Raw genomic sequence first — 72,089 nt, 5'->3', positions numbered from 1 at the left:
TCTCCAGGAAAAAGGCTTTGTTGCAAGCATTTCTTTGTAGCAACTATAAGCTAATACATGGGCATGAAAGGAGCATCAATTTTCATGAAAACACTGTGTATGAAGGAAATTGGTGCACAAAAACAATTTACTAGTTGTTGGGTAGCCCAATAAGCAAGAATAAGAGAGTAATAGCAAGTGAACCTCCTGGATGAAATCAATGTAGTGCAGTGCTCCATGTATGAACTGAGTGCCTCCACCAGGAAAAGTGAGGAATTCTCCAGACACTTTCACCCAATTTTGATGGCCCTTTACGGCTGCAAGCTGGGAATGAGGTACATTGTGGTACCATATCTGCACAACAATGAAAATGAGCATTTCTCTTTGTCTAAATAATGAGGCAAAATTCCACTAAATGAGACACCTTGTTCCTGCTATTTGGCCACTCAATGGGCCGTTTGTATCCTTCTGGCAGAGGAAGGAGACAGGCAGGAGCTTCATCAGGACAATGCCTCTCTCGATGTTCATAGTGCTTAGTGCTTCTAAGCTTCTTGATTGCTTCCTCGTTGTCGAGGCAAGGGATGTAGTCAGTTCCGGCAGACACATTGCAGAGTTTCCAATTATTCCTAGTACCATGTTCCTTTGATGCAGCTTGCACTGCTTTCTCCTTCTTCGACTCGGTAGCTTGTGTAGACCATGCGCCATTCTGGGTACTGGTTTCGTTTAGCAGCTCCGACTGAGCTCCATCAGGAAACACCTCAGGAGAAATCAAGTCCTTCGCTTTGCTCCCTGCTGTGATCTCATTGGGTCTTTCTGCAGCCTCCTTTCCATTGTTGTCATCTCCTTTAGTCTCATCTGAATTCTGCTCTGAGAACTTCTCACCGAACTTACTGTCTGCTTTCTCTGTAATTTGCTGGTAATTCTCTTCTGTGCTCTTGTCTTGGCCTTCTCTGATCATTTCTCCACCCTCTGTTTTCCCAGTTTCATCCGAATTCTGCTGTGAGCTTTCACTTTGTCCATCATCTGTCATTTCATCAAACTTCTGGTCTGCTTTTTTTTCCTGCCCACCATATTTAGTTTCTTCAGAGTTCCCTTCCGTGCTCTTCTCTTGGCTTCTCTCCTTGCCATCGGTGACCATTTCTCCACCCTCCGCAATCCCGTTCTCGTCACTATATGTCTTCTTATCTGCTTTCTTTACCTGCCCACTATCTGTGGCTTCTTGAGAACTGTCTTCCGTACTCCCGTTTTCACCACTATATGTCTGAGTTGTCCTGGTGTTATCATCCATTTCGCTTTCTTGGGGCTTTTCCACCACGTTCTCGGCTGCTTTGTCCTGCACATTCTGGTCATCCAGTGACTCCGACCTCGTCTCAGTGGTAGAATCCTTGACGTCGACGTTGGCATCTCTTCCTGTTGCTGCTGCTGCTGTTGCCGCTTCATCGATGACATCCACTGAGCTGTCCTCACGCGGTCCCCGATCGGTCTCGGAGACTTGTTGCTTCATGTCCGACTTGCTCTCCGGCGAGGACATGTCGATAGGGACTACGGTGGACGACGAGGTCATAATCCAAACACCAACCAAGCAAAGAGCAATGAACGCGACGAGGGTCACCGTCGAGCAATGCGACGACGACCTCCTTGCGTCCATCATGGCGCTCCTCCTAAATGCCATTCTTCTTCACACACGATTACTAATGCTCTCAATCTGCGTCTCGAAATCAAAGGTAAACTAGAGTAAAAATCTACATACAACATCAACAAAGCACTCGACAGAGAACAAAATTAAGGAATAACGAGAAATTGAAATATAGGAATCAAAACACATTCTAATTAATACCTAATTGCAAACCAGATATTGAATGACGACAGAGGATAGATGAGAAATTTGGGAAATACAGGTATTTTAAATCACTCTCTCTTAAAATCTGTTACTGTAGCCACCCTTTCTCTTTCGATCGCATTGCATCATCCTTATTTATAAATTAAAACAATTTTTTTTTAGATTTTAATTTAATATTCCAAAGAGTTTTGGGAGAACACCACAATCGAACATTTTTTTGGCGTGCTGTCGCTGGAAACCTGCGTTAATGATTGTAACAGCGATGGAAACAAAGTACAATATGTTAGACAATTATCCTCCTTTGCAAGAAGGCATAAAAATCAAACTTCCTTTGCACACGCTCGGAAGCCTTCATTCAAAACTGAGAAGACGCCTACCTCGCCTAATTCCATCCGAAGTAATGATGGTAGCACGCAACTATCAACGTATCGGAAAAAGGCTCACCTTTCTTCAACTCAACGACGCATTGGATCTACGAAGACGAGGAAGAAGAAGAGAAATAGAGGAGGATGAGAATTGATTGCATGCGAGATTATTATAAGAGACGGGGAGCGGATCTGTAGAGCAAAAGGTGCTTCTTTTCTATTGATCGAGAAGAAGTTTTCATGGCGGGGAAGCGGAAGAGGAAGGTTGAGCGTCGAGCGAGAAGAGGGTGGCCACACGAGCCCCGGGTTTAAAGGCGAGCGAGGCGCAACTTATACGTGTCTCAACTAAGCATGCGTCGCTTTACCCGCTCCATGCCTTTCTTTTTCCTATATATTTATTTTTTTTATTGATAAAAAATTTAATTTGATTATAGTTCAAAAACGCAGCATGGATTGAAGTTGATAAGATGAGTGACTCATTAACTTGATGGGTCTAAACCATCTAGAATACGTAGTTACAAATTAATGATATTATACATCCAAGAAGCCCTCTTTATCAGCAGGTTTGAAGTGTTACAATCTCCCCCCACATATATTTCTACCATTTTTTATATTAAATGATTTTTAATCCATACATATTTCATATTAGATAATTTTGATCAAAATATATTGAATGATTGTTGCGCTTTGTATGTAGTAATTTATCATTGTTACTTTTACGAGTCTCTCATGAGACCTGTGATAGCATTCCAGCCATGAAAGAACAGCATAGTAGCTTATCAAGAAACTTCCAAGTAGCATTTCGTACCAAAATACTAATGAGAAAGAAAACCTGTTCTACTCTTGAAAATTAAAATGCACCAAGCTCATTTCTCCTTGTTCAGATTGTAATAGAAAAGGATGCATAATAACCTTGTAAATTTATTTTTGGAAGGAATACAGAGTCACAAGCTTTAGACCTCATAAGAATCTGATACGCAATATTATTGTGATCTTCGAAGGACCACTAAAGGATATGATACGTCGTCCCACTAAAGGATTAATCATATGCAATATGACTGATATGCAATATTATTGTGATCAGTCATATGCAGCAATATGACTGATTTGATACGTCGTCCCACTAAAGGATTAACCCCTTGGCCATCCAAGTATAGCAAGAAGAAGAGCTATGATGCTGCCGTTGATCAATCCCCTAAGAATTTTCTGCTTCTGTGGTGTATATGGAGGGTATCTAGCAGGAGCTTCCCCACCAAATCCACGAGATAAGACAGCTTTCTTGTGACTAAATGAGTCAAATGAGAATTTGCCATGGTAAGCCCCGATTCCACTCTCACCTACACCACCAAATGGCAGATGGGGATTTGCAAGCTGCACAAATAGAAGACATTATTATTTCAGTCACAATAATCCAAATATTTTCCTAGTTGTTTGTTTCTCATATGGTCTCATCTGATATAAAAGTAAATGAATTCATAGTTAGCAGCAAACTTACAGGGATGCCTACACATAGAGCATTTATCTCTTAGTATCAGAAAACGGAACTCACATGCAAGGCGGTATCATTGATGAGCATTCCACCAGCAGATACAGTTTTTACGAACCGCTCTTCTAATCTCTTGTCCTTGGTGAAGAGATAGGCTGCAAGAGGCTTTGCCTTTGAGTTTATAAAATCCAAACAATCTTCCACCTCGTTAAACTGAGCAAACAAAATACAGAATGTATATAAGGAACTACTGTACTCTGCAGATGATGGCTTCTAGTTTCTCATATCTAGGATACTCTCCAGTATCTAGGATACCCAGACAAAAGGGTGAATGTAATTTAAAGTGCATAAGATAATTTATATAGCATGGAGAGTATCTTACTGTAATGATTGGAAGTAAAGGGCCAAATATTTCCTCCTTCATTATTAATGAATCATGTGGAACATCTAACAGGAGAGTTGGGGCTATCTTCCTGCGGGGATATGGGATGGCATTGCAGTTTAACTGCTTTAAATTCATTTTGATTAGAAATTTATAATATTTGATGCTTACAGGTGCTTTTCATCCTGCTGGCCTCCATATACAATTGTGCCGGAAACCTTCTCATCATCCAAAAGGCTTGTCAAGCGTCTGAAATGTTTAGCATTTACAATGCGAGACAAATCAGGCGATTCCAATGGATCCTTCCCGTAGAATTTCTCCAAAGTTTTTTTCATAGCATCCACCTGTAAATGTCAACAAAGAAATAATAATTAGAATGAACAATATACAACTGCTCATTAACTTACATACTAAAACTGCTACCAGTGTTGGAGCAAATGATTTTGTTGTTAGAATATAGTCTGGAGCAACACATGCTTGTCCATTATTGCATCCCCACTTGCCCACAGCAATTCTCTTTGTCGCAACCTTAAAAGATCAAGCAACAAGCACACATCAGCACCAAAAAAGACTAAAATGCAAGTCGATATGTGTTTCATAACTAAAATGCCATTATTGCCAACACATAGAACCCAACAAATGTACCCAGGAAGCAAGTAAAGAGATCATTACTTTAACATTGACATTTGAATCCACAAGAACAGGACATTTTCCTCCAAGTTCCAAGGCTACTGGTGTCAGATGTTTCGCAGCTGCAGTCATCACAATGCGGCCCACTTTTCCATTACCTGTGGATTTTCCAGAATGTTGCCAGTTAAAGGGCAAAAGCCAGACTCTTCAAACTCTTAAAGGGCATAGAGATATAGAGAAGGATGTTCTAAGCTGAAGAAATCATCAAAATCACAAGAATATTTAAACAGTGAAACTGTGCTGTAACAGCTTTAAAAAGTAGAATCTCACGTTAAAATGTTTAATAATTCATGAAGAATTTAAAATTTGAAGTTAAGAAGCATAGTGTAGCAAGTCAAAACCTGTATAGAATATTTTATCCCACTTTTGCTCCAGAAGTGCTGTGGTCTCAGGGATTGAACCCTCTACTACTTTTACACAAGAGTTATCTGTGTATTTCGGTAAAATTGTTGCGAACAAGGATGATGTGGCAGGTGCAACTTCTGATGGTTTCAGAGCAACGGCATTGCCAGCCGCAATTGCGCCAATTACAGGATCAATAGACAACACTAGGTAAGACAGAAGAAACTTAATGTTATTGCTCCTGAGAAAGAGAGCATCAAGGTTGTATCAATGTCAAAAACAGTCTCAAATGTGATTACCACAGGAAAAAGAATATCAAAGCAGAAAAATTGATAGACACAGAAAATAAATGCACAAGATCGAGGCCATATCAACACTAGAATATGAACTGCTTTCAGCAAAGTGCAACTGACACTAATAAACCTTCTAAGTGCAGTCACTTCATTTATCCAGTGCCAAGCTAGCAATCAAAACAGGAGTAAACAAACAATTCCCCAGTTTGGTGATTTAAAATAACCCAAAGCATGCCATTAAATAAATTGGGATGACATATCTCTGAGTGACAATACTAGATAATAGAGCAAACTTTACTCATTCAGCTAAAGCTAAAAATAGGGTTAAACTTAAACAGACATATTATAACCAGCCTGCATTGGATAATCTTTCCGTGTAGCACCTAAAGATGATTAATGCAGGCAGCAGAATGCAAGGGCCATGTAAGAATCTCTTTAGGAAAATGGACAAACAAGTCAAGAAAATGTTAAATCTGTATAGGTCTATCAAAGGAGCTTGGACTTTTCTGGATACACTAAAGTCACAAAAACACTCCACAACTTAGAAAATAGATGGAGATATTAGCTTCAGGAGTATATGATATAATTTCCAGATATAAAGATTATCTTGGCAACCAATAATCAATATCATCGTTGGTGAGCAAGCATTTCTATGTAAAAGCAAACCCCTGGAAACATGTTTACAGAAAAAAATCAGTATAATCATCACAAGCAGACAACTGTGATGAACAAGCTGGGAATGATGTAACTACCTCTTACAAGAGCCTAATAAACTTCACTTCAAATTCATTCACTAAAAGCTGCCTTTACCCAAGATGACTTGGTAAACTGGAGATTCAAATTTATTTAGGAAAACTCCAAATCAAACTTAACTGAAACCAATCTGGAGGTAACATAAAGTGAAATATAGCAGAAAGAAGGAACCACAACTAGTAATAGATCTAGCAGCCCAAACTATGTTGGTGGATCTGAGCAAAATAAGATAGCAAAAACTCCAAATCCAACAATACTGTAAGTCTGAAACCAATCTAGAGGGTAGAAAATGTGAAATATAAAAGCAGAACCACATTAAGAGATCTAACTGTTTAAACTGTGTTGATAAGCCTGAGGAAAAAGAAAAAAATATAACCTCAATGACATATATACTTGGTTTTATGCACAAATAGCAGATTCACTAATTTAATACAAACCAAACAATGCACTTGCAATGATTTCATACCACTTAATACAAACCATGTTTTCCTTTTTCCTTTGCCCTCCTTAGTGTGAGTCTAGGTGCAGAGATCTTGTTACATATATTTAGAGGAGAATGCACAGACAAATTTTATTATTAGATAAATATTCTCATGTATTATCTTTTATAGATGCCATAGTTCCCAATTCTGCATTTATTAATGGAATTATTTGTACACCAAATGGTACATTATCCTCGACCATTTGGCACAACTATCAAGATTAATGAGAGCATAAGAGATGATCTGAGTAAAATTTATTTTGAGTGATTATATTTTATGCTACTGTGGCATTTGACAAGATGTTACAAACATCCATTGACATTTATTCTTGAAGCATACTATATAAGATTTATTAATTAAAGTGCATGACCTAGGTAACTAAGTTACAAGTTCATCTTATCATCAAAATGCATCATCACCAAAAAGTTCCATACTGTTGTTAATTGCTATATGCTCATTTTCATTAGATTCCTGTTATGTAACTTAGCAAAAAAAACTTTGAAAAAAATTTGCACTACATTCACATTGAAACAAATCTATTCATCCCAAAAAGATATCAACTGAAATTAAAATTCAAGCAATGACAAAATAAAGAATCAAAGATTTAGATTGTGGATCTCAATCACCATAAAACGTATAAAGTAGTAGTATAAGCTAGTAAAGGCTAATAAATTTTCCAATCAAAGCAATAATATAACAGTATTCTATAACATTAAAGTCATTTGGGAGTCACAAAAATACAGCTATATATGCCAAAGCTAGACATATTTGCATAGAACTTTGAGTGATAAAGTAATAGGAAGAGCAAAGGAGTGCTTTCATCCTACTACATTTAACAAGCCATCCTCAATCCTAAAAACACACAAAACACAGAGTCTCCGCTTACAAAATGGATAGTTCCAAGCTGAAATGACCAGCACAACACCTACGGGCTCTGAGACAATTTCCGCTGATGATGGAAAAGTTGTGATAGAAGTTGGCACCTGAAGAACTTGGTAATTAGAAGGTTGATTTTAGAAATTTCCAGATAGTTATGTTTAATTTTCAGCAAGAATGATATAAAAGACACCTTTTCGGGTTTCATCCAGCGTTTCATTTCTTTTAGGGCAAATGTACATGCTGCTTTTGCCAGTGAAATCTGCACCATGAGTCATTGATCATATACATCACAGTCTTTCTCAGAATACTTATTAGCAGAATTGCAACATGGAAGAGCATCAAAATTACCCATACAAAACCTATTGAACTTTAGAAACAACATGAAGTTTTATATATGCCTATGTTTCCGGATAATTCCATGATATAAGTAATTGTGGTGAGCGAGAAGAATAAGATTGCATATTTCAAGGAGAATCCAACACTTGGAAACAACAGTATTTCTATTGAAGTAGTTGTGACACATGCGGTTAGACATATAACTACCATCAAGCTTGTCAGACAGTTCAGGATTCGTTGAGTTTAATAACTTCATTAATCATATTTATTGGATTTACTGATAGCTTTACTAGGGGTTTTGGCCTAGTCAACATATTCAAAGATATTAATAGACATTTGAGCCACACGTTGACCAGGTCAGTTGTATATTTTTGACCAAGACACCAAAGTTCATTGACCAACAGTTACTTGACCACCACTGTACCAAAAACTATTGAAAATTCTAGACAGGACGTAATTGATAACGGCTGTCTTCTCCATCTTCCGAATTTTGCATCACATTCTTTTGTTCTCATTGTTTAATACTTTTACTTCATATCTTTTTAGTTGGGTCTTCTGAGACAAATGAGCTCTGGTATCTTGAGAAAAACTGAGGCACTAACACTGCAAAAAATGTCTGGATCACTCTTAGAAGAGCACAGTCTCTTGTCTTTCCAAGCTTGACTTCCTTATTATATATATTAATGTGTAAGCTTTACATGAACTTCTACAATCCATGCATCAATGTTATCTTTTCTTATGGTCCTTAAATATAATAGAACCTTTAATTTGCCACAAAATCCATACAACTATGTTTAGATGAAAGCTAATTCAATATCGTCCAGTTGTATAACTGCAAACTTCTGAGGACTGTGCACCAATAAATTAGGCGAATATACATCATAACTAGACAAAAATCATATGTCCACACAAGTAGAAGTCCAAAACTACAAAAAAAGAAAATTTTGGAGGCTTTTTACTAAGTGTTTGTTCAATGACTAAAATTCGGTGCTTGACTTACAGCAACCAGTCATAAGTCACACTCTTAATGTAATTTCTTAATTATCCCTAGCCCATTAATGCTGACAAAGTTTTATCCATTGGTACTTCCCACAGAACCTAAAGGTATGAAGTATTCGATATAGCTTGACAATGCTACAAGAATAGAAACCGGGTACTATTATTGGTATGTTTTATTCTACCTTATGTTCTTAAGCGAGTCTATCATTAAGAATGGCTAGCTCCATATTGTTTTTTATATTAAAAGATGAATTTTTGCATTATTGTCATGTGCTATGCTAAAATTAGTTCATCAGGCTCCCTATTGCTTCTAGTTCATCAATATATGAATGACCCTATCCATGGTCTTTGATCGAGTATAATCCATTTCGTCCATAAGAAAAAGACATGGCACTATTTCCTTCTTCGATAAAGATTACAATTATAAATAAGTGGTTTTTAATTATAATATGTAACCAAAAACTTCAAAGTCCATGACCCGGGGCATCAAAAGACTAATCCACTTAATTCCTAATCACACCAACTATTTCAAATGCAAAATAAAAGCTCCCATTATGAGATCGTACTGGCACATGGATCATAAATTCAACAATTATTGCCATTTGCATGCCATATTCCGGTCCACATATCAGTAACTATCAATTCTCAGTAACATGAACGGGACTTGTAGCAGCACAACCATGTCCTTTTGGATGAATTCAACTGAACAAGAAAGATACAGACAAGAAAGCATCAAAATTGAATGTAGAAGGATTAGGATTCGAGGACCTCGTGAAGGTAAGACTCCATATGGGGCTTGGCGAGGTCGTCGTGGAGCGCGGCCATGATCTCCGCCTCCTTGTCATCGATCATCCTCACGATTCCCTTCAGCTGCGCCGCCCTCCACTCGTAGCTCCGCGTCCTCCCGGACGCGAAGCCCCGCCTCAGTCCTGCCACCAACACGGCCGCCCTCGCGCCGTCGAAGCCTACCCCCACCGCCTCCTCCTCCGCTGGGTTCTCCATCGCTCCCAATCCCCAAAAGCTCCAACTCCACGATCCGCAGCAGGCGGTTTTAGTATTTATATAGACGACGTTAAAAGAAGGAAATCTTTTTCCTTATCAGAATTGTCCGCGATCTTTTATTGCGTGCTTTCGATCTCAATTGTATTGGATTGACATCTATGTGGCCCAAAACACTGACCTCTCAAAATTAAAGCTTTGACCTATATATATATATATATATATATATGAAAGAAGTTATTTACTTCGGAAATTTTCCCGAACGATCCCTTTTTTTTTTTCTCTTTTAGTCTAAAAAATATTCTTCATTGGACATTCAAAAATAGTCGACTTTTTTTTTTTTCTTTCATGATTATAGTTTTTTTTTAATATATATTTACAGTATTTTTTAAAGATAAAAATTATATAACTCTATTCAAAAATATTAAACTAGACTAATGTATCCTATGAACATTCACATTTCGGGATAAAAGAACAGTAAAACACTGATCCAAAAAAACAAAAAGGGGAGGCACCAATTAGGAATAATCTAAAATAAAGAAGTTTTTTTTTTTGAATTCACCCTATATTTATATAGTATTTTTTAATTAAAAATCCCATATTTTTAAATTCCCTCCAACAACACTCTCTATTTCCATAATATCTTTAGAGAATTTTTTTTATCTTTTTTCAAATGCTCAAAGTATTTGCCTATCAAAAAATAGTTTTTTTTTTTCCGATCGATTGTATTCAGATGTATATATGAAGATCTTAAGTGCTGAACACTAGTTTTTTTTGAAGTATTTATTATTTTTATTTTATTTATACGAGCAGTATGATGATGGTGGTGGTAAAAAATTTGCAACTTGCTAAGGCGTGGATCGAATCAATTAAAAAAGAATGATATACTATCGTTGAAGACGAGAAGGAGAATAGTCAATACCAGTTGCCCACTTATGGAATAAAATATAATTTTCCACACTTAATATCCTGACTTAAAGTTACAACTTTACTCACAATGGGCTCCACATATCAATAAGAGGTGAGAGAGAAATAGTCATCCAAATATTAAGATACTTTTGTCATTTGATATGATTAGTATTAGCTGATTCCTACTAAAACAACATAAAAAGCTTTCGAAATATTGTGATGTCAAATTATAATCAAATTATATATATATACATTTTATTTTGCAATAAGGATAAATTATATATATATATATATATATATATATTAAAAAGAGATTAGGAAGTCAAGGTTTGGTTTGACCGTGGCTTAGGCTTTGTGGTGGGGAAGACTTGACGCTAATAATTTGTTGACACATTGGTAGTGCTTTTCCCCTCTCCTTCCTTCAAGTCAAGAAGGGGTTGAACAAAAAAAGTCTGGTGGGGTCCGTGATGTCTCTCTCCCCCATGATTGAACGATTCAACTCATACATAGTTAAGAATGCTTGCTTGCTACGAAGAGTCCTCCTCCGTTTCACTCCCTCTTTCAATCTCGACCCTTCATCTATTCGGTGAAATTTTTTTATTATTTGATTCGAATATTGAGGGCTGAAATCGAAAGAGGGATGTGATATACGGGTTTTATAGTAAGCTTATAACATTCAAAAGTTTTTCTATGTTATGCTTAATATTGCATTTATCTTTAAAGAATAGGTAATTTATATAAAATATGAGATTTATTATTTCTGTTGAACATCAAGACTTTTATCTGATTTTTGTTACAAAGAATTATATAGTCTCTACTCAAATGAACGCATCCATTCTTATATTCAGCATGTCGTATCTTGATACTGTACTATGTAGGGAGAGAAAAGAGGGAGGAAGACGAAGAGAAAAAAAAAAAAAAAAGAGGAGACAGTAGTAGGTGAACCTGACAAGGTTAAGAGAAAAAGATATTACATATAGAACCGAATCAAATCATCCCTATTGGGTTGGTTTGTATATTAATTGATGATTGATAAATACCCATTGAATCATATTTAAATCATACTTTTACATTTGTCGATTGATTGATGTCTCTTAAACAAAATAAGCAATATTGATATATATCAGGATCCTTGTTAACTAAATTGATTTTCACTATATCGTGAGTATTTATTATGATCCAAAATGATGAGATAAATGATCTATTGATTTTATCGAGCTTAAATTATTAATAAAAATACTTAAGTTGAAATAATAATAAACTAATAGTACGCTCATCAAATTTTTATAAGTTAATAAAACTTACTTACTTCTAATATATGATTAATTGGAGTATTATGATTAATTGGAGTATTATAAACTTTCTCACTTAAAGATTTAATATCCTCATCAAAATCTAATATGACCTAAATTAGACTATGCATATGAGGTATAGTCGAATGATAACTTTATATCCCGATGAGTCATCTTACCGTCATGCTTGAGCTTCGTCATCATGCTATAATATGAGCTTGACTTGAATACCAATTATCATAATTTAATTAGCTAACTGGTTTATCAATTTCATTGAGCCCAAAATTATTAGCCAAAATATTTAATCTAAAATTTTTAAGAATATACTCATCATGTATTTATAAGTCAATATTAGTTCAACATGGGACTATCGATTTTTCTATCATACACTTAATGATGAGGCTCCTTAGATACCTCGTACATAATTTTATATCGATAAGATTTGGATCTCGTGATATTTCCATGGAGCATCAAAATCTCAATCATCAATATTACTAAATATGACATCCTCAATTATTCATTACTAAATTATCACGTGGAAGGCCCAATTATCGTACCGATCGATGATTTAGGTAGAAGTCAAAAAAAAAAAAAATCCAAATGCTTATTGATAAAAGAATATACTCTTGATATGGATTATATTATCTCTAAAACAGTATATAGATCTCATTATCTCTAAACACTTATGGTACGTAAGAACTTAAAATTAGTGTATTAGATAGAGTATATATTTTTGTCAGTAGTTGTATGGATCGATTGGTTAGATTATATATTAATAAAATAATATTTTAAAATAATAACATATTTTATTTTATTTTAGTTTTCTTTCATCTCGTCTTCTCTCTCTCTCTCTCTTTTCTTTTCGTGGTTTCTTTCTTCCTTCCTCCTACCATCGTTCTCGCCCCTCTTTTTTTCCTCTTTCTATACTATTTCTTTTCTTTGCTTTGCTACTCTTATCCTTCTTTCTCAGTCTTCTCCCATCGTGACCAAATCAATTGCAAAATGTGTCGTGACTTAAAGCTGTAGTAAGCCAATACGACAAGGAGCAATACACATCTAAAACACGTCATATATCCGTGAGTCGTGTCCTAACTGGAGCACAGGCTGTGGTACAAGAATTCCAACTAGAGGGTTGGATACTAAGCTTCCTGGATAAGTACGACATGTGTTGAGTCTTAATTCGCCACCTATGTTTGATCGTAGGTCGCATGTTGAGTTTTGATTAGTTATTAATTCTACTAATATTAATAATGTATATTTAGATAATTATTATTATTATTTTATCTTAATTTAATTATGATTAGCGTACTAATATAATAGAAAGAAAGATGATGCAGAGAGCAAAGATATATACGACATACTGATAAAATTTAGTTAGAAGGAAGTGCGAGCTTTAGAGTAGTGATATTAGGAATAAACAATCGATACGTAATATTGAGGAAGAAGCCAACGATCAATTCCTATATAAAAAATTGTTGAATCTCGATGATGAAACTACTTGATATATATTTATGATTTAATCTGCGTTTTGAGTGACGCAGGATGCTTCGATCAGGATGAGACAATTAAAGCAGAAAAATCATGTTGTGCTGGAGGAACATGTCAGAAAATTGGACGTCGGGCCGGTGGATCGGTCGACGTATCGACAGAAGGCTTCGGGCCGTGGACTCGGGCATCGGGCCAAGAAGAGCGGGTATTGTGCCAAGGATATCGGAGTTGCGGAGTCAACTGGCCAATTGGGCAATAGGCTGCAGGAGAGGACGATGCGTCGAAGAATCGGACGATACGTCGAGGGACCAATGACATGCCGGACAACTTGGTTAATTGCTTATGATTAATTGTCTCGATCGAAGTTTTGTTTTAAGTGTGCAGGATTAACTACGAAAGAAGAAAGATATGCAGCAGGAGTTGCGCCGGAGTCAAGACAATGATCACGTTGGGAGTTCGAGAGTTCGACGGAAGTTCGGACAGTCGTCGGAGGTTCTGCGGGAACAAATCCAAGAAGTCCATGAGCTTGCCAAAGAACCTCATCGGAACTCGCCAAGTGGATCGTTGCAAGTACAGGAGTTTGCTGGAAGTTTGCAGGAGCATCACCGAGGGTTCATCGGATGATCGACGGAAGTTCACTGGAAGCTCGCCGGAAGAAGCGATTGACACACCAGAGCAAGTTACAGTAAAAGTCTTAGGAAATATCGTAGTTAGCAAAATGATTAAGTTGGAAATGGGAGGTGATCCCATTAACTTAATCTTGGGGCAATTGGGCCCCTAAAAAACCCAAATTGGGCCGAATGGATCAACCCATTCGGACCCTGATTTCTGCCAGGCGGTTGAACCGCCCAAGCCAGGAGGTGGCACCGCCTGGGCTGAGTCTCCGAGGGAGACTGGGCGGTGCAACCGCCCCAGCCAGGAGGTGGCACTGCCTGGGCTCAGTCTCTGAGCGAGACTGGGCGGTGCAACCTCCCCTGACAAGAGGTGGCACCGCTTGAGCTCGGTCTTCGAGCTCTGCCAGGAGGTGCAACCGCCTCAGTCAGGCGGTGGCACCGCCTGAGCTCGGTCTTCGAGCTCTGACAGGAGGTGCAACCGCCTCTGACAAGAGGTGGCACCGCCCAGAGGCTCAGTCTTCGAGCTCTGCTAGGCGGTGCAACCGCTCCAGTCAGGAGGTGCAACCGCCAGATCCTGGAATTTCGGGAATTGACAGTTTTGAGCTCCAAATTTGAACTGGGTTGGGGGCTATAAATACCCCACCCATTCAGCACTGATAGCAGAGAACATACACCGAAATCTTGATCTTGTTCTGTGATTTTTAGAGCTCAAAATTGTTGTAAAGGCCAAAAGTTCTTCTCCCTCTTTTCTTCAAAGTTCTGAGCTTTAAAGAGAGGAGAGAAAATTCTGTAAGGGTTGTCTCCTAAGCCCGTCAAAAGGAGTGAAACTGTAAAAGGGTGGTTGGCCTTCGCCTATTGAAGGAAGGCCTCTAGTTGACGTCGGTGACCTCGTAGGTGGAGGAAGCCAAAAGTGGAGTAGGTCAAGATTGACCGAACCACTCTAAATCTCGGTTTGCATTTACTTTGAGCATCTTATCTTTACTGCAAACCTCCTCAATAGCTTACTGCCTTCTGTGTTTTTACAAACGTGTTTCAAAGTTCAGTGCTTTCTGAATCGGCGTTTAGACGCAAATCAGTTTTATCGTACGAACATCATATTTCAGTTTGCGCTTACGTTCTGATTTCCATCATAACTGCAAACTGCCTTTATATATTTGCTTTAACTGCATCTCGCTTCATCTCAAGTTAAAGTGGTTTACGAATCGGCTTTCATACCGAAATCGCTTTTATCGTTCGAACGTTTTTTATCGTTGAAAGATTTCCGCTGCACTAATTCACCCCCCCCTCTTGCTCTTGATCCTAACAAAAAATATATTACTATATCGATTAAATCTCCTATCACTGACACCGAAGCTAAGGTTGACCCATTGCATTTGATAATATAGATAGAACATTTTCTTTAAAAATATTTTGTTTATAAATTAAATTACAAATATTTTATGAAAGTTAAATATATTGATATGAATATGATTCTAATATGTTACAACAACAACAACAATATAATAATAATAATAATAATAATAATAATAATAATAATAATAATAATAAATACCCATCTTATATAAGAACACGTTATGCTGGATTATAGATACATTTGGAGACATATTTATATAGAGAAATAAAATTAAATGAAGGATATTTTTTAAGAATTAAAAAAAATCATATTTTGGATTATTTCCTCATCCGTAACCTCTATTTTGATTTTTAAATAATATATTTAATTTTAAAATACCTAAAATACCTATCAGAAGTTTTCTCATCAATTTTTTTGCTTATTATTATTATTATTTTTAATAGTTATAATATTTTCATTTGACTCGTTTATAATATTTTTCAATGATATTTATGAATTTTTATTGAGGTATTAAAAATACTGTAAATGTAATTAAAAATACTATAAGTGGTATCATGTTGTGTCTCTTTAGTTGTTATCGCTTGTACAACATTAGGATATCATATTTTTTATACTTGTAGTTGGTTTGATCGAGGTAAAAGTTCATTATAATAATTTATAGTATGTTTAAGTCGGCTTTATAGTATTTTTAGTGCAGTGGCCAAAAGACTATGACAGGTCAAAAACACTATAACAGGACAAGACACTAATAAATGAGAAAATTTTGAGAGGTAATTTAGATATTTTTTGAATTAAAGATACTATTTGAGAAAATAAGGAATACCCAAAATGTGAGTATTTCTTAGAAAAAATTGCCCTTAGGTGAATGTGCAATTATAAAATTCCTCGAGTGTTTGATAAACAATAAATAAAAATTATATTTTTAAATAATAAATTAAATATAATATGATAAATTTATACATATAATATTTTTAATATTTATTCACAAGTGAATATATATATATATATATATTAAAATAAAAATAAAAATTAAATATAAACTTACAAAAACATTTTGTATGGCCTAGATATATAATAAATAAAGAATGAAAAATGTTTAATTTTATAAAATAAATAAAGGTTATATTAGAGAAGAGGAGAAGAAATATGGGTTAGAGTTTGACAATATTATAATCTTAGAGAATGACATAGGGTATTTAAAAAAAATTAAAAATTAAAAAAATTAATATCCTATAAATATCGACGTTTGAACATTTATAATATAACATTTCGAGTTAAACATAATTTAAAAAATAAATTTATCAAGCATCAATTTATATTTAAAGTATACATTGAGTCAAATATGTTGAGCTTTGGGTTGGGATTTGATTAATATTTCGTAAATTCCAAATGGCTCAACCGATTTGAGTCCAACAACGATGTGGGGTTACCTGGGTTGAACCCAATAGTTACCGTCCTTGTTGCTTCGATGTCCCAAAGAAGAAGAAGAATCATTTAACACACATACAGGTGCTGCCCGCCCTTCTTCCTGATACAACCTGGCAGGCAATCATTTTTATCATTACTGCTTCTTTATTACATCACGAGACCGATGGGCCCCTGGGACCCAGCATCACGAAATTCTATCCAATAACGCACCGGGTATATTTTCGGGCTGATAATTTTTTTGTCCGGAAGCTACAAGTTACGACTCTGATTGCAACAGCAGTGTCAACAGGTCCCAAAATCCACGTCTTCCTCAGATAACACGTGCGTCTCACGTGACAAAGAATAAGTGGACAGCAATGTTCCCTTGCCCTTTCCCTTTCCCTTTCCCTCTCATCGCTGTGCCAAATCAAAAAAAGGCTCGCCAACTTCAAACACCGTCGGTGAATCAAATAAAACAAACTCCGCGTTGTGTCCTCTAATCGTAACCGTTCAAACGCGGAAATAATCGCCAGGCGGTAACGTAACGTGACGGGTGATCCTACCTACTTCATTCTGAATATTTTAATGGTCGCTTGAAAGGAACTCAAAACTGAAGAAAACAAACCCAACGGCGGCAGGGGGCATGTGATCGAGCCCTCGGTGACTTCCCTCCTCTCCTCACCAAAACCTTCGATCCCCTCCCCAAAACCCTAGAGGATACCGGTGTCCGGAGCTCGATTCCCGTTGATCGGTCCACAATGGCGTCGAGATCGCTGCGGTCGAGCATCTCCCCTTTCCGATCGAGGAGGAGCCCTGCCCCTCCCACGGCGCACAAGCCCGGGGCTCGCCCTACCACGCCCTCCTCGTCGACCTCTTCCCGTCCGACTACTCCCTCGTCGGTGTCCAGTGTGGCGCGGCCAGCGCAGCATTCTTCCAAGCTCTCGCCCGTCAGTCCTCCTCTGCCGTCCCAGCTGCTAGATCGGCCGGATTTTGCCAAGTCGAAGGAGAACGTGACCGTCACCGTCCGATTCCGGCCACTCAGGTGTTCTTCTCTTCCTCTGGCTTCATTTTTGAGGGGTTCTTTTATTCTTGAATTGTTATGGTGTGGACAGTGGTCGGGAAATCAACAAGGGGGATGAGATAGCTTGGTACGCTGATGGAGATTACACAGTCCGGAATGAGTATAACCCGTCCATTGCATATGGTTTTGGTTAGTGTTCCTGATTCATGTCCCTTTTTGGCGTTTTATGCTATATGTTGCTTTTGTTTTACAGCAGCATGCCCTCATTGTTCCATCCATGAATTGATCCAATGTTTTTAGCTTCTGAGAATTTGATGCAAAGTTTTGGCTAGCGTGTTAGTTTAGAACCAGCTCAATGACAATTAGCTTTACCAATGTAGCAACTCTTTCAATAGCATTTGTAGTATGTTAGCAAAAAATTAACTTCTTCCACGAAAATTTAACTTGGCAAGGCGACATATTAGCAAGTTTCCTGACCCCTTTCCTTCCTCCCATTTTATTGGGCTAACCATTTTAAAGAAGCTGATATTTCCTTAGCTATGATAACAAGTGCATGCGGAACCTGAAATACTGGGAGTGGTTTTTTACTCAGTGTTCGTATATAGTTGTAAAATTTACTTGAGAATATTCTGTCTTGATGTTTGTGTTATTGTAGAGGATTCTCTATTAATGTTTGTATTATCGTGATGCCTTTTCAAAATGACCATGAGTATGTGCATATGCATGTATGTGTGGCCTGTAAAACATGAATTGCATGGAAAGCTACAAATACAATTGTAAATCCAGGTTCTGTATGATTTGCCAGAGATATGTAGACTTGAGTTGCCTAGATCGGGACTGGATGCTGATTGGAGAGATGAAAGTTCCCTTTATGGTATCACATGTGCAGAATTATTTTGATGAATTTCTTGCTTTGCAGAAGGCCCCACACCATTTGATTGGCCCAAAAATTAGTCCAGTGGGGATCAATTTGAGGGACTTATAAGGTAATGACTTTCTATGAAGAGATATCAACACAATCCTGGAAGAGTAGCTAGCAAGAACTGAGGAAATGGAAAATACAAATCAGGAATCGGGAATGTTGTTAGAAAACTTCGTTTCTCCTCTTCAAAGCATGTTAATTATTTCCATTAGTCAAACAGTCCCCGTGAAACATTATGCTCAGTTGCATTGATTTTTTTCCCCCACAATTGCCTTGTTTTTGCATCTAGGATTTTTGGAATTAGGAGTTGCTAATCTTTGTCTTTCTTACTCCCATGGGTTTACCTTCATGTGGAAGCCAAGTCCTTCAAAGACCATCTTTTAAGTGATTTCAGGGAGCAACAAAAGTAAAAGGAGATTATAAGCATATAATCACTGACTTGCTCATTTACTCTCCTAAATCAAATGTAACATAAACCAAGGTTTGCAATACCGAATGATACCGCCCATACCGGACGGTACGTACCGGTCCGTCATCAGATCGGTACACAGATTGCCCGCTACTGAGCGGTACCGTCGATTGAGGTGTTATTGTCATCGATTGAGGCGTTATCGTCGACGGTGACCGAGGGAGAAGAAAAAAGAGGGAGAAGGGGAAGAAAGAAATAGGAAAAAATGGGAGAACCTGGAGATTGCTGCTCTCCTCCTCGTCTGTCCGTGACTTCTCATCTGCGTGCAGGAGAAGAGGCATTGGCGTCACAGGGTAGAGAGAGGTAAAGATTTTTTTTTTCTTCTCTTCTCGGGTGATGTCAAATGCAATTTTTTTTTTTATTATCTCTGCAACGTCGCTGAGAAGGGAAGCGACGTCGCCCCGCATAGAGGTAAATCGAGCGGTTTACTTATATATATATATATATATATATATATATATATATATATATAGAGCGGTATACCGAAATATGTTGCTCGGTATACAATACCGTACCATACCGAATAAGTCTTGAAATTTTGATACGGTATGAAATTTCAATCCTTGACATAAACCATAAAATTTATATAAAATCATAAAATGAAGATTGCCAAATAAATTTTAAAAACCGGACATAAACCTTTACATCTCATTCTTTTACCCAAACTAAACCTGATCGATGCTTTTGTTGTGCCAAGTCTTTTGTTTAATGAATGTAACCAGCAAGCTGTTTGGGTTATTGCTATTGCTTGATGAATGAATTAACTGGAACTTTAAAATCATTACAGAAGCAAGCCCTGGGCATGTGCAACATTTCTCATTTATGCTTCTTCTGCAAATGGAACTGATTATTTGACATTTTGATTCCTGTGATAGTTTGTTCTGCTTGTTTCTTTGCTTCTTAGACCTTTAGTAGATAGTGCTGGTGTCTCTAATTTGGCCTTTGCATTGCTATGTTTCATAACTATTCATGTGAACTGTTCTCTGATTTTATCAAACTTAACAATTTGATCATGCATTAGTTCCTGAAAGGTCCATGCCCATGATATTTTCATTTATGTCTTTAATCTTGTGGCACTAATTGTTATTACATGCATTTTTAGTTTTTCATAGTTGCCATGCTCATGCCTCCATGCCTATACATTTAGATAAAGATATATTTTAATTTTTTTTACAGATAGAGTATTCGGACCAGCAACCACAACTCGACATGTCTATGATGTTGCTGCGCAGCATGTTGTAAGCGGTGCCATGGAGGGAATTAATGGTATCTTCTATTCTAATTCAAAGTTGCCTTTCGGATGAACTTCAAATAACAATTGCATGTCTGTTATGCCATGGTCTGAGAGCTATCTGATCAATTTGATTGTGGCTATTGACTTGATGCATGAAGAAAGTTTCTATGCTTCAGACTCTGTGATTGCAACATATTCTGAAACATGATTCAGTGATATCATTGCTGAACTGCTTTCATCTGTTTCATATGTGTTTTTGATAAAATAAAAAATCATCTACTAGGAATATAAAGGCGTTTAACAAGAAGCTCTGTCCCTATTTTGATTTGGTCTTATATATTAAAATCTGTTGAATTTTTCTCCTTAGCAATTATGCTCCATCCCTAATTTGATTTGGTCATATATATTAATTCGGTTGAAGTTTTTTTCCTTAGCAACTATTTATGTTACATTCAACTATAATTTGCTGCAGGAAACCTAAGGATAATATTCTTGTGCCCGAGGGCATTGCTACTCTTGGACAAGCAGTGACATTGGGAAAATACAATAACTTAGTAACTAAAATGTAAAGCATTGTTAAAATTGTTCTACTGGAAGTGTATTGTGACTTTTAATGATATTGACTTTGTAGAATAATGATGCTGTAGACTGAAAGTTTGTATCTGCATTAGATTGGTTTCATTATCAAAGTTTTATCTTACAATAAAAATGAAATTCAATGCCTCCAAGCTTTTTTAATTTATTAATTTCATATGTGATGAAAATTCTGTAGTTTACTGGTTTGATTTCAATGTTCTATCCAATGATTTCTTGATGTGGCACACCAAGCTTTGTGGTCTTTCATTACGGGACCAGTTGTTCCAGATGCATTTGTTTCTTGCACTTTGATTTTCCATAAAATCTTAGACTCAGGCAACTATTGTTATACTGGAGAGTGAGCTATGGTGTCACAATTTCATGAATCTGTAATGCTTGATTATATTGCAGGTACTGTTTTTGCCTATGGTGTTACTAGTAGTGGAAAGACTCATACCATGCATGTAAGTCTTTGCTGCATTTATAGTTTTTTTATCTTTTAGCTTCACAGAGACTTTATGATCTTTGACCCTTAGTGAAATAGGATCTGGTACATGTGTTGTTCCTTGATGGACTTGGAGGATTCATAAGATAAAGTGTATTTCTTGGTCTGAAAAGTATGCTTATGTTATACTTTTTTACTCTGATTTTACCTATGTAGGATTACACATTTTCCTTTTACAATTTTATAGGTTCCCCAACCACCATTCTGGTTTTCCTCTCTTGAAAATTTTACCACTATTGAAATTTTTGAAAAAGGTGAGTGGCCTACATATTGAAAAAAAATCACAAAGGCTATCATCCTGGACTTGGAAAAACCATACAAAATGGACTGTCTAGACAAACTGTAACTTGGTTTTTTAAACCTTTTAAATCAAGCTTAGTGGTAAAAGTATTTGGAATTTCTATCAAAGTTGCAAACAGCATATTCTATCACAACCTCATTGTCCAAATTATGGAAATGGTTTGGTTTAGTGTTGGGTAAGTGTCCCATGCATCATTACCACTTGTTGGTTTTGTATAGGTCAAGTTCCTTATGCATCATAATCGCTTTTGTCGTTTGTTTGGACACATTAGACTTTCTACTGCACACTTTAGCTTTTATTATTTAGTTGACATCTTTGGTATTATTCTGTTATCTTTAACATGGAAGATTGTTTCTTTGTTGATCTAGTTTGTATTTCTGAATTGTGCTTGCTTGTTGACTTTGGTTGCAACATTAGTTGACTTAAATAATGTGACACACCTGTCATCTCAGCACATGATTGATCTGTAGCATGGTCAATATGTGGTTCTTCAAGATGCTCACCAAATATCTTTTTTTTTCTGAGAAAACTTTGTTGTATGATTTGTTAGAAAAACCATGTATTCTGTACCTAAATATGCAATTTATACTTCTCAGAATATTGTGTCATTTTGAAAATATGGAATATTTGATTAGCTATCTAAGATGTTTATAGACAAAATTTTGGAAGAACTACTTTGACATGTTTTCCTTTTCATCTGTATGATTAAGTGAATGTGAGGAAGTGAGAATTCGATTTTTAAGAAATGATTCAATCACCTTCAAGTTTAGGTCAGTTTCAGGCAGTGATTTCACTTGACTCTCCATATGTTGTAAGTGATTAAACACAACTAGAAGTCACTTTTAGGTGGCCACTTCAGTGAATTTAATTAACTTGCCTCTTCTTGGTGTCATAACTATTAGAAACTTCTTTAGAATGCTGAAATTTACAAAAAAAATAATATTCAAGGAAACTACTGTGTTTAGTAAGAGCTAAATAGTATGTCAGACAGTTTCAATTTCTTGAACATAAACATAATGACTAGTCGTTGCCATGCTTTTCTTGCATGTTGGATTTCATACATTTCCTTTTACATATTAATGCTTGAAGGTTGAGATAATTTTGATATAGGTTTACAGATAACCAGTGACAACTGAGTATGCAAGTATTCAAATTTACTAATTGTTGAAGTTTTTTCTACTCATTTATGAGTTAAACTTAATTCCTTTGTTCCGAATAACATCTTCTGGGAACATATGATTCATTCTTTTTCGAAGATGTTTGTCTCCTAATGTTGGCTGGGTCTAAGTAATGCTTCTCCTCTATTTCTCAATGATGATAACTTTGAATGAATATTTTTGGAATTCTTTAGCATTTCTTTAACTGTTCTGTTGTCACATGATTATATGATTTTGTCGGTTCAATTTCTGTCATTCATCTATTTTACCGTACTTAATGACAGTAAAAGATCCATGTAGCTGACCTTCGATAGTTGAGACATTACAATGTTGTTGTTATTATTTTCTTTTGCTACCCCTAAACAATCATTTTGTTATATTCCAGGGTGACCAAAAATCACCTGGTATCATCCCGTTGGCCATTAAGGATGTATTTAGCATTATTCAAGAGGTGAGAGATGTCTGTATATTTGGTTGATCATGTTTGTATGCGCTGTTCTTTTTAACTTATAGTTCTAATTTGTTTTTCCATCTCAGACACCCGGACGAGAATTTCTTCTCCGTGTTTCATACCTTGAAATATACAATGAGGTAGCTTTTTTCTAAGTCTGTATGAATGGTCATTTATGAAGCTTTTGTGCTAACTTGTTTTTGGTGCTAACAAGCTATTATGATTTCCACATTTGAAAAATTTTGACGTCTCAACTTGTTTGGTGATATACTCAAAGGTGTTTGGATAATTTGTTCTCTTTCTCTTAAATACATGACAGAGGAATTATATTTTTTGTTTTTCCCCATACATTATAGTTTCTATGTGGTTGCCATTGGATTTGACTACTCACATCACATACGTGTATAAATCTTTTTCTTTTTGCCAGAAGTAACAAATACTGTTGTAAATAGGGTTTTAAATTTGAACTGCAGGACCCATATCAGATCCTTACTAAATTACAACCTTTATTTCCTGTTACTTGGTACACAAACGAGAAAATATTAAAAGATTGTTTGATATGTCTGTACTGATTGATACATTCCGTGGACCAATATACCACCAGTATGGTTGTTATTGGTTGGTATGCTATGATATTTGAAGCCATGCATATATTTCTGTTTTCTGAATGTCTGTACCTAGGATTTATTAGGAAGATATGCAATATGACTGCTACACTATTGTTGTTACTTTGAGAGTTTTTCCTGAATGGAAGCAACTTTGCTTTAACTATATTGCATGCTGTAGAAAAACAATTTATTAATCAACTCTTGATTCAAATTCAAGAATACAAAGTGCTTATGAGTATATCAGAACTTTATCTGAAGCTGTTTAGAAAAACTGTAACAGTTAGCAATTCTGGTAATGAGGACAAGACAACTAACTACGTAATAAGAAGGATTCTTTTTCATAAATACAATTTCCTGTTATTGTACTCCGTATCGCTGTTGATGTTTGAACTGGAAGGTTATAAGAAACTAGGAATGCTGACTACTGAAGAAGAATAAGGATGTTACCTTTTGCTTCTAGCTCTTTTGATCAGTGCTGCTTGTTGGCTGGATTTGCTTCTTTGACAATGGGCAATGCTGTAGTATATCTAGGTTCATGTATTTGTGCTTTAGTGCAGGCTGAAGAATATTTGCTTGCTGACTTTTTGTAGACATAAACCAGATTACATTTCCTTGTTTTAAAGATTTCTAAGCTATATCTCCATTGATGTGGCAAACATACTCCTGACTGCATGCCTTTTGATATTTCTTCATCAAAAAATGATTTTGCACTATTACATATAAGAGGTACTGTACCAAATAAAGTATAACTAGCTTTGACACACTTTAAGGAAGTCACATATAATGCATTTTTAATTTTTAAATTGGCATAGACATGGGTCCACAATGTAAACTAGCATAGTTTGATTTTTTTTTTTTTACTTCATTTGTTTTCGAGGTATTAATTTGGTTCTCAGTAGTATAATTGTTTCTCTGATACTTTCTTTTGTTTTCTCCTTTACAGGTTATCAATGACTTGCTTGATCCAATAGGGCAAAATCTTAGAATAAGGGAAGATTCACAGGTATAGCTTATGACTATATGATATCAATGACTTTTTTCACTTGTTTAATATTATTGGTGAAAAAAAACAAGGTAGACTTCTCTCTGCTGGTCAAATTTATGTAGTGTTTAGCTGACTTTGTTTCATTCTAGATCACTTAGTAACCAATTGATCAGACATGTAAAATCAGCTGAATCTGTGACTAATATTGAGGCTTATGGTGTTTAGGAAGGTAGATTAGGAGGACGCTTGGAGGATTAATTTGCTAAAAACTATGGAGTAAAGTTGTCCATTTTTAATATCTTTGAGCAATTTGATCCTAATACTTCTGGTTAAATAAGCCACCTAAGGGTTTTTTAAACTGAAAATTCCAGGCTGTTAGATGTGCAGTCAGATGTGAAAGGTGAGTTGCTGGGTTCAGTTTAACTGATTAGTTAATTAATTTTCTGGATACATAGTTCACAGAGATTTTAGGTTTTAAAAAACTGATATGGTACACCTGATTTCTGTCAATATTGACCAAGTCATTTTAGTATCGGTCAATTTCTTAGCCTTATAAGCAGACATCATTCAGAATTGGCTAGCATCTTTGAACACAAAGAGTTGGTCTATTTGACCAATACTATCAATTTGACAACCTCAAAAGAAGAAAAAGTAGAGGGGACAAGCATATTGTGAGGAAGAAGAAGAAATCTAGCTGAAGAAAAGAAAAGAAACTTATTATTATTAGCAAGGATTGAAATACCGTACTGTATCAGTGTTTCGAGCTTGGCTCGATATGGTACGGAACCATGTACCGAGCGGTATGCCAAGGCGTACCGAGCGGTAAACCTAATTTAGGTGTAAATCCTCCGAAAATATCTGAAAATAAAAAAAAAAGATAGGACAGGGTTTTTAAGTTAGAAATAAATATAGTAATAGTATAAGTTTAGCAAAATCAATGTAAATTAAGTAAGAATAGTATCACATATCTTTTTTGGGCTTTGAGGAATAGTCTTGTGCAAGATTCGTATTTCAGTTCGTTACGGATTGTTCTTATGTAAATATTGAAATATCTACAAAAAAATCATTTGAATTGTTAGACTATTTTGTTACAATAGAAACTCTAACATTTAAATGAATTAAATAATTACATGTGTAGATTTACCTGATTGCTGATTCTACCACCAAAACGAACGATGGGCCTCCATGGATAGTGGATCGGGGTCCTCGATCCTATATATCTGCATATTAATATAATATGCTTGTTCGACCCAATTATGAAATTGATCCCACGATATAGTGTATTGGTACATTGTATGCTATTGATACATCAATGTGGTGATGATTGTAGGTTGATCATCATGAAATTGATCAGAGCTTCTACTTCCGCTACTGATTTGCTGCTTTGTATCATACTGTTGCTCATAGAAGGATGATCAACTATCACTGTACTGCTGTTGCCCGTATAATTCTCCATAATACGACGGCTGTGAATACGATGAGCTTATTTCTATGTCTACATCATGTAGGCTCTGTCGCATCTGCTCAAATTCACCCACTGCCTTCCCCTTTGTTAGGACTTTAGCTAGGAGAGTCCTAATTGAAAGGGGCATTCACGTAAAACCTCCCTAGCCGACCCCTATTAAAGAGGTGAAGAGGCCGGCTAAGGATATAATTAGTTTGGAGGTTGCTTCTTAGAGAAGCATTAGGAGTTGGTTAGAAGTATGAGTCTTGAGTAGGAGTCCTAATTGAGTAGGAGTCCTATTAGGAGTTGGGGTTTAGAAGCCTTATAAATAGTTATGTATTCATCCTCTTTTGATAAGAAATAGATGAATTTTTTCTGTAGCCTTTGAGTAGCAACTTGGAGGAAGGAACCCCTATAGAGTTCCAAGGAGGTCGATCCCCTAAAGAGATCAACCCCGAGCTTAGAATTCGCAAGGGTTCTAACACTTGGTATCAGAGCAGTGTTCTTAGCATCTCGCTGCCCTTCCACAGCCTTCCATCAGCCCTCCACAGATGCCCAAAGCAATTCCCACAATTGCTTAAAAGATCGTCGTCGAATTCTGTCGTCATCTTCACCACCGCGGATCATCCTTTGATCTCCCCGTGAATTGCAATAGGTTCTGGTTTCCTACCTTATTGCTGTTGCAATTTAGTTATCTTTATTCAAAAATCAAAAAAAAAAATTGTTCCTATATTACTGCATAAACTTTTCGTCGTAAAATTTTTATCTCTACGACGAAAGATGCACTGCGGAATTCCAACCGTATAGCACAGTTTGTTTGATCTTGCTATTGCATTTTTTCTGTCCAAATATCTACGAAATTTTTACGATAGCTTTGATACCGCCTAACAACGGATTTTCCTTTGGTTTCGTAAAAAAATTCTCAATATAAACCACTGACCTTTTAAGTCCAAACTGCTACACTTTAGACATAAAAATCTACTGCAGTACCTTTCCGTGATCCTCAATTTTTTTGAACCTTCCACCACCCCATGCTATTAACCCGTCAACAGAAAAAAGACAGAGACATCTATGATTTACAAGCATATGCTATGGCTTCTCAAGATCCAATTGATGCCACATTTGAAGCATTGGAGTCTCAGATTGAATCGCGGCTTGAATTGCGTTTGGAGGACAAATTGCGCTCTTTGTTTGCGGAATTCAGAATTGGACAATCGTCGAGTCCAACCAAATTTCAATGAGGAGAGAGTTCAGAGAGGTCTCCAGAGGAGGGACAACCCTCGGACATGCTTCAGCCACATGAGGGTGGACTTCCCGCGATGGGAAAAAGGAGACTCGGCGGGGTGGATTTCACGCGCCGAACGTTACTTTCGCTACTACCGAACGTCGGATGATGCTATGGTGGAAATTGCCGTCATTCACCTTGAAAGAGATGCTATTCAATGATACAATTGGCTACAATACAATCATGGGGCTTTGACGTGGAATCAATTTAAGAATGCATTGTTGAATCTTTTCGGACCTACGGAGTATGAAAATATCGATGGCTAACTCGCAAAGATTTGACAAACCTCTACGATTCATCGAAGGACTCAAGCCATAGATAAAAGGGGAGGTTAAGGTGCGGCAGCCCCGTATCGTGACAACTGCGATTTCTTTCGCCCGAATATAAGAAGAACGACTCAACCAAGATGCTCGGAGGATGAGAACCTCTCATAGGCCCGCGACATATAAACTTCCTTTTGCTCCCAGTCGTCCTTCGCTGTTAAAAAAATTGACAAGAGAAGAACTACGTGACCGATCAGCAAAGGGTCTTTGTTGGCATTGCGATGAGCCGTAGAACCGCGATCATCGCTACAAAAGGGGCCGCCTCCTACTGATTGAACCTCTTGAAGACATGGAGGAGGAGGTCTAGGAGCATGAGGAAGAGGTTGCGAATGAAGAACAACAGTCGGTTGATATTACGATGCATGCCCTTGCTGGTTACGTGAACCCGCAAACGATGAAAGTGGGAGGACTTCTGAAGCAACAACCTATCATCGTTCTTATTTACACTGGGAGCACTAATAATTTTATGAACAGCAAGGTTGCTGTCTGGATGGCCTTACCTATCGAGAATTGCGGCAGGTTTGACGTTAAGGTCGCCAACGGACGAATTTTGAAGTGTGATCATAGGTGCTCGCGGGTGAAACTGTTGCTGCAGGACGAAGAGATAATTGCAGATTTCTTCCTCCCTCTTGATAATTATGAGGCTGTGCTCGGCATCGAATGGTTGACGACATCAGGTGATGTTTCCTGGAACTTTGTGAAACTAATTATGAAATTTTACAGTAAGGGGAAACAGGTGATACTGCACGAGAAATATGGGGGTGACGTAACGATGATTCGCACACAATGAAAGGAGAAGGTTTTGCACAAAGCATGCAATGACTTTTTAGTACAACTTGAGCAGCAAACTAAGAGAGAGCCAACAGAATTTGAAGATCCAAACCTACTTCCTTTGCTTGCTGAATTTTCATATATATTTGACGAACCGCGCAACTTACCTCCTACCCGTCGGCATGATCATTGTATACCGATTCTTCTAGGCAAACCTCCGGCAAATACTCGACCATATCGGTATCCACATCTCCAGAAAAATGAAATAGAAAGGATTGTAAAAGAAATGCTCGTAACAGGAGTTATTCATCCAAGTTGCAGCCCCTATTCTTCACCGGTGCTCCTCGTACGAAAGAAGAACGGAACATGGCAAATGTGGGTTGATTACCGAGCTCTCAACGACATAATCGTCAAGGACAAATACCATATTCCAGTAGTAGATGAATTGCTTGATGAATTAAAGGGAGCACGAGTCTTCACAAAGCTGGACCTTCGATCCGGGTATCATCAAATACGAGTATGCGAAGAAGACATACCGAAAACCGCCTTTCGAACACACAATGACCATTACGAATTTTTGGTAATGCCCTTTGGTCTCACCAATGCTCCCTCCACCTTCCAGAGCCTTATGAATAATATTTTTCGGAATTATCTTTGTAAGTTTGTGCTTGTTTTCTTCGACGATATCCTTATTTATAGCCTTTCTCTTGAAAGTCATTTTCATCACTTACGACTTGTTTTGACGATTTTGCGAGAACATGTTCTTTTTGTCAAAAAATCGAAGTGCAACTTTCTTCAACAAAAGGTGGAATATCTTGGGCATATCATATCAGAGGAAGGTGTGGCGTGAGACCCCTCCAAAATTGAAGCAATGTAGAATTGGCCGACACCGAGGAACAAAAAATTGCTATGTGGCTTTCTCGGTTTAACAGGCTACTACTGCAAGTTCGTGAAAAACTATGGGAAGATCAGTGCACCCCTTCCTTGCTGAAAAAAGATGCTTTCCAATGGTCGAACAAAAAAGATGCTTTCCTTGACGAACTTAAAGCCACAATGACGACAATGCCCGTACTAGTGCTACCTGACTTCGGCAAGACTTTTGTGAAGCCGATGCCTCCGGAGTCGGAATTCGTGTTGTACTAATGCAAGATGGCCGACCCTCCCTTATACTAGTAAGACATTATCCCCTTCCCATCTCAGGATGACTATTTACGATAAGGAGATGCTCACGGTTGTGCATGCGGTGGCCAAATGGAGACCGTACTTGATCGGGTGATGCTTTCAAATTAAGACCGACTATAAAATCCTAAAATATTTCTTGGAGCAGATGATATCTTCTCCCGAGCAGCAAAAATGGGTAACAAAGCTTCTTGGATATGATTATGAAATAACTTACAAAAAGGGGAAAGAGAATGTTGTTGTAGATGCGTTTTCGCGGCTACCCGAGTAGGTTGAATTTTTCGTCGTTTCACTTTCCGACCAGCGACTTCCTTGAGGATATTAAGAGGGAATGATAGAAAGATCCGGAGACCAGTAAGATCATAAAAAAATTGGAGGAAACACCAAGTTCCGTGGCTCATTACAGTTGGGACTCAAAAGAATTACGCTATAATGGACGCATTGTGCTTGTGTCAAATTCTACTTGTATAAAGACCATCCTTCAAGAGATGCATTCCACACTTGTGGCCGGGCACTTCGAGTTCTTTAGAACCTATAAAAGAATTAAGCAAAATTTTTATTGGGTAGGGATGAAAAATATTATTGCTAAATTTGTGGCACAATATGATGTATGCCAGCGACATAAAGGCGAGACAGTGACAAGTCCCGGAAAGCTGCAACCTTTATCCATCCCGGACTCAATATGGACTGATAAATCGATGGACTTCATTGAAGGACTTCCCTCATCACAAGGAAAAGGTACAATTTTGTCGTGGTGGATCGCCTTACAAAGTATGCTCACTTTTGCGTTGTTCGTAATCCCTATACTGCTTTTTGTATTGCTCGAATCTTTATGGAGAATATTGTAAAATCGCATGGGATGCTGAGATCTATTGTAAGTAATCGTACTAGAGTCTTCACGAGCAGATTTTGGACAGAGTTATTCCAGATGCTGGGCACTAAATTGAAAATGAGTACGACGTATCACCCACAACCGACGACCAGACTGAAGTGATGAACATGTGCTTAGAGACATACCTCAGATGCTTCACCAGTGACCAACCAAAAGAGTGGACAAAGTGGCTTCCCTGGGTCGAGTGATGGTATAATACAACTTACCATTCATCCACAAAAATGTACTCCCTATGAGGCTATGTATGACCAACCTTCCCCTGTGATCCCAAAATATATGTTGGGCACCTCTAAAGTAGAACAAGGAGGCATAGAACTACAGGACAGAGACAAAATGCTGAAGTTGCTAAAAGATAATCTCACTGCAGCTCAAGTAAGGATGAAACAACAATATGATCAACACAAAGGCGAAAGAGAATTTTCAGTAGGAGATTGAGTCTTCCTACGACTCCAGCCATATAAGCATACATCAATCTAGACTAGAGCATCTATGAAGCTTTCACCTCGGTTCTATGGACCCTACCAAATCTTGGAGTGCATCGGAGCGGTAGCATACAGATTGAACTTACCCGCTAGCTCCCGAATCCATCCAGTCTTCCATGTGTCGTGTTTAAAGCTCAAGCTGGGACAAAATGAGACAACCCAAAGTCATCTATCAAATATGACTACCTAAGGAGAACTCCAGACCCAGCCGAGTGCCATTATTGATCGACGGATCGTGACTCGACGATGACGACCTACTACTAAAGTGCTAATACAATGGGCGAACCTACCGGCAGAAGATGCCACTCGGGAGAAATATGACGATTTGAAGATCAAATTCTCAGAATTCATGGATTGTCAGCCTTGAGAACAAGGCTGATTTGAAGAGGGCAGGTCTGTTAGGACTCTAGCTAGGAGAGTCCTAATTGAAAGGGGCATTCATGTAAAACCTACCTAGTCGACCCCTATTAAAGAGGTGAAGAGGTCGGCTAAGGATAGGATTAGTTTGGAGGTTGCTTCTTAGAGAAGCATTAGGAGTTGCTTAGAAGGAGTCTTGAGTAGGAGTCCTAATTGAGTAGGAGTTTTGAGTAGGAGTCATATTAGGAGTTGGGGTTTAGAAGCCCTATAAATAGTCATGTATTCATCCTCTTTTGATAAGAAATAGATGAATCTTTTCAGCCCTTTGAGCTGCAATCTGGAGGAAGGAACCCCTATAGAGTTCCAAGGAGGTCAATCCCCTAAAGAGATCAACCCCAATCTTAGAATCCGCAAGGGTTCTAACACCTTGACCCTTCCTCTTCTCCTTCCGCGCATAAACTTGACCAGTATCTTGTCGAGTTCCATGATCTGAATCTTGGGTAGCATATGTAAAATATTGCTCCTCGGTCCATACACCACCCTCAAGTTGTGTAGACGAGACTAATGACTGCCCGACATCGTCGCCATTATCTGTTAAGGCACTGCTGTCCGTGTTGCTATCATGTCTCTGGACCGAGCGAGTCGCTAAATGTGATTGTGAAGGTGTCTCGTCGCCCGACTCGATTCTTTCAATATTAAAATGACTAATTGTAGTAATCAATAACTTTAATAAAACCTAATTAAACTTATTTTACTATCATAAATATCTTTCAATATTTAATATGCGTGAAATATAAATATTTGACCTATTAAGTGTCTAATTTCGAATTAATCAATATTAAACACACTAATCATAATATTAAAGATCTTAATTACTCTCTAATTAACTTCGTTGCCCTCTTGCGACCAAGGTTATACTTAATACTCTTCTCCTCCTCGTTCTCTTCCTTCACAACCTCCTCTTCCCCCTTCCTCTTCCACCTTTTTCCTCCAAACCTAGAGTTTAGGGATTTGTTTCCAAACCTAGAGGATCGTTAGTGTTACCGAGAGCAAAATGTAATGCTGCAGCAGAGCAGAATGCATGTCGGTGAGACTGATGCCAACGAAAATCACGATGGGGACGGGATTTGCCCCCTGAGTTGGCTGCAGTGACGTCGATGGAGAAGCTGTTGGTTTTAGAGCAACGCTCGAAGTCAAGGAGAAGGCTCGGATGGGGGAATGGTAACGCTGTTGTAGGTTGGAGGCGGAGGGGATTATGATTTTGTAGAAAAATCCATATGTCCTATGATTGGGATTAGGGCGACGAGACCTGGTGTTCTATGATTGGATTTTTAAACTTTTGCTTGCTCGTAACCCAAACTCCTGATCTGTATCACTCACGTGGGAAGACGAATGAACTGCTAGTTTGCGTGTCCATGAAACATTAGCCAACCAATTGTTGATCGACAGCTGAACAATTATTTGGGGGTTCATGCTGTTGTGAAGTATGTCTTGGAAGGCCATGATCGTGGAGTCAATTGGGCATCTTTCCATCCTACCTTCCCTCTTATTGCTTTAGAATGGTATGGTAACACGATATTAACATCTTTGTTAGCATCCTTGTCCTTCTTTAGGAGTGCAAACTGAAATTGTTATTTTCTTTGACGTCGAGAAAAATGAAATATTAGGAACTGCAGTCTACAGAAACTGATCTAATAGAATTCTAGAATTGCTTTTATTGTTTCCATCATATCATTTGAATATATATATACACACACACCCGTGTATCCTCGCTGTGTTCGAGTCCTAGTTTTTTTTAAAAAATGGTATGTCACTGTGTCTGTGTTGTGTCCGTGTCCGTGCTTCTTTGGTCAGTACATGCTGATGTCCCATATGTTGGGTACTTTTGTTGTACTATATGTTGGTATATATCACTGTGTCGTACGTTTGTACATACCAGTATTAGATGGTACATGCCAATCTGGTGAAGAGCCGGTACAAAATTGCAGTCCTTAATCACGGTATTGCTCCAAGTGGCGTGCACAGGGATGTATTGGTGCATGCTAACATGCACTGCAGTGGTTCACATAATGCAATATGAAATATGCTTATGACAGGTAACAGTGTCTAAGACATGCCCTAGATGACTGTGGTTGCTGGCTCTAAGGGAAATCATTAACATATAACTGGGAACTTCATGCATGCCCTGATCATTGTGGTTTCTGTAATTAAAGGGAAACATTAAATTTGGTAAAGCACTTATATCGAGGAAGTGCCTTTCCTCGAACTTGTGATAAAATGAAAGATGAAGTTGTGGATACATGGCATGCATTTTGTTCTATGCCATTGACTACAATGTACAGATGTTTATCATTTGCTTTGCTTGAGATTTGTCTGTTTGCCAGTGTGAAGTCATTGTTATGATGCTGTATGCACTGACATTATTTTATATCAAAAGCAGATTTTGTTAAAGCGTATTCTGATTAGATTTAATTTACTGACAGTAGTAATCCATCATTTCCTTTCAGCTGAATTTTTGATTGTTCACGTCTCTGTGTCAAGCATCATGTTTTGATTATTATGGTCAATATCTGGATTAATGGTAATATGCATTTTTTTATTAAGATTTATTAAAGCTTCACTAAGTTCACAATGTTTGTCTGACATAAAGGGAACTTATGTGGAAGGAATTAAGGAAGAAGTGGTCCTATCTCCAGCTCATGCTCTTTCTTTGATAGCAACCGGTGAAGGTACCCCAATATAGTGAATTTTTAGTTTAGTTGTTAAACTCACTGGGTCTTGTAATATGTTTACTATAATTAAGAAGCTTCAACCAATTCCTTTCATTTTTAATTTCATCTTTTTGGTGCATAGGATTGACAAAATTCCTATCGCCTACAGAAGAAATTTTGGCTTTAATTTTGCAGACCTTTATGTCCTATTAGCTATGTTGACAAGTGCAGTGATCAAACTGACTTGTTTATTCTTGTAACATTTTTTTTCTCATTATTTTGCTTGCTTTTGCTATATACTGTTGTTTAATTGGTGTTGAGATGTTTATATGGTTTGTGGAAACCCATGACTAGTTTCCTTGTAGTTTCTGTGAATCCTTGCTGCCATTGTGTTGTCTATATTTACATAAGCAATTGCCATGGTTGTCATGATTGTTTTTTGTCACTGGTATCATTGGTTACTGGTATGTGATCTGGGGACAATATTGGAGGTTTGAAGACTCATAGTAAGTTGCATTAGACTGAAATTTTTTGGTTATTGTTCACTTCTTTCAGCAAGACATACATATTTGTTGAGCAGGAATGTGACCATTAACATTGTATATGGCTTGAGCCTGTCATCCTCATTTCAGATTATGGAAAATGGAGCCTGAAATCAGTTTTAGATAATATGTATGTTTGTGTCTGCAAATTTCCTTGTCTATATGCATTCTTTGTCTTGCATTTGGTTTCTGTTTTTACTGGACCCTTTGTAATTATCCTTGGTGCTTATAAGTATTCATTCACATATTCTTTATTTTGTTTTCTTTTGTAAAGTTTGCTTTTTGATTATGTGGTCCTTGAATTCACTATTTAAGTCCTTACAGTCTATTGGCCAATTGTTTATGTCTTTCGGCTGATTTCGTGCCATTGACCTCAAAACAGTACTTTGTTGCAGAGCACAGACATGTTGGTTCTAATAATTTTAATCTAGTCAGCAGCCGGAGCCACACTATTTTCACCTTGGTAAATATCTTTACTATTTATCAAAGTGACTGTTACCAATTCTGGTTGTTTTTATCTCTTTTCCAAGCTTGCTAGACATTCATGAATTTTGTTTTCCTTAGAGTTGTCTATTGACGAGAACTTTGACTTATGGAGGATTCCTATGCTTTTTACAGTTCAACAACTTTCTGAAGCTTTAGAAAGCTTCGGTCGTGCACCTATGTCTTTAATGTTTATGTTCATTTTTCTTTATAAAATTTGGTTGTTGATCTATAAGTTCGTTGTCTTCAGTTTTTCCTTTGCCTTTGTATGCTTTGGAGAAGAAATGTGGAGTAAGGCAAATCACTAAGATAAGCATCATATTTCATTGGTAGCTGGGAATATGATTCATTCTAGACTTGGCCATTATACATCTGGGGATAACTCATTACACAATTATTAGTTTGGATAAATTGGTTTTGGAGAATTATGTGAAGATTAATTTGGCCAAGTAAAATCTTCAACAATATAAGAAATGTTGTTGACTTGGAACAGATTTGGAACATATTTTAAGATATTACAACTTATGATAAAGGATGCAGGTTTTCAAAATGATGCTTGTTAAGTTTGTATTTGGGTGTGTAATTTTTCTGAAAGACTGAAGACCTTGAAGAGTACTGATAATATTGGATGTGTTCCCTGTGTGTGGATGCAAGTATTTGGTGGGAATTGAGTTCATATTGATAACTGATACAGCTGTTCTAATAGGAATTAATGATATAAAATGGTAGGAATGAAGGTAATTAAATTATCGGCTGGAGAGAAAGCAGACACTGACGTAGTGCATTCTTATGTTTTAAGAACTCCATCACAATGCAGGTGACAGGTCTTTGCTTGAGACAAAAGAAAAACCAAGAGAAGCCTTATAGTCTATTCATTGGGAAACTCGCCAGACCATGGTTCTTGTCCTAGCCATTTCACCTTTTTTTATTTGGTGTCAATGTCCTTAATTATTCAAGATTTGCTTGAAGGGGCATGTTGCATTAGGATTCCTTCTCATTAGACTACCTCAATCTATCTAGACCCAGCTTGTCTCTGATTACTGCACCCACAATCTTTAGATGGTCACAGAAAGTGTCAGATTAGATTCTCAAAATAACCTGCATGACTTTGATGTATTCTAGTGTCATTGATGATGAATACATATTATTTATTCATAAGGTGTCCTTTTGTTAGCAACCTAGATTTTCACCTAATTAGTAAAAGAACCCCTGTACATGATTCTAGTGCCAGTCTCTCTGATGTGGGATCTGGGGATGGCTAAATTTACTTAGCTTTAGTTTCCTATATGCCTGCTGGATTCAGTTTTGGCAACTTGAACATGTGACATCTGATCTAAGTACTCTTTCATTATACCATGCTTTTGTTACTGGGAAACCGGTTCCTTACTGGATATCAGTTTAGCATGACCGTTTTACTTCAGAAATGATTAAGTATAAGATGTGAGTTTTTTGTTAAAATACTAGATATGTCTTGATGCTATTTGATTCATGGTCAAACACATGTTTAAAAGCTACATTGAAAGCATTTTAGCCTAAGACAATCCGGAAGAAAATAACTGGTCTTGAACAGTGGGTTGTTTCTTTTTCATCCACCTTAGTAATTTATATGACCTAGTTGGCTAGTTCATTTCAAACCAACAAAAAATATGTTCTGAGAAAGCCTTAAGGGAAAGATATAGTGTAACCGTCGTGCATTATAGTTTTTGTGATCAATATTTTCTTATGCAAATACCATTATGTGTAGTCAGGGTTTATATTGATAATTAGATTATGCAAAATAACAAATACTGGCACAACATGATGGATTCTTGTGAGTTCAAATTAGATAACCACAATCTTTTGTCCATAATCTTATAGTGCTAAAGTTTTTATCCAATGCCAATTTGTATTCAAGCATGATGTAAATAAGCGCTGTTGGATCTTGGAAACGTGCTCCAATATGGGATATCGTTTGGCTTGAGTAATGTTATTTGTAGGTGCATATGCTTGGAAAATTATGGATGTTGGGATCTATGATTTTTGGGATGTTTTGAGGTTTCTGCGTTGAAGTAATAGATTTTGGGTTATGATGGTGTGTTTAGTATTATTTTGGAAGCCAATGAGGAAGATTCACAATTTTCATGTACCGGTAGTGTTGTGCAGTTTGTTGGACCACACAGTACCAATGTATCTAGTGTTGTTATGTATTGAGTTTTGGAAAAAAAAAAAAACCAAAAAAGCTGAGAAACAACAAAACAAATTGCTCTATACAAGGATTGTACCAGGTGCATTGGGCGGTACAGGACCAGTATCTGATGGTGCAAGCCCTGTACAATATGATATATCCTGCTCAGCATACCAGTAGGATGTTGGATTGATAATATTGCTTGTACCAAGTGGTGTTTTAAAAATCTTGCTAATGAGTGAATGCAAGGTTCACAAATATGGTATGTCACTCCTATTTGGAGTTTGGTACATATATATATATATATATATATATATATATATATATATATATTCCACTATAGGGCTTTGTGCATATTAATATTCTTTATTCAATAAAAATATTTAATTTTTTATTTATAATTTCCAATGAAAATTTTTTATGTCTTCCTCATCCATTCCTCACATCACTTAGTATTAATTTTTCATCTCTTGTAACTACGATATCTATCTGTCTCTTTAACATATACCTTTTCATATTATTCTCTATTAGAGTTATGTTTAATTGTTCAGTTCTTTTTGTAGATTCTTTGTTAACTTCACACATTCACTTCGTTATTCTTATCTCATCAATACAAATTTTTTATATATGTTGTTTCAACATTAAGATCCATATAACATTATTGGCCTGACAAATGTCTTTGAAATTTTTTTAATCTAAAAGACATCAGTGATCTTACTAAATTTGTGCCATCCCTTATGGCTTTGACAATTTAGTTTACCCTCTATGGACAATATTTTCATTAATCTCTTGTAAATAATTGACCAAAGACACCTAGACTTTCTATCTATTAATTTTTTTTGTCTATTCTGCATAATTACCTCTCTTCTTTTAGTATTACTAAAATTACATCCTATATGTTCAGACTTAGTCCTACTTAAACTAATCCTCTAGTTTCTAACGTTTGTCTTCGTAACTCAAATTTATAATTAGTTCTATTAGACACCCACCAACTATGATAACATCGTCAAGATATAAAATGCACCATGGAGGTCTGTATATAACTAAGTCCATCTATAAATGTGAAAAAGGTAAGACTCTAAATCTGATCCTTGATTAATCCTATAATAACAAAAATCTCACTAGATACTATCATAAATCTCTATGGACTTTATGCTCAGTTCTTTGAAATATTTGTTTGACATCTTATTCTACTTTTAATCACTCTTCCTACAATTTCATATATGTTAAGTTTTCTGAGATATTTGTTTCACATCTTATTCTACTTTTAATCACTCTTTCCTACGGTTTCTCATGCATTGTCTCATTACCTCTATTATTACACAGTTTTGATATATGCCTTAGTATAATAAATTGGTACATTTTCTGCATTCATCAGACATCTTTCTAATTCTCAAAATTTTTTTAAATAAATTAATCAATCAAACTTTCCTTTGATCTTCTAAACTCTTTCATACCATAATAGGAATACCATTAGGTTCCATGCTCTTTTTGTATTTTTTAAAATATTTTTTTCTTAGTTTCTTTTAATTTTATGAAATTCTCTGATTGCTAAACCTGTCACTATTTTCTATCTTTAATAAATACTTATTAAATAATTGATAAAAATAATTTCTCTATCTTTCTTTAATCTCCTTTTAGTTGACAAGTATATTTTTATTCTCATCTATCTATTATTTTTATTTTCATCTATCTATTATTGCATAAATTCTTATCCGTTCTTTTCCTAGTTTTAACAATTCAAAATATATCATTTCTATCATAGTTAGTTCCTAACTTATCATAAAAAATTATCATAAGCCTTGTATCTTTTTATAATTTTAACTATTTTAGCTCGTGTCTTTTAAAATTATTCTGATTTTTACAAATTTGCCAATCCTTAAAGCATGATTTTTTTTAGTAGTATATGCATGTTGAACTTCCTTGCATTATCATGAAGTCTCTCTTAGGTTACATTCCTATTTTTAGATTCTTTGAGTCTTCTTTGCCATGCTTCTAATCTTCCATAGATGATTATGATGAATTAACCACTGCTTTATGATGAAATTGAATGCAGCTTTTGGTTTTAATTTTTCATGTATCTGATAGAAAAGGAGTATTTAAATGTTGCTTTATGTTTTCATATATATAACCTTATATATGTAAGCCTGCAGACAATTGAGAGCAGTCCGACTGGTGAAAATGAAGATGGTGAAGATGTGAGATTGTCTCAGTTGGTAAGTTTATTATTACAAATAATTTCTTTTGACAAGTAACATTTATATTTTACCCATTAGATACTTTAATGATTTCGATTTAGCATTTAAAAAATTGGAAATCCTCTTCAGAACTTGATTGACCTTGCTGGATCGGAAAGTTCTAAGACTGAAACAACTGGTTTACGACGTAAAGAAGGTTCATACATTAACAAGAGTTTACTTACTCTTGGGACTGTAAGCAACTGTTCCCCTGAATCGTTTTTAATACTCACTTTGCTATACTCAGTACCTATGACTGGTTTGAACTTCATTTTGAAGATGAAGCTTTAATATCTGTTATCAATAATTTGATTTTTCTGAGGCAAACACATCAAAACTGAATCTTATTTCAAGCAAGATATTATGGAGGCAAGCTAGAGAAACCAGACTGTCAAGTTTAGTAGTAGTCTTGGTGGGCAGTAAAATTGGCTTGTATAAAGTAAACCATGATGAACAACTTCACAGCTGGTGTCTCTTTGGGGTTTTTCTTTGAATGCCCTATTGTTGTTTCCTTCAGCTTGGGATATACTGAGTTCACTTTACAATATGCAACAATACCTTTTTGTGTTGAGGTATGTTGACACTTCAGTTGGTGCTTCATTACTATTTTTAGTGGTATTACCAGGTATACCGTACTCAATCAACATATCATACTGGTCCTAAAGACGATCAATATGAGTTGATATCTAAGATTTATTTTACTTCTAGAAAGACTATCAAATAAGTAGAACTAAGTTATCCTCATGTCTTCGTGAATAATAAGATGTAGCTTCGATAGAGGATAAGATGGGGTAGAATTGTTTAAGATGAAATGTAAATGTGCTACGGAGACTTGTAGATGCTGTAGTTAGAAGAGGTGAGGCGACTAGTGTTAGTGGCATTTAGAAGACCATATTAGAAATTATAAAGAAAGATTAAAATGTGCACAATTTAACTAAGGTTATTGCCTCTTAAAGAGTTTAATGGGGTATATGACATAAAAGATCTAGCCTCTCTGCAGGATGGCATCTTTATTTTAGTCATGACAATACAGATTTTTCAAACGAATAAAATATGAAGTGAAATATGCACTGATACAAACATCCTTTGAATGTCATGTGAATTTAGAATTTTGTCCTAGTATAAGTGCGATTGCTTATGATAGAATTAACTAATCGCATACAATTTGTGCAAGTTAAGACATTTGACATAGATTCGAATTTGATGAGCATCAGATCAATCAAAAGTATTTTACTTTTCTTGAGGGCAATGTTTAGCGTTTAGCTCGGTCCAGAACGAAATGAGTGGTCCGACTGTGAATTGGTATGTGTACCATCCTCGTTTTGGGCGGTCTGGTCCAAACCATTAAAAAATAATAAATGTACTTAAAGCCTTGTGTTCGCATGCCCTGTTTGTTTGAAGGTAAGCCTTTTCAACGGTTTACTATTCCCTCTATTTTATTTTATTTTTGCTATCTGTCTCCAGCGTATGGTGAGCATGTTTTTTGAGGCAAACAAGATGAAATCTGTCATCTTTTCTATAATGACCATGAAATAAGATACGTAGATATCATAAAAAACAATTAAACTTTTTTATGCACACATCACAAAGTTGTCCTAGTATTTGCTTTTTCATTTTGTAAACACACTTTTGAGACTGTTAATATTTCATCATGTTGATTTACAATTTTGCATTTTATGCTTGTAATTGTATGCTTTATCTTCTAACTGTTTCTATTTCTTAGAACCTATTGTCGAGTTGGCTATTGTTGCCCTCTAAGATTGATGTTTATCTCCCCAGGTTATATCAAAATTAACAGATGGTAAGGCTACACATATTCCTTATAGAGATTCCAAACTTACCCGCTTACTGCAGTCTTCTCTTAGCGGACATGGTCGGATTTCTGTGAGTTATTATTTTTCCTACAGAATAGTTTTAAACTTTTAATATATCGTTCGTTTTATGTTCAGTGAACATGGCTCTTATTTGTGTTTTCTTGTCTCATTTTTTGTACTTTTGGTAGCTTATCTGCACAGTCACACCTGCTTCTAGCAATAGTGAAGAGACACATAATACACTGAAGTTTGCACATCGTAGCAAACATGTGGAAATCAAAGCTTCTCAGAATAAGGTAAATCGAGTTCTTATTTTAATAATTTTGTTGGATACTTGTGTCTGTTAATGCATTGTCCATGGTGACTGGAGATGATTAATATGCTATCGTAGATAATGGATGAGAAGTCCCTTATAAAGAAATATCAAAAGGAGATTTCGTGTCTAAAACAAGAGCTGCAGCAACTAAAACGTGGCATGATGGAAAACCCATATATGATTGCTTCCAACCAAGAAGATCTTGTTAATTTGAAACTTCAGGTTAGCGTTTTTAGTTTCACAATATAAATGACACATCCTGTAAGTACTTACTCTGATATTAGAAATTCAATGCACACTATGCTTTACCTTTTTGTTGCGGTGTGCTATGGTGTGGTGTGTTCCCGTTATGCTCGTATCCTATCAGGTTATTGCAGTAACAGATCAATTTCAAGCTATCTAACATGTCAACAAGGTGTTGCTACTTGGTTATGTTTATTACAACAACAGCGACAACAGCAGCAAATTCTCTGTTGCTGTTGTTGATGGCCATTGTCTTTTACTTATCTTTTTTACGTGTAACTGCAAGATCTATGTCATAGAAGGGTCCAAATTAAATTTATTTGTCACAGAGATGGAGTTCCAGTCTTTAAGTTGGGAAAAAGACTAGCCAGTAGAAAAATAGGTATTCATTATCCATGGAAATATAGACTTGGGAACTGGGATTCGACAGAATTAGTTCATTCTTTTTTTCTTTCTTTATCTTTCCCCTTTTCTCTTATTGCAATTTCCTTCTGAGATGCTGTTTCTTCTACTTCTTGCTTTGTTTTCACATTTTGCAGCCAACACATTTATCTGCCCTTTTACCTAATGAACAGACTCTAATATCTTGTTTTCTTTTTGTTGGTGAATTTTACATCTCAATTTCTGTGTTCATTTAAATACTGGTTTTAGTTGTAGTTTGCGAGAACAGAGTGAGGATTTGCATTGGCCATCAGCGATGGGATTGAGATTGATAGGGCGAATTGGTGGCCATGGAATTGAGTCAAAAGCAATTTATAATTCCAAAAAGAAAGCAGAAAATCATAAAATATAAAAAATAGAAAATATTATGAAATATCTTAATATATTTTACTTAATAGTTATAATTTTATGTAAATATTCACTACATAAGGATATACTATATACTTATATATTTTATTTAACTTTAAGTATAATCATGTAATATATATTTTATATTCTATATATATACTTTATACTCTATAGTACCCTTTTCCCATATCCCTATTAAAGTTGGACAATGGTGAGAGCGAGTGGGCAGTGACACCAGTGAGAACAAGTGAGTAAATGGAAGTGGTGATGGTTAGATGATGACATATGTAATTGATGGTGCGTGAGGGCAACATTTAGTTGATGGTATGTCTTTTCTGATTAGTTGACTTCTATTTTGTCATATTCTGATTTGTATGACCTTGTTATCACCCTAAAGTACAACTAAATATGGGAAAGATAAATAAGAGATCTTGGGGTTTCATTAAACATGACCATTGCCTTTCCACCAGCTTTTTCTTCTGTGGATTTATTTGTTGCCAAGGTGCAGGATCTTAAGTTCGAGTAGAAAGTATGTATGCATTGATACATAATTATGTATCCTTATATTTCTCAAGTTTTTAACTTGAGAATCACTATTTTTCTATATATCAAGTAACTGATAACAGGTTTTCATACTTATGCCACCTGATCCTGTGTTACTTTATGCTTTTAAACTTACATGCTAAAGTCATTTTATTTGTCTTGTTAAAGCTGGAAGCTGGCCAAGTCAAGTTGCAATCAAGGCTGGAGGAAGAGGAGGAAGCAAAAGCAGCCTTAATGGGTAGGATTCAACGGCTGACAAAACTTATCTTGGTATCCACCAAGAATAGTTTATCATCAAATATTTCTGAGAAGGGTGGGCATAGACGTAGACACTCCTTCGGAGAAGATGAGGTTGTTCCTCTTCAACAATTTCCTTTTTCTAATATACTTATTTAAACTATTTTTCGCTATGCTTTCCTTTATTAGTGCTAATGTGTGTATGGGGTGCATGGAATATATGAAGTGTTTGCAAGCGTGATGTGAAACATATTTTTGGACATTAAATGTTCAGTTGAGAGTAGTTTTAACTGGTTCAACATAGTTGGTCAGATTGAATGGTTTCAATGATAATTCTTCCTAGCCTACTTCTCAGACATACTAGCTTCCACTGTTAAAATATGGTAATTTGCTGGAATTATTTTGATTTGGATGATTTCTGATCTATTTGTAACAATATCTAAATCCCGTGTTTAAATATAGTTACAAATACTGTGTTGGTCTCTTATTATCCTTATTTCTTTCAAATTTTGTTGTTATTGCAGCTAGCCTATTTGCCCGATAGGAAGCGGGAATACTTGATTGATGATGAGGATGGTACGCTTGACTCAGAGCTTTCTGCAGAAGGAAGATTAGACAGTAGCAGTCTAGATGAACCATTGAGGTTTGACAAAAGGAGTAAGAAGAGTGGAATGCTTGGATGGTTCAAGTTAAGGGTAAGCAATCATCTCCTTTTTGTGGTTCAACCTTGAATGACACTCTCCTAGTCACTTGTTTCATATTTGTATGTGTTATGCTGCACAATGTGGATTAGCAAATATTAATGTGTTTCATGTTGTCTAGATTCCTCACCAAAGAACTTGATTCATGATTTTTATTCTTAAACATGTAGAAAGCTAGTATCCATGACTGTAATTTGTCTCTGATGCAGAAGCCAGAACAACTTTCTGGACTTTCGCCTAGTGCTGAGAGTGAGAATTCTGTTGGTGGGTCACCATCCTCTTCACAGTCCTCACAGCAGAAGCAGCAGTTGTTTGATCAGAAGGATGGGCGAAGAAGATCTATTAGTAGAAAGGGGGATGATCCTTCGCCAATAGTTGACTCCTTTGCAGAAAGAACCCAAGCAGGCGACTTATTTGGTGTCACAGTTAAAGGTCGTCGGCTTCCACCGGTGAGACATGCTTAAAAAACTAAATAGATATCCATGGATATTATGCAGTCCAATAGAAATTCTGTGTATCCACTTTGTCAATATTTACTCCTTTGCTGTGGTCAAATGCCCTTTGCATTACTGTCCAACCCTTGGTGTGGTGAAAATTTTACCCTTCCCAACAGCTTCCCACCAATTATGGCGTAGAAAATAGTTATATCATCATCTATATATTATTATAATACTGAGGCACCTGAAGCAATCAAAAGCATGCTTCCAACTCCTAAAGCTCCAATTTCCTGGGGTATTCTATTTGTAGGATGCTCAGGTTTGCAAGAAATCTATACAATACTGTACAAACAAGAACAGCCTGAGCTCAATAAGAATCAAAGGAAAGATGTAGAACAAGAAAACTGCAAATTTGGTGGGATAAGACTTTGGACTTGTGCATAGTACCTGATGGATATAAGCCACATATCTCATCGACTAAGAGAAGGCTTCAATTTAGCAGTCACTGGTTCTGTTAGTCTAGTTTAAACTCTCATGCATATCTTTTTTTCCCATTATTTTTCAGCCAGAATTGTTTGTTCCAAAGCCCTAATGAAAGAGCAGAGACAAGGGATAAATGTGAACACCTTTTTTCTTAAAAATAGCAAAAAATTACATGGAAGGTAATCAAGGAACTGCTTCTAGTTACTTTAGTTTCCTACTATCATTTAAAGTTCAGATTTTTCTCAGAATACTTATGATAGTTTAGGCAATGTATTCCTTGTATGTTTTTTTTTTCTTTTTTCATTATGTTTTTTTTTAATGTGTACTTTTCATACAATGTTATATATTGTTCATCATTCCTATGGATTTTATTAAGAGCAAGCCACATGCACGGTGAATATTTTCACTTTGTTAATAACTTGTATGCTCATCATAACTTGATCTATTTCTGAACTTACATGATCATCTTTTTATAACTGAAATAACACAATTTTTTCTAGGAATCTCCATTTTGTGATGAGTCTTAAGCTAATTTCATTAAAGACAACTTATATGGCATTTCTTGTGTGACTTGTGTATATCTGCCTCATCAACTGCAGTTTCATATTCCAAGAACTCAGAATTTTGTACCTTAACGATGCATAGCATTGTCCTCATCTTATCCATGTTGCCTTCTTTCTGAGTGATTTTTTATTCAGATAAAGAATTTATGTTCACTTTAAAAAATCTTTATCATTTTGTCTCCTTTCATGACCTGAGTCTTTGCTTATGTACTCAAGGATGGCTGAAAATTCATATTTTTAATAAATCTAATTTCCTTTAAATTTTTAGATTGTTTATTTGTTGAGTTCGTTATTGTATAATAACCTTTCTATGTTATATTAATCATAAATAGGTAGAGATAGTTGATATATCACATTCTGATACTCCCATTTTTTAACAAAGATCTAGACTATTGAATGTGTTTTTCTGAAAATTTTGCTGGTTGAACTTCTAGTCATTCTTCACTATTTTACTGCTATAATCATTCATGAGATAAAATACTGAATGCCTTGCAGACAGGAACAACTATCATTGATCAAATGGATCTACTCAATGAGCAAGTCAAAATGTTAGCTGGGGAAGTAGCACTCTGTACAAGCTCTCTTAAACGGTTATCAGAGCAAGCAGCTAACGATCCTGAAGACATCCAAATCCAGGTATACATGCTACAAAATAAATTTGCTGATACTTGTGATGGTTGTTTATATGATTCATTTTGTGTTCTTGTAGGAGCAAATGCAGAAGCTGAAGAATGAAATCAATGAGAAAAAGCAGCAGATGCATGTTCTTGAGCAACGGATGGTTGGTTCTTTAGAAGTGGGCCAACATCCATCAAACAACAATGAGATCTCCCAGGTAATTCACATAGTAATGATATCTGAAACTTATGAAATGTTCCAAGCTTCCACCCTTGTTGAATACTTCCAAGAGCTCTAAAATTAGAATTTAAATAACTAATAAAATAATGGTGCCTGCTTAGCCTAAGCAAATACTGTAATCAGGTTACTACTTCTGGATTGGTTCTTTTACATTTGAAAAGCCAGCTATTTCTGGTTTTGCAGCTATGGCTAACCATGGTGACTCATATGTCTAAGTATCTGCTTGTATTTCTATTCTGCAAAGTGTTACAAATTTAGTATTTGCTCTGTTATTGCTGTCATTGTGTGATTTCTTTCTATAATATCTGATGAGCAAACTTCATATTTCTGCAGACACTGTCAAAACTAACAACTCAGTTAAGCGAGAAGACATTTGAACTTGAGGTTTAGTGTAGTTTTGCCGTTTACTTTTCCTAACATGTTTGTTTTGTCAGTCATGGGAATATTGTTTATTTTCTTGTGGTTTCCTCTGTATAGATCATGTCTGCGGATAACAGAGTTCTTCAAGAGCAGCTGCAGATGAAGGTGAAATTGGATGATGGCATTGTAATTCTAGTTTTCATTCAGGAATAAGATGCACCATTCTGACAATGTTTTTGGGGAAAAAAATCAACAGATATCTGAAAATACTGAACTTCGTGAAACCATTTCATCGCTGAGGAAGCAGATTTCTTCTTTGATGGACAAATGCAGTAAAAGAGAGGATAGCCTTAGTAGAACTTGTCTAGCTGAAGCATCTGCGGAAAATGGTGTACTGTCAGATGGACCAATCATGTCCAGTGAGACTTCTGCTGACAACAATAAAGTCTCAAATTCCAACTGCTTTGCTAATGACTCGGATGATGTCTCTAAGGGGTGCCATAGTGAATTGTCCCTGAAGTCACAAGTTCTCATGCAGGTTCTCTCTTAACACTTCGTAATATGTTTTAAGCAAAAATCTCCTGGGTTAATCACCATTCTATAGCTTCATGAAGTACCAATTGATAATATTACTATAATGATGTTTTATGTTTCTTTTGAACATTTAGGCTGCTGAGATTGAGAATTTGAAGCAAGAAAAGGTTATATTAGCTGAAGAAAAAGATGGACTTGAAATTCATAGTCAAAAGCTAGCAGAGGAAGCTTCTTATGCCAAAGAATTGGCTGCAGCTGCCGCTGTTGAGCTTAGAAATTTAGCTGAAGAAGTTACTAAACTTTCTTACCAAAATGCAAAATTGACGGGCGACTTAGCCACAATGAAAGAACTGTCAATTGGGAGATCTAATTGCCAGAGATATAATCAGTGTGATGGAAAGCAAGACCATTATAATATAAGAGCGGATACTTATTTGAAAAGGCCAGATAATGGAGCCCTTTTTGAGGAGTTGCAGAAAGAGCTTGCAACAAGACGTCAACGAGAAGCATCTTTAGCTGCTGCATTATCTGAAAAAGATCAAAGAGAGGCAGAGCTACAAAGAAGAATCAACGAGGCAAAACAACATGAACAGGAATTAGAGAATGAGCTTGCAAATATGTGGGTGCTTGTTGCAAAAATTAAGAAAAATGGTGTGAATTCAGCGGAAACCTTAACCGAAAGTCTGAATGAATATGACTTTCAATCTAAACAAAGTGGTGTTCTTCTTTCTAATGGTAATAGTTGTGTAAAGTTCATGAGAGATAAGTTACCTGGAAATGTGAACACAGATGGCGTAAGTATCTTGGAAGATCCAAGAGCTGCTTACGAACTTGAAACAAGAAGGTCTAAGGAATTAGAAGGAATTATTTCTAGATTAAAGGTTTGCAATTTTGCCTTCCTGTTACATCTCTACATGTTCCTAGTTTTGGTCGTTCTTTAATGAAAGCTGTTACTTTTACTCATACTGGATGCAGTCTGGTGATGTCTACAGAAATGAAAATAAGAAATTGCATGGCTGAATAATGTATATAAAATAAATTCAGTCTATGTAAGGGTTATAATGATACTACATCCTCTATCTCAGGGTGAAGATCTCATTGGCTTAGATAACGGAACACTTGAAGAACTACAGAGTTTTCACGTTGGAGCATTATCAAAGATATGCCAAGAGAAGGTACTGGCATAGTGCAATCCCTTGCAGTGCAATAGTGGAGCTATTAGATAGCTTTTGGTGTCCATTTCAGTGTTTTCCTTTTTGATGTTAGATAGTTTGATTTGCAAAGTAATCCTTGTCTGTTAGTAGCTTCCAAGTATATCCCGTAATTGTGCTTTATATCAATTTTGGCCTTTTCTATATGTTTACATTTCTGAAAGTAAGCGCTTGTTAGGTCAGTCTTCAGCCAGTACCTGCTTTAACTTTTAATTTGTTCTGCTCTTAATTGTAGGTGACAAAGCGGGTTCAATAGAAGGTGAAGTCTGCAGAAATCAAGTTATTTTTCTTTCTTCCCAAGGTTAGTATCCCAGATATTCTCAACTTTTTCTGTCAATATCCTGTTCTGTGCTCAATACTATAACGCTTATTACAACTAACTTAAGACTAAAGAAGACAAATATGAGAATGCTGTTGGTAGCTTTTGTAGGATTTCAAGCTTAAGCATAATAACCTTCTGATAGATCTAATAAATCTAGGATAGACCAATATGCAATTTCCTAATAACTATAACAGCTTTCCTGGTGATATTAGATTTGCAACTGAATTAGTTTACACGCAATATAAAAGCTTGGCAATTATTTTTTCTCATTGTAGTTATTGTACTGTTCACATTGAAACAAAGTGAGGGGCCATAAGAACTATAATGTAGTTGTGATCATATCCATTCAAGTAAGTTTACTGACAAGTAAGCAGGGCAGAGTTGAACAAATGGAGGCATTGACAAAAGGAATGGCATGTGCTACAAAGCATCCCCTATCATTCCAAATGAGTTTAGCCCAAGGCTTCTCCGGTCTTCTCCTGCCTCAAATCTCTTGGTTAGGTGACTTTGGAGGTGGTACAAGGTTATCACAGTCCTTGCTTGCCTCCAACAGAGCTATAACAGGATTCCAAGTACTTGTTCTGGAGTGATGTAACCCAGCTTGAGGATGGCTACTTGCAGAAATAGCCTCTGAAAGAAATGGAAATTAAGTTGTATTAAACCTACTCCAACCTGGGGTGTTTAATTTTTTAATTATATTTAGATTAATCTTGGCTCTCTTTGGGCAACTGGGTAGTGGTTATATGAGTTCTAATTTAAATTAATTACTATTAAGTGTTTTAGTATTGATATTGTATAAATTAGGCAAGTTATTTTGCTTTTGAGCATCATAGTTGAAGAGCTCTAGGTCTTTATTAGTGCATTTCGGTGGAATAACAACATTTATTTTTTCTCCCACAACTCATATTTGAGTGCTATGTTAACCCCAGACATGGTCAGTTGTTATCTTCCTGTGTCTGCTAATGGTTTTAGTTTCTTCGTTATCGTTTTCTCTCTTTGAGTCTCATAGGTGGCAATATGCTACTTAAAAGAAAACTCCCATTTGGCAGAGATGCTTCCAAACAACATGGAATAGAACAAATTCTGTAGTCATTGCTGAAGGTTCAGATAGGTCCTTTGTTCTATGGCATGCATTTTTTGTTATAGAATTTAAGGAAAATTTATAGTCATTCTATCAGTTTATGGCCTCCCTCCATGTAATTTGTATTGACAAGTTTTTATAGCCAAGGGTAATCTACTGAGATGACCTGAGGTTGGCTTGTGGTTGCGTTGTTATGAAGAAGTATTAGAGAAATTGAAACCATTCAACCAGGCTGCCCATTGAATTGGAGTTGTTTATGACCACATAATGGCCAATGTATCCTGATTCCTCGACTCTTCTTAAATGCTTCATACCCATTGGTTCCTGCACTCTCCCTTTCTCTGCCTAACCTGATGCAGTTCAGTTCCTGCAGTGTTTGGTTTCTGTTCTTTGGTTAGGTCTCAATTGAGTGATGCGAACTAGGGCTGGATCATGTTGGTTTAGGATAATTTTCCTGATCTTGATGGTTTTTCTCAGCTAAAAATTTTACCTTTATTTAGTCAATTTGTTTATTTTTCTGTTTGATTTCTTGAATCAGTGATCAATTTTGGCTACCTACAAAGGTTGGTTGACTACATGATATCTAGGATCATGTTTGGAAGTACACAATTGTCGGTTGATTAAGGTGTAGGTCATTTAGGAAAATATTTTAAGAATCCATGTTAAGAATATAATGAGCTTAAATTTACATGAACTCACCAAACATAAATGTTCTAACATTCAAGCATAGTTCGCATTACCGGTCCATACCGGTGTATCGACTAGCTATCGGTACGATATATAACGAGTTGTACTGATGCATGGTATACTGGAGTATACCGATGTACCATCCATATTGGTCCTTTGTTGGATGAGTATGTATTGTCCGTACTGAGCGGTATGTTTCGGTACGTCAAACCCGGCATTCAAGTATATTTGTCATGATCACTAAATGTGTTGGTTGAGGTAATTCTGTCCAGTGGCAAATGGATTCTAGGTTTTCAAATTGTTTAAAATTCATTATTTAGTAAGTGGCTTTTTTGCTGGCATGACTCTATTTTAGAAAAATACATTGTAAGAATTGCATGTGAATGAGTCTCCCAAACAATTACAAGGAAAAGAAAGCCTGTTGTATGTTATTTAATTGGGTTGTATGGCTGGCTTTTGACAGTTTTAATTTAAACAATGCTTTAGCAAAGTTTTTATCACGCTTACGTGTGTTGACAACTACCTTATTTAATTCTACAGTATGAAGTGTTGCCAATGAGCATATATAGCTGATTTAGGTCACAAGCTTTGTTGTTGTTTCAATTTTAACCACTGACCACAATGCATTGAACTTTGTTCTTTTTGTTTGAGTTAATCTGATAACATGCTTTCCCCATCAGCCATTAGGAAGTTTTATTTTGTATGTTTATATCAATTTAACTTCTGGCCTTGTGCCTTTTCTTTTACTAAACTCTTGATCCTTACATGTAGGATGTGTCTAGACTTTCAAGGATCTTGCATCTTTATCTATTTCACAATGGAGGCAGTCCAGTCTGTTTCGGCACAATATGAGTTCTGCAGCTCATCCCAGTCTTAAATAGTAACTATAGTTATATATAACTGCCACGAGTCTGAATATGATAATTTTTTTGGCAGATCAGTCTCTTCATGTATAGTTTGTTCTCTTTAGTGTAGATGTTTGCCAGCAATGTTGTATCTTAAAAGGATGATGCTTAACAACTTGTTGTATATCTACGATGCCTAATTATTTAGAACTGCTGCTTCTCGAACAGAACAAAAAAAACTGTAGAGGATTGTAGCCCTTATTTTGCATGAGAGCTGACTAATTTAAAGTGGCAGATGCGTCCTATTTAAGGTAAGTGGCACATGCTGCCTAATTATAGCAACAAAATTAGTGTCCTCTGAGTTGCAGGGCTTCCATCCAACTCAATTGTTTAGTTGGCAATATTAAGTTGTAATATGGACTAAGTTGGCAATGTAAAGTTGGTCTTATGGACTTTGTGGGCTATATATAAAAAGGGTCAATACTCTTCTCAGTGGTTAAGTTAATATGGAACAACGAAAATCTTATCTTTTGTTTGTTGTTTCCCTTCTTTACTCAAAAGATAGTCGATGATAGAGGCACTGTTTCGGGAACTCATTCAACAAGCCAAACCTTCGGTAACGAGATTGGATTTTCCACCTTAAGCGTCCCACAAGGCGGGGAACAAGGAAGAAAGGGGTGAAGCACAGGGACTCTCGGCTGGAGATTGTTGCATAAGTGGTTTAAAGGCCTAAGTGCGTCGAATTGAATAATGTTTTCAAGATAGAGTACAAACCAATAGTAAAGCTGCTACCCTTTCTTTTATAAGTCTCACTAATGTAATTTAAGACATCATTAACCATCCTATGTGTTCCAGGATTAATCATAGTACAACTTATCTGTACAAACTTGTGAACATTTTTTATCTTCTTAATCTACCAGGAGCAGGTAATGCTGTGTTATGAGATCACGCAGTTGGTCTGGCCATGGTCAGCTTTTGGATCAGTAGCTTCAATCACCACCACTCCCTTGTCATTTGACTAATTCAACCGTATAATGTATTATCATTTTCTTTGAGCTAATTATTATCCGACCTCTTTAGCATTTTATTTTTAGATTTAAAAAAATTATAGTTATGATAGAGAAATATTTAATTTTATTTTTCCTAATGTTATCGACAGAAGCATGACATTGCTCGGTAACTGCAGTATCGTTTTGTGTATGCATCAATGTAGATGTCTAACGATCCTTTTCGCCTGTATTTTGTATATGGTGTGGGGTTTACCTTCTTTGGAAATGTTACCGCGGATGATCGCTTCGACTTTGGTTGGAAATGAAACCTTTCCAGCCATTATTGGCCACCCTCGCCGCCCCCAAACCCCCGTCTCCTCTCGCCGGAAACATGAGCAAGAGGCGGAGGGTCAAGCCTCCGCTGCAGCCTCCCTCCACCCCTCTTCCTTCTTCTCCATCGCCGTCCCCGCCGACGAAACGGAAGCATGGCTCGACTGCTCCCCGTCTCAAGCCCCAGCGATCCCTCTCCGCCCCTTTGGCCGATGCTGCTTCTGGAGAATGGGAGCTCCTCCCTGTCTCCCGCTCCGAGCTATCCCTCTCCCTCACCTTCCCCACTGGCCAGACCTTCCGGTGGCGCCGCACCGACCCCTCCCGCTTCACCGGCGTTGTGGGGCCCTACCTCCTCTCCCTCCGACACCTCGAGGGCGATCCCTCTGGCCGCGTCGCCTTCATGCTCCACAATTCGGACGGCGGCAGAAGCGCCGCCGTGCGAGACGCCCTCGCCGACTACCTCAACCTCGGCGTGTCCCTCGCCGACCTCTGGAGCCGCTTCTCCGGCGCCGATCCACGCTTCGCCGAGCTAGCCGGCCAGTTCGACGGCGGCGCCCGTGTCCTCCGGCAGGAACCCGTGGAGTGTGTTTTCCAGTTCCTCTGCTCCTCTAATAACAACATCGGGCGGATTGAGAAGATGGTCGGCGTGCTGTCGTCGTTTGGGGAATATCTCGGGACGGTCGGAGGGTTCGAATTTCATGAGTTCCCGTCGCTTGAGAGGTTATCTCTTGTCACAGAGCAGCAGCTGCGAGAGGCTGGCTTTGGTTACAGGTTTGCTTTTATCTTGCTTCCATCATCAATGTGACAGTGCGTGCAGTTGTATAGTTATTGATTTATAGAGCATGATTCATGTGAAACATACTGAGAATGGGTGAATGTTCATTTTTTTGTCTGCGATTCCTCACAGGATTTAGATGTAGGAAGAAGAAGATCACGAAGAGAAGTGACTGCTCATTTTGTTTCTTGGTAGCATTATGGTAGAAAGTTGGGAATTAAAAGAAACAGATTTTTATTTGGATCATGTAATTGTTCTGGAAAAGAATTTGACTATGTCAACAATTATTTCCGCATGCTGGAGGGGTTCTGATGAGTTGTTGAGTAGGGTTCATGGTAGTCGGCAGCAATTTTTTTTTTTTCTTTGTTTTTTTTGGAATACAGGATCTATGCAGATTAAGTGCTTTTCTTTATGGGGAGGAATGGTTGTATTCTTTTAGATGGTATTTGATGTATATGTTTTCGATGAGACTATACTCTTGATTAAGCTACTACTTTGGTGTGAGTGAATCAGCTTGAAATGAGGAGGAATACCAGCTGATCTGGTGCTCAAGTTAAAATATCAAAGATTCTTATTGAGCTTGGATTATCAGTTGGTCCTACTGAATAATAAATTTGAATGGTGTAGAGAAGGAAAGTCATCTCTATAGACTCAAATGTTGAGTGCTATTCTAGTTTTTGTTTTTTATTTTTTATATTATACAGTGGATTCTTATAGTACCCCTAGTTAAGAAGTTTTCAAGGGTTTGACATTTATTATTGTTATTTGGAAAAAGTGGCATGAGGTCTTCTTGAGGAACAAAATTTTTTTACCTTCCTATATTAGAATGACCATGGATTGTATAATGAGCTTTCAACTAATTACTGTTATGAGTTATCTTATAACATGACAATAATATTTTGCTGCAGTGCATTAGAATCCAATCTAGATGCATGCTTTATGATTTTTTATTAGGATAGTTGTTATTATATGATTTGTATGTGTTCTGGGATCATCCATTTTCCTGTGTTACCTGTGTTATGGTGTTGAAGTGATGCTTGTTATTTGCTAGGGATGAACTATTGGATCCGATGGACACTTTTTGTGGGTTATTCTGATTATGACTTCATGGCAAACTAAAGTGAATATGATGTATAGAATTATTAACAGAAAAAAAATACAGCAAATGGAATGCTTCTTCAAACAAAAGTGAAGTACATAGATTTTGTTCAAAACAATGCAGAATAGATACTTCTGTTGAGTTTATTAAATTTATTGATCTAGGAACTTGGTTATTGAACTAATAAACCCACAAACCTGTATGAAACAATCAAGGAGCAATTTACGTTGCAGTTAATCTTGGATTTTATGAGAGTATGAATCATGTCAAGTACACTGACATCTGCAGTGATGTAGAAGTTTATTTTTACTCCATATGTTAATTCTGTAACTTGATTGAATGACCTGTTCACAAAATCTTTATGCAAAATTACCTTTTTGCTGTTGTGTTCCGAGTTGAAAATTGTTGATTTTCTGCAAGCTGGAGGGGAGAATTAACCAGTTATATAGTTTATCTTGACGGCTTTTATTGTAATTTTATACATAGTAAGATATTGAAATAAATAGTTGAAGTCATCAAGGGTCATCATTTGCAGTTTTTATTTCTTAAAATGAATGACCCTATTTTGGGTAATATCTCTCTTAATTCCTCTACATTCTTTGTTTTCCTATTTTCTTCCTTTTCTACTCTCTTTTCCTTGGTTGATGGAAATCAACAGTGCTCTGGATTGTTTAATTGGTTAATTTCTGCATACTTTAAGTAAGGTTTCCGTAACATGCAAGCAGGGCAAAATACATTGTTGGTGCAGTTAGAGCTCTGCAAGCAAAGCCTGGTGGAGGTGCAGAGTGGCTTGCCTCTCTTCGTGGGTTGGAGCTTGATAAGGTGATCGATGCACTTTGCACTCTACCAGGGGTGGGACCTAAGGTCGCTGCTTGCATTGCTCTTTTCTCCCTTGATCAGCACCATGCCATCCCTGTCGATACTCATGTTTGGCAGGTAACTTTTCTGTGCTTTTTTATTCTTCATATGGTTATTAAAGGCTTTCCGGAAAGCCTTAAATGAAACGAGCAACAACTAATGTAAAATGTTGGCATGAGTACAAGAACAATGCTAAATACCAGTATGACATTGGTTTTGGCAACAGATCAAATCAGTATGGTGCTAGAATACACAGTCATAGACTGCTTTGTACCATCCTATGTCACTAAAGAAAATAATAAAAAGTAGTTGATGGTAACAGGTCATAGTATGGTACCAATCTATGGCAACAGGTCAAATCAGTCTGGTACTCGCTGATGGTTCCATCGCTGGTGCTTTGTCATACTGGCAATACCAGATGGTATATGGTGTCTGACTGTTATCTTAAACCATGATCACAACTCAATGGAGCATAATCTAGATATCAGGGCCTCTTATTGCAGTGTTGTGGAAAGAGCACAAGATATTTTGCTTGTGGCATGTCAAAAATGACATTTTTTTTTGTCTGTATAGTAGATGTATTATTCTAATTAATTGTATGTGAAGTTTAGAGTACAGCTGTAAATAACGAATCATACTCCTACCAGAGTAGTTTTGTGCTAATAATCAAGAGGCATATCTGCTTTATATTTGGTAGAATAATTCTGAAATGATTAGGGCACCATGTTTCTAGGTAAAAAATAAAAGGGTTTTAAATTCTTTTGATGTTGAAAGAACAAGTTTCTAAACATTGCCATGTAATCTAAATGTCTACATTGACTAGTGGTTGAAAATGGATAATTAAGGTTTCTTGTTATCGAGATTTTATATTTTTCTTATCATAATTGGGTGATTTTCTACATGGTTGATCTTATTAATAATATTCTTTTTATGCACAACTGGCTTTTGAATTAATGCATATGTTCATTCTATTTTCTTCTTTCTTGTGTGTAATTGATGTGGTCTTGACACTTAATTCACGTGAAGTTGATTTGTGTTGCTTCACTTGTCACCCAGTGACTGATATGCAAATGCTCTTTATTGGTGTGTGTATGCAGATTGCAACCCGATATCTTATGCCAGAGCTTGCAGGCACACGGCTGACTCCGAAGCTCTACAGATGTGTGTCTGAGGCATTTGTGGCCAAATTTGGGGAATATGCCGGTTGGGCACAGAATGTACTTTTCATTGGTGAATTACCTTCCCAGAAGGTTCCTATTCGATTAGACGTTGCCACCCTGAGCAAGACAGAATCTGGTGATGATGAAAAACGAGAGACAAAAATTGCAGTCGCTAATATATTGTCAGACGATGGCTCAATCACTAGGTAATATGAACCACTTTCCTGCATTACTACTGTTATCAATATTATTTTGCTTGTTTTTTCAATTTTACAAACTGTATTTCCTGAGGAATTTTAACTCTTATGTTAGAGTTGAGGGTGTTTCCTAGCCTTTAGCAAAATTATGATAGCTTTTAACCCAAATATGCTGCTGCATTGGAGTCCTTGGACGTGCTACTGGCTCCCAATGGAGTTCCTGTTGACAAATTGCATTTGGATGTGCCATATGTGGAGGCTTATCGTGCAGGTAAAACATGCACGACCTATTTTGCCTGAAGCTAAAACATATATGCAATTCTTGACACAGCTATATCTGAAAAAAAATTTCCTGGTGAGTTATGAACATTTTATTTTGGTTATGAACATCACGTAACATTTATATTAACTTTTTATCACTTGAAATGAGGATTTTTTTTTGGAATATGATCGAGTCTACATTTGTTCTGCAAACTTGTGGGCTATCAGTAGCTTTTTCTTGTCACAACTTTTATTAATAAATTACATCAGCTTTTTGTTATCATTTTTTTTAACACAAAGGAGAATGAAAAACTGACTACCAATGTTGTCAAAATAAATGACCGGTGATGAAGATTTTAGCAAAATAAGCAATTTATACAGAAAAGATGTGATCCTTGAAAGTTTAATGACAGTTTGATATTTTGCTTCACGATCGATCGTATTACGGTTGTGTGTTTTTTAGAATACTAAGAAATACAATTTCCACCGATGTATACAACGGAGGCTGTGGTCGAAGTTAAAATCATCCCAATATACATTGGAAAAGGCACACAAATGGAGAGATTAGTTACGATGAATATGTAATCCATAATATTATAGAGTGTTCTTTAAGTACGGTAGCAATCGTTTCATAGCATCCCAATGTATCTATAGGATTTTATTTTATTAATAGAAAATAAAATATTTGGTCATGTATGTAAGAGATGACAAATATTGTAAGACTCCAATCACATAAGAAGATCCATCTTTTTAAGGGATATTAAAAAATAGATTGTGGAGTTTGCACTTGTTTTGCACCATATAACGTAAGACTGATGTATTCATCTCGGGAAAGAAAAATCTTTTTCAATGTTAGAATCCTCCCAATATCTAAGAAATAATAACGAAGATCACCCTAATATTTTCTAGAGAACTTCGTGTGAGAGCTACTGTAAAAATTGAGTGTATTACCATCTATGATAATGATATCATATAGTTCTCATGATGATAAATAAATAATGATGTAATAAACTTGGAGCTAGTAAAACTAAAGGATATAAGATGCTATTTGAGATTATTTTACAACGCTCTCTGGGTTTTTCTTCGGTCTATATATTGGCAAACGTAAAAGGGATGTATTGCATCAATAAATTTGAATGACAAAAGTAAAAGGGATGTATTGCATCAATAAATTTGAATGATTATTGGATAGAGACTTTTTCATTGAGTGTTCAATGAAAAGATACATTATTCACATTTAAAAAAGTTTGACGACCTCATCAAATGTCAATATTGTCCAAAATCAAACTCTAGTCAATATTGTCCAAAATCAAACTCTAGTATGATACATGTCAGATATAGTTCAATAGCAATTTCATGTATCATTTAGCCTCGTGTATAAATAATCCTTTTGCTACTTGAGCTTCTCATCATACTTTAATACTAGATCGACTCTTATACAAATATTTACAATCAAACTTGATGAGATAACTAACTTTTAAGTTAAACCACTAGTCCAAATTATTTAATTAAAATTAATAATAATAGACCTAATAGATCTTTATTATTTTAAGTCTTAGCTCATTTTGATGGGGTACTAAATCAAAATGTTATATAAACTATTTTGGTAAATAAAAATAACAAGTGTGAACAAATAAGATAATAATCATTGAAGAGGGATATGCAAGATGGTGATACCTATTAGTCTTGTAGAAGAGATGCAAAATTGCTCGCCAACCTTACACATTCATATATGTTACCCTTCTTTTATGCTCGTAGTAGAGGTGCGCTTCCTACGAGTCAATAGATGTTTAATATATCTTACAAAAATGAGATGTAAAAATTAATTTTTCTTGAGGAACACAAAGAATATTTAAAAGATTGAAGGTTGTAGATGAGGAAAAGAGTTGACTAGATCCAATTTAAGCGTGTAGAACCTATACCATCCCTAATGATAACGTCATCGGATCCTTCGTAATCCTTGTATAAGAATATATTTTGTTAATCCGATGTGACATGATGAGAGACAGTACAGTCAATCAACCAAGCTTGATATGTGATTAGTTTGATGGTAGAATAATTGATAGTAGGGTTCAAACACAAGTGAGAGAATGGCCTGAAATATTTGTCAACAATATGTCTATATTTCTCATAATATTGATCGATTACTAGAGATTAACTAGGATAGCATATTATCATTATTTTTTGTATCGACCAAAAAAAATCATGTAGCATTGGTTGGTAAACAAATGATCACTATCCCTTCATCCTTTTATTTATTTATAATTCTTTATGTTCAATAATCTTGTGATAGAGATCGAGATTGGATTGTCACCATTGCGAATTGTAACAATTAGTTCTTTGTATTTTGTCCCTAGTCCTCTTAAGGTGGAGACTAACATAAAGAATATCAAGTTCAGGAGCATTGACTTTAATTATCGAAATGATATTCTAATACAGATATTGTTCCATGATTAAGTGTGACAAGTCTGCCCTTCAGTTGAATAATATGATTGCGGGATTTATTGACATGAAGTTTTGCCAACTTTAACCATGCATCTCTTGAAATTTTGGAAGAGGTACAACCATCAATTCAATGAGATACTTAAATTGTATGAAGTAATAGTTTATTTTGATGTACTCAATGTACATAAGTCTGCACTTCTAAAGATGAGGCTACCGAAATTGGAAGGGATCAAAACAATAAGAGTATTTTATGAAACCTCATGAGAAAGAAAAAAAAAAAAACTCATAGGAGTATTCCGATATTATAGAGGAATTGGAGGACTATAATATAACACTCAAATTTAATTGTATACTAGAAGTAAGTGAAGACTAAGAATAACTGAACTGATAGATGTATTATTATTAATTTGAACTTAAATATTTTGTACTTGAAGAATATTTTGTTGGACGATAATGCCGAGTGAGCAAACTATGTTGTTTTTGAATAAAATATTTAAGTGTTTGTTTATTAACTCAGGTTCTAGGCCTAAACTTGCTAAGGTTCCAACAAATTATTATAACAAGTAGTAAAATATATAATAATTATTGTAACAAAATTATTTAATGCTTTATAACAATTGATTGTCTTGTACGATATGATTTGTGATTTCACTAAAAGAAAATTAAAAGGTGTATCAGAAGGAGCACAAACATAAAAGGTGTCAAAAGATGCTAAATTAACTGCAATCAATACGAATGATGCTTAAACTTGGTTTTCTAGGAATGTGGAACCATGCGAGTTCATTATTGGTTATGCGACTACTAATGCAATGGTGGCTCGACGTGGTGAAGGTGGGAATGGTCAACGAATTAGTTGGTCCCAACTCTACCATTCATGCCGCCTTACACGAGGCGAGCAGGTTAGGCACTCGCAAACTTAGTTCTAAGTGAGTTGTGTTGGCACCTTTCGACACATGTTTCAATCCTCCATATCTTAAAGTTATTGCAACTATTCCTTCTTCTTTTGAAGGTTTTGTTAGTAGTAGATTGCATGTGTGGGATGCCCATTGGGGGGCTGTTGTCTTTTTTTTTTTTTTGGCATATCCACTAGCAAAAGCAATGCGTTTTTGGTCCCACTAAAGTCTCCACTAAACAAATGCTTGTTGATTGTCCCCATTCAAAGAAATTTCTTATTCTATGATTTCATGTTTCTTTATATTGTTTATTATTTGCATGGCCTGATGATTTATTATGTATAGTTATATTAAATCCGGACCGAGTTAGTTAGGTGTTTCATCTATTTTGCATCTTCATAATCGATTGTATCTTACTTCGTTCACTAATTATTTTTGTTTGAGAGTCCACGTAGTAAATTTAGTAAAGCAAAAGATTACAACTTGAGTTGGTACGTCATACGATTTAAACTAAATTCATGATAAATAATATTTTTAATCAAATTAAGTAAACATAAGGGTTAAATTCATTGTGGTTGCTATCGATTACAACAAGGAAGGTTGAAGGATTTGGCTATGGATGAGACAATACAAGCCGTCGAAGGTGCATATAGGCACTACCAAAGCTCATTCGGCCCCACCCTTTGTCTGGAAACTCGCGTGACTTTAATGGGGATGGCCATGAGAATGCTACATGTCCACATCGATGGAATGAATATTAATCGTTGTTGTTTCTCTCGTCACACATGAACGAACTCAATCATGGTGGAGAAGAAGGATCGATGATCGTAACTCATGCTCCTCCTCACCTCGAACCTGCTTCTCAGCACACCAATCAGAGAACCCACGCCCACTAATTCATGGAATGGTTCTCACTTTGTGTGTTGATGGATGCATCTCATGCTGTCATCCTTTATGTCACGATCCACATGTCGCCGAGAATCTAAACAACTATTTCTTAGAAATATATTTTCTGCTGCTCAAACCTACGTGGCAACCTACCGTCCATTCCTCATCTTTCAAGTGGGCCATACTAATACACATCCATCAGTACTAATACGAGAAGACACCTCAGTTTATCGTCGAGAAATCAATCACTAGAATAAATATACTATCCCAAAATGATTCAGTTTCAATGTACTGTATAGCCTGTCTTTTACGCTAAGCATTTCAGCACTCTGGAACTCTCTAAGTGGCACCGAGCTAGATGAAGGTTTGAGATAGCATTGGCCATTGATTATATTTCATATGTTTGCATATTAAGTTTACGGGAACTTGCTATTGTGCCCGACACCTGATGAGTAGTCGTTTACGGATTTACGACTATTCGTTTATCTTTTAAAATCTTTGTTTTATTCATTCTCTTTTTTGTCTTGTGCACACTAAGTGTTCGTTGAATTACTTATAAAGTTACTCTCTTTGCATGATGTTGAGACTTATTTATAACTCGCTTTGGAACTAATCAATTTATTTTTTTTACAAGTTTATTGGGACTTGAGCTAAGTTGTAACTAGACAAACCTTTTGTAAACAGATAATATAAAAGTATCTTACGACTTAAACGATCCCAACTAAGTCCGTGACATTAGTATAAGAGTGCTTCACGACTTAAGCAATCCCCTAAGTTTGTGATATTGGCATAAGGATATCTCATAACTTACATAATTCTAACTAAGTCGGTGATATTATCACAAAGGGTCCACAAATATATCTCCGTATATTTTAATATCTTAGTGGGGCGATCATTGAAATTTTTTTAATCTAATAACGAAAAAAAGCTATAATTGATTCCAGCAGCAGTCGTGAAAAATAATTAGAACGATGAAAATCATTAAAAAGTTAAAGGAATCAAAAACCTCAATTAAAAAACTATCAATAACAAGATAAGAAAGAGGAATTTTGTAATATTTTAGTATAAAAGTAAGTCACACTTAGTAAGTTCATTGTACACATGTACGTAACAATGCATCTCGAGTCATGTGAGAGACCAAAATGATGCGTCTCGAGTCATACGTGAGACGTGAAAGCATAAAGAGGGAAATCATCAAAAAGTCAAAGGAATTAAAACCTTAAATCAAAGCGAAAGTTAGCAATTTTTGAAACTATGAATAACAAGATACTAAAGAGGCTTTTTATAATATTTTCTACAAATCGAAGACTATCATGTAATAGTGTACAAGCAAATCGCATGTAGTAAATTCCTTGTACATATGTACGTAACGATCGAGTAACAATGTGTCTTGAGTCACGTGGGAGACCAAAATGATGCGTCTCGAGTCATACGTGAGACTAAAAAAATAGAGATGAGGAGAGAAAAACAATAAAGGGCGAAAGGATAGTTTTAGATCTCTATATAAAATCCATGCTTAATTAGGATGATGATAGTTATGTTAAGAGAGTAATTGTTTTTAGTCTTTTCTACAGTATCGACTCCACTAATTCCAACTTTTGCCAAAATTTTCAATAGTCTAGAAATGTGACTTATATTATATTTTATTGGGTTGCTTTAATTGGTAGACAAAATAGGTCCCTACCGTCAACCACGAGCTAATGGAGTCGACCTAATCCACCGTCGGTCTTCAGGTTGGTTTAGGTCTTTCGGCTTTATAGTTCATGTTGATTCCACTCCAATTCACCAATCCAAGTTCAAAACTAGATCATGTCACAAAGTAAACGTATTCGAACGTGTCTATGAGCTTGTTTGATGTACTTTCTAGCATTTTCGAATTGGATGGTAACTATGATACAAATGGTTGAGTTAATTGGTCTCCATTGCAGTTTCTTGGTTTCTTATTAGGTCTGAATCGGGATAAATACACATAGATCTAACACTAATTTTGTAGATAGCATTCGAATGGTGAGAAATCGATTTCAAAGATCTAACTCAAAGGAAATCTATATCAAAATAATTTAGAAAATCTAGTTCTCACGATGCAGAAATTTTTAAAAATAAAATAATTTCGACCGATTCCATGATATATATATAATAGATCGAGAATCAATTCTGACACCAGCATGGACTAATTTTTCTACTGAGAGCTAAACCGGCGAAGCGATCAAACTCAAATGATGAAACTTCGTAGTAGTACGAGGGTACAAGTAGTACATGTCACAAATCTTGATATCACAAGTCATATGTGGCCAAGAAAGAATCTCTACAACCAATACGTAGGGGTATTTTCTATGACTCGACATATGTGGGCAACCGGAATTCCACTTCTCATCTTTCACTTGGATCTATTATTTAAGCTAGCTGGACTGAATCATCTTTAGAGACGTGTGAGTTGGACATATGATTATTTGGTTCATCCCAAATAGTATTTTTTATATGATTTATTTCTTTTATTTTCTTTAGAAAAGAACAATGTAGTCTATTAAGGATAAAATGAACAGATACCAGTGTGTATATCAAAAGTAATTCTTAAGATAAGTTTTTGAGATCTCATCTAAAAAGTTTTACTGAAAAATATCGTTGACGTACTTATCAATCTGATCCTGATTCATATGAGTGGGGTAAGTGGAAAACGTCTCCTCCCGAGATATTACCTACATAAAGATATATCAAGCCGATCCCTCTAACGCTCAAGTTAATTCCAATGTTAACTTCTGTGGATCTATATTTTCGATTTCAATATGTTCCATCTAAAGTTGGATGTGTATTTTTAACTTGACTTTAAAGAAATAAAATATTCTCATAAATATTCCATAGGAGATGCATGTTGTAATTGTCTCGAATTGTCTCTTAAATTCCTATCCGCATATGTAACCGGGTGGTAAATCATCTGAGTCTTTTTCTCTCACAAATCTTATATGGTAATTGGGTGATTGATATTTCCTATCACTTACGTATGTTTACCTCTTTCAATAAAAACAATTATTTTGGCTTCGTACTCACGCCAACGGAGATAAAAGAAACCATGCAATCTGCCGCAACTTTGGGTATTCCTCGTGGCAAGAAGTCCTACACAGAACTACTTCTGATAGGTGGCGAGCTTATGTTGGTAGATTAGACTGGGACCCGCACCCAACAAGAGCTAATGTAGTCGCACCTAACCCACTACATGGATGACTGCCACGTGGATGCTCATAGGGTCTCTCCAAATCTATCGGCTCGGGACTCGCTGGAGCTCGCTCCATCCATCCACCAATGGGAAGTCGACACAGTGTGGCGACGAGGTCAGTAGGACACTGTTTCTCACTCAGGTCGGCATGCTGAGTTAACAATTTGGTCAGACCAAATGCGATGGCCTTTCTCATGCATTTAAAGTTGGAAATAGCAGTGAAACACAGTGCACGCTCTCGTTGTCCAAATCAGAACCAGCATATATGCATGGCGTATGAGTTCACTTTTTATCACAGTTGTTGGCAACAGCTATAGTGCTTGTGTGTGTAGCCCAACTTTCAAGGTAACTTTGTCCACAGACAAGGCATAAAATCCTGTGTACGTGTCAGAGGAACATGGACAGGAAGACCCTAATCAGTCTGATACTATCTGCTCACAGTTGCAATCGAGGGAGCAGGCATCTGACTAAAGCAAGAAGATGTGGGGATATGTTCTGCAGTAGATGCACGCTAATGGCCTGTCAAAGTAGGAGTACTCTTCTTCTTCGCATTGTTACTTTCATGAAGAGTTTGAATGTTCCAGAGCTGGAGGTACATAGCAGATGTGTGATAGGTTTAAGTCCTTCATTGTCTCCCCAACTCCCCGTCTGTTGTCATCAAGGAGTATAAAGTATGAAGACATGGACCAAATGTCTATAGATAGATAGATGGTGGGGGCCTAAAAATCTTGGGCACTTTTTAGGTTATGGAATCTGCAACCTAAGTTTCCAAGAGACCTCAGTTAGAGAAACTTGATGAGAGTATATTATAGTCATGATCATTTAGGTAAGTCTGCTAGGTAGGAAGAGAACCTTGGGAAGGTAGTGGCATTAGGACAACGCAAACGTAAAAGATGCTTAAGCCTAGGAGCTCTTGTCTTGTTGATTCTATTTTTCTAGATGATGATCTCAAAACTTATTAGTGCCTTACAACTTCAGCATGCAACCTTCTTGCTTATCTTAGTTTCTTTTAGTTAAGCATGTAATATATAAGAACGTGAGTCTAAAAACAATGAGTATATGTAACCAAAGTAAGTAATTTTATGTACTAATGGTGTGTTGATCAGTGTTCCAATGAGTATTGTATATATTTGTGAGGTATATTAGTACTGAGCATTGACATACTAGTAATACATATTGAGTTTTGAAAAATTTTAAAAAGAAATTATCTAGTACTAATCTTATACTAAGTATACTAGACGATACGGTCTATATGAATAATATAGATTTATCGATTATCTCCTTTGTATCGTTGATAGTAAAATTCAATTACTTGATCTTGTCCTATGATTTTTTTGGCTCCTTTGAGTAAATATGAGCTTTAGAATAGTCCAATTCTCTAGCCGCTTCAATCATTTTAAGGCCCCCCTTATGAGGCTCATTGGTACTTGCACTCGAAAATTTTCCTTAGTGGTACAGAGCCCTTATATGCTGATGACTAAGGCTTTAATCTGATATAAAATTCGATGCACACATGAATTTTATAATCTCTATTGTGGGATGAACTTTGAAGATCTTTATTGCATTATGATCTTTGTGGGATGAACTTAGACTATAATCTCTCCATATGTGGCCTCTGCCAATACATTGTAGGCCTCTATCCCTAGAGATTGTATTTGCTCCTTTGATAATTGACCTTTGTCTACTTGTTCTCAAGTCACACTTGAACAAAGCGAGCTCTAGGATAATCCATCGCCTAACAGCTCTCAAAGTCTACTGACTTTACTAAACCTAATACTCCATATCTAGATCTTGAGCCCCTCTCCCTAGTACAATCTCCACTGCGCATGCTTCTTTCCCGGTAACTCAAATGGTAGCACCAGAGTATATTTTTTATAAGTACTCACCTCCACATCCTCTTGCCCCATGTTAAGGCTTTTTGATCCTAATTTCATCTCTGTAAGTTGAGTCGTCTTAGCTCTTCTATCAAATGCTTCATCAAAATAAGGTGCATGTGTCTTAAAACTCATTTCGACTTTGATACTATGCAAGATGAGTCTGCTCCATCAAACGAGGAACCTATGGAATAATATGATCTTACTTTTGCTTCTTCAAGAGTTCATGTCTTTGACTTCTGTTTAAGGAAAGCTTTATGCCTCCACTCCATGTTTTGTTTTATATATCGACTTCCTTCATGCGGCTTAGGCACTTCACTGAGTTTCACCTAAGTTGCTTCGCTTCTCAATTTGTATTAAGTTGATGGTGGTCCTTGTACCTACCATTCCACGTGTTAACCCTCCATTGAGTTCAATCTCTTTATCGACTCTAAGTGTGCTTTCATTTAGTATTGCTTTAGGTTGCTCCTCACTTGATCTTACAATGTGTCCACCAACGCATTACCTCATGTGAGATCATGCGATGACTTCTCGTCGCTCGCTCAGTCTATTAAACTTTATGAAGTTATTGTCTTGAGGTACCCATTCTCAAAATGTGCAGTTTGGTGCATATGATTCTCCCCCTAGAGAATCAGGACTTATCTCTCTTGAACATTTATTCTATTTGAATAACTTTTCTCTTTATATCATTCCATCTAGAAGTTTTAAAGATCACCATTTCCTTACAGTACTTTGTCTTACAAAACAAATTATGCACTGTTCTACTCTTGCAAATGCATTTACTAGATTGTGACTCTTTACCGATATAGCCCTTATCGTGCCCTTTAAGACCTAGCAATATGTTGAATTTATTACACACTTTAGTCTCCTACAAATGTATCCTTCCTATGCTAAAGAAAATGTTTAAATTTTTTATGGTGTCGATTTTTTTAGTGAATTGGGATGGCCATGGACAATCGATCGTCTACATACAAGTTCTTGCATGAGCACCGAATTCTTTGAGTTAGTAATTCTCCTCACCTTTGTGAGCTTTACATAACTCTTTTAGTCACTGACCAACCCATTCCTCCTTGCATGATCTTATCATTTCCCAAGTGCCTCACTTGTCATGAGCATTGTCAAGTTTGGTTGCCAACTTTGAGCCATAGCTCGAACTTAGCTATCCCAACCTTTGTAAATTATGTGTTCTTCTCAGCTCACTTGTCCTCGTGATACGTCTCATTTGAAGAGTTGGTTATTTCTCTAAATACCAATCTCGGATGCCTAGTCCTTTGAGTGACTCATTTCCCTACGTCTTAACACCTATTTCCCTCAAGCGATCGTGCATGCTGGCCATCCTCAACGCAACCCCGCTAGGTCGCCATGTTTGTATGCTTAAGTATTTCTAAGTATAATTATCCTGCTTTGGTACTATATGTCATGGACTTAGTTAGTTTTTCCTAAATCATGTGATACCCTTACGTGTTCATCCGTAAAGGATTAGCCTCACCGAAACCTCTTATTATGGTCCCTTGAGGATATGCAAAAGAGGATATGTTAGAGGAAGCGTTTAACTCATGATCTTATAAGTAACTATTTCAACAAACATTTGATAGACAATATAAATTATAAATATAGACTTCGCAAGCTCTAAACTGTCGTATGAGAAAGGGTCTAAGATGGTTTGTCGTGGCCAATAGTCCCCACAAGTGTCCATATAATACTATTATGGAACAAGACAACGAATCAGCCTTAAATACTATCCCAAAGGCCTATCCAACCATGTGCCACTCGAATAACTCATAGGTGTTGTGTTGATTGACATTTCATACCATTCTACGGAGATAGAAAATCTCCAAAATGACTACTTGGATGACTTATTCCTAGATAGTTTTGCCTCTACATAGTGGTTATACACAACTTATATTTACAAGTTTAAAACGACTACAAAAGTCAATCAAAATAAGGTTGTCAAACATATTATAAACCATTTATACACTGTGCAAAACATAAACGAAACCGAAAGATATAAACATAAATAAGTATTACATCGAACATTTTGTGTACAGTTTGTAATCTTATCAAATCTTAATTTTGAGAAGATAATTAAAAACACACAAGAAAAATATGATAATTTCTCAAAATATGAAATAAGAGAAAGATTTGTGTGACCAATGCGAGTCACATGAAAATAATTAAAGAGCTAGCAATGTTCCCCACTAACTTGAGCATGCTAATAATGCATGATGGTTCAGGTGGACCGATCCCTCTTTTCTCTAAAAGAGAAAAGAAAGGGTGCGTGATGATAACAATCCCTGTACATGTCTGCTATATATACAAGCTGCTACCACGTGGTTCATGAATCTTGCTTCTTATCAGAAAAAATAGTACTGATTATTCTTGCTTAGAATTCGATCACAGCTCAAATACTGTTGTTGTGTGTTTGGCTGAACACGATCCAACAGAAGGATAATTCCCAGAGTGAGCTATCAATAAAGCACGAAAATTACTGCTGATTCCTTTCATGAGCTGACATATCATCTTCCAAGATTGGATGGTTCATTGCAACCAAAGAAGGTTTCTTTGTTCGATGTGTTTTATGTGGAGCATATAGGGGGATCTAGATCATCTTTTTGTTCGATGCATCTGCTCTATCATCACAGCCTTAGCTTTTGACTGGCACTGTAATCTCCAGAGCATTCCGATCTGGTGGTTCCAAAAAAATAAATTGATGAAAAAAGTTTTGAAGTTGTGACCATATAGAAGTCATTCTAAATAAATCTATTTTTATCAAGAAATTATTTATGTGCGAACGATTGAAAGAGAGGACTAAAGAATAGTCTCACGCTAGTATGAATTGAAATGATCGAGTAGTGACAAGTTTAAACCTCTGAGTTACAACAGTGTGAAGTTTTATGTATATTTAATCTTGACCAACTTGAAAAATATTAATAATTTAACAAACTTAAAGTAAGGATATCAAAGAAATGAATACTCGAATACATAAAACTTGTGTACTAATTCATTACTTGTTTATTTCTTCACTTCATGCATTAATTTTTGATAGTGAAATTGACTCCATTTATTGCTTGTTAGATCTCTTATCAATTAATTGTACGGGTTGATGTTCAATATCTACATGAGAAAGAAGAAGATGACAAAGCCTAATCTTTCGATGTGTCTCCTGTTCAATATTCCTTGCGGACTTTAGAAGGAAGGAAATGTTAAGTTTCTTTCAAGGAACGACATCAATAATTTCATCTTGTCTTTTCTCAAGAAGATACGATATCGTTCGGTGTCCCGAAGTTACGTCCCGAAAACTATCTCATGTGACAGTAGATGAGGTTTACATGCATGGATTGCGATAGGGTCATATTACATACATGAAAACTATTTCTTGGTGCAAAATTTTGGTGCATGGACTTCTCCAAGAGAAAAGTGGATGCCATCTTCTGGTCTCTCTCGCACCACTTGTGGGCTATGTGTCTTTGCTTGTCGTGTGAGCTGCTTTTGTTATGTGGCACACAAGGAAGCTGATATAGAGCTCACAGCTCAACTTTAGATCTCTTTCCCTGCTTTTCTCATTTCCAGGATTAGGCCAGCAGCTGATCTCCATCCTCTTCTCATTTAATCCAACTTTTCAGCTCAGAATCTAAACCGATATTTAGAACAGTCGAAGAATATATTCTTCGGTGCAAAGATGACATCTAAAATGATTGATCTTAGGTTGCAGCAAGTCTCAGTTTTGTTTCTTGCTGGCCGTATAATCAATCTGAAAGAGGTGATATGACAGTTCATGTGTTCCTGACATTGTGGTGGTTCTGCAAAGAAAGGATACGACATAGGAGCGTCCAAGGAGTAAGCATCGATGCCATTGATGACACAGTGGCATCTGCAGAGCAAACACATCCAATGGCAATGCTCCACCTTTCATCCCTGGAACTGGCAACTGTCCATCTACAACTCGGCCACCACCTCACCCTCCTCTCTTTTCCAACTCCACCCACTTCTTTTGTGCTTGCCACGACGCTTCTTTTCCGAGTCCGGGAACATAGCACAGGACCTGCGCAACCAGTCTCACCGCAGCCCACCTGAAACTAATGTATCCCAAGGAAACCTGACAAAGAACAGCCATCCTCTTCTTTCTGCGTCGCTGTTGGAAACCACTTAGCTAAAACAAGCCTCGTGTGTATGTCTCCAAATGCATTCACCATTGCTCCTATACAGAAGCTGAGAGAAGAGGAGAGAGAGAGAGAGAGAGAGGAGTGGAGTCAAAACAGGGTGCCGTAAAAGCGGGCGAGAAAGAGGAGGGTTTGGGAACGACACCTTCAGGTCTTGCAATCGCATCTTTCGCCCTTTCCCGAACTTTTCTTTCTCTTGTTGATGACGGCAGGTGGACCTCCTGGTTCCTCCGCAGCTCGCCACGTACCCCCGCGGCTGTGCCCGTTTCGCTTTGACGTGAGCCTCCACCCTCCTTCACTTCCTACTTAACGACCACCTCGTCTCCCCCGACCATCATCTCTCTATCTCCTCCATTTGCGCTCTGCTCTCCTCTGCCGCACTTGTTCTCCTTCGCTTCATCAACGGTGACAAACACCACCAGAAAAAATGCCTTCCGATCATGAACAAAGTGCTGCTAGTGGTGGTGGGGACCGAAGGATGAACTCATTCATCTCCGTGGACGCTTGCTTCCCGCTCACTCTTCAAGTACTACGTATTTCCAACGTTATAGAGTCTTCTTTACTTGTAGTCATGCCGATCGTTATGGTATCTGACCTCTGATGAATCTGTTTGTAGTTCATGGATGTTTCGTATCGCGTCAAGCTCGATCCGACGTTGACGTCAAGTGGTAAAGGAGTTAAACGCATGCTTAACTCGGCGAGCGGTTCCTCGGCCGTCCCCGAAGAGAAAGTCATCCTCAATGGCGTAAGCGGCATGGTGTCGCCCGGGGAGATGCTCGTGGTCCTAGGCCCCTCCGGCAGCGGGAAATCCACTCTGTTGAGCATCCTCGCTGGCCGGCTGCAAGGGAAGCACTCCGGCGCGGTGCTGGCCAACGGCCGCCGGCTCACGAAGCCGGTCCTACGACGGACCGGCTTCGTAACGCAGGATGACGTGCTT

At 36.6% G+C, this 72,089-nt stretch overlaps 5 protein-coding genes across 6 annotated transcripts in view; 3 read left to right on the top strand and 2 right to left on the bottom strand.

Annotated features, from left to right (window-relative positions):
* Positions 1-2,402, bottom strand: part of LOC135653273 (probable methyltransferase PMT26) — a 6,395-nt gene extending 3,993 nt beyond the window's left edge. Inside the window, exons 1-3 of the mRNA XM_065175066.1 lie at positions 2,264-2,402; positions 404-1,684; positions 184-333 (exon numbers count right to left, since the gene is read on the bottom strand). Coding sequence (XP_065031138.1) covers positions 184-333; positions 404-1,651 — 1,398 coding nt within the window. The 5' untranslated portion in view covers positions 1,652-1,684; positions 2,264-2,402. The remainder of the gene's footprint in view (positions 1-183; positions 334-403; positions 1,685-2,263) is intronic.
* A 683-nt stretch (positions 2,403-3,085) lies between these two features.
* Positions 3,086-9,894, bottom strand: LOC135653274 (aldehyde dehydrogenase family 3 member H1-like). Its single transcript, XM_065175067.1, has 10 exons — positions 9,595-9,894; positions 7,682-7,750; positions 7,499-7,595; positions 5,084-5,290; positions 4,725-4,840; positions 4,476-4,580; positions 4,224-4,396; positions 4,053-4,143; positions 3,734-3,883; positions 3,086-3,555 (listed from the first exon to the last, which is right to left on the bottom strand). Exons 1-10 carry the CDS (start codon positions 9,826-9,828, stop codon positions 3,316-3,318), a joined length of 1,482 nt encoding a protein of 493 aa, XP_065031139.1. The 5' UTR covers positions 9,829-9,894; the 3' UTR covers positions 3,086-3,315.
* Positions 9,895-17,507: 7,613 nt separating this feature from the next.
* Positions 17,508-52,349, top strand: LOC135653318 (kinesin-like protein KIN-7E, chloroplastic). 2 transcript variants are annotated; one of them, XM_065175173.1, is made up of 26 exons: positions 17,508-17,931; positions 18,002-18,099; positions 20,478-20,567; positions 21,523-21,575; positions 23,460-23,525; positions 23,612-23,665; positions 25,077-25,136; positions 34,502-34,580; positions 35,500-35,567; positions 39,905-39,967; positions 40,079-40,183; positions 41,768-41,872; positions 41,991-42,098; positions 42,194-42,340; positions 43,862-44,044; positions 44,455-44,625; positions 44,841-45,080; positions 46,610-46,750; positions 46,824-46,949; positions 47,306-47,356; positions 47,450-47,497; positions 47,589-47,870; positions 48,001-48,747; positions 48,952-49,041; positions 49,313-49,378; positions 51,939-52,349. In XM_065175173.1, exons 1-25 carry the CDS (start codon positions 17,648-17,650, stop codon positions 49,331-49,333), a joined length of 3,480 nt encoding a protein of 1,159 aa, XP_065031245.1. In that variant the 5' UTR covers positions 17,508-17,647; the 3' UTR covers positions 49,334-49,378; positions 51,939-52,349. The 2 variants fall into 2 exon arrangements, with proteins under 2 accessions (XP_065031245.1, XP_065031244.1); XM_065175172.1 differs by having other exon boundaries at positions 17,510-17,931; positions 51,950-52,349.
* A 921-nt stretch (positions 52,350-53,270) lies between these two features.
* On the top strand, positions 53,271-57,867 carry LOC135652212 (N-glycosylase/DNA lyase OGG1-like). Its single transcript, XM_065173010.1, has 4 exons — positions 53,271-54,102; positions 55,931-56,141; positions 57,161-57,429; positions 57,536-57,867. The coding sequence occupies exons 1-4, from the start codon at positions 53,324-53,326 to the stop codon at positions 57,552-57,554; spliced, it is 1,278 nt and encodes a 425-aa protein (XP_065029082.1). The 5' UTR covers positions 53,271-53,323; the 3' UTR covers positions 57,555-57,867.
* Positions 57,868-71,257: 13,390 nt separating this feature from the next.
* Positions 71,258-72,089, top strand: part of LOC103971262 (ABC transporter G family member 25) — a 4,077-nt gene continuing 3,245 nt past the window's right edge. Inside the window, exons 1-2 of the mRNA XM_009385249.3 lie at positions 71,258-71,678; positions 71,769-72,089. The exon at positions 71,769-72,089 is cut by the window's right edge and continues 508 nt beyond it. Coding sequence (XP_009383524.2) covers positions 71,580-71,678; positions 71,769-72,089 — 420 coding nt within the window. The 5' untranslated portion in view covers positions 71,258-71,579. The remainder of the gene's footprint in view (positions 71,679-71,768) is intronic.

This window comes from Musa acuminata, chromosome BXJ3-11 (assembly GCF_036884655.1).
Source record: "Musa acuminata AAA Group cultivar baxijiao chromosome BXJ3-11, Cavendish_Baxijiao_AAA, whole genome shotgun sequence".
NCBI lineage: Eukaryota > Viridiplantae > Streptophyta > Magnoliopsida > Zingiberales > Musaceae > Musa > Musa acuminata.
Note: the sequence above shows the minus strand (reverse complement) of the source record. Positions and strands in the feature narration are given on the sequence as shown.

What these genes read in the sequence shown, in the direction of transcription:
- LOC135653318 (XM_065175173.1), top strand. Translation starts at nt 17,648, where the DNA reads ATGGCGTCGAGATCGCTGCGGTCGAGCATCTCCCCTTTCCGATCGAGG. An exon ending in TATTTAGCATTATTCAAGAG is followed by an intron (nt 23,526 to 23,611) that starts GTGAGAGATGTC and finishes TTTCCATCTCAG; the next exon opens with ACACCCGGACGAGAATTTCT. An exon ending in ACCTTGAAATATACAATGAG is followed by an intron (nt 23,666 to 25,076) that starts GTAGCTTTTTTC and finishes TCTCCTTTACAG; the next exon opens with GTTATCAATGACTTGCTTGA.
- LOC135653274 (XM_065175067.1), bottom strand. Translation starts at nt 9,828, where the DNA reads ATGGAGAACCCAGCGGAGGAGGAGGCGGTGGGGGTAGGCTTCGACGGC. An exon ending in AATCATTTGCTCCAACACTG is followed by an intron (nt 4,397 to 4,475) that starts GTAGCAGTTTTA and finishes TGACATTTACAG; the next exon opens with GTGGATGCTATGAAAAAAAC. An exon ending in CAGCAGGATGAAAAGCACCT is followed by an intron (nt 4,144 to 4,223) that starts GTAAGCATCAAA and finishes ATATCCCCGCAG; the next exon opens with GAAGATAGCCCCAACTCTCC.
- LOC135652212 (XM_065173010.1), top strand. Translation starts at nt 53,324, where the DNA reads ATGAAACCTTTCCAGCCATTATTGGCCACCCTCGCCGCCCCCAAACCC. An exon ending in GAGGCTGGCTTTGGTTACAG is followed by an intron (nt 54,103 to 55,930) that starts GTTTGCTTTTAT and finishes ACATGCAAGCAG; the next exon opens with GGCAAAATACATTGTTGGTG. An exon ending in TCGATACTCATGTTTGGCAG is followed by an intron (nt 56,142 to 57,160) that starts GTAACTTTTCTG and finishes GTGTGTATGCAG; the next exon opens with ATTGCAACCCGATATCTTAT.